A 70,784-nucleotide genomic window follows, 5' to 3' on the forward strand; every position below is an offset into this window, starting at 1 on the left:
ACAAGCTTTTACTTGTTTGTAAGTCACTGTCATTGTTATCATCAAACATTTGAGATTTTATTTTATAGCATGTTTTCTTTTTCAGTAATTTTGTTTCTGGAAACATTTTTCTGAAGACTGATCCTTACTCTTCCTACTTTTAACCATCAGCATATGGAGATACTGAGAACAGTGTCTGGAAGTTATTTTTGGGGTATAAATCTTGAGAAATTTTCATTGTGCTTTTCTTTTGGCTTGTTAAGCTCTGTCGGTCTCTGATGCCTACAAGCAACCTTTTTGCTTGTGACAGATCTAATTCAGAAACTGAACAGCGAGAGCAGACAACTTGAGGCTATCAAATTTGTCCATGCTCTTGACTTATCTGACAAGTACCCTCCAGTGCCTCTCTTGGAAGCCTACCTAAGAGAATCCAGAAAGGCTTGAGAGAGGAAATAATTCTAGTCAGTCACAAGTATGCATGGTTACCCTCTGTAGGTGTTGTTGATTAAAGGTGTCCATGATTCCATTCATAGCTCCATTTTGTGCATAAACTGCTACAGAATGAGGCTATTTCCAAAGAGCTTGCTGCTGTGAAAGCGGTGATTAAAACTGTCGAGGAATGCAAGCTTGAATCTGAGTTTTCGTGTGAGGATCTTCAGAAGCGTATTACTCGGCTGGAACAACAAAAGGCAGACAAGAAACGAACTGCGAGAGCTGCTACTGCCACGAACTCAAGAACTTCGAAGCAGCAGCAGCATCCTTCCAATAAACGGCCTCGATCATCTACAACCTTATCATATCCTGTTCGTTCTCACCCTCTTCCTTCATGTGCTCAAAATCAGTCCCATTTGGGTTTGACTGAGCGGCAATCACCCTCTTCCTTACCACAACTGCAGCTCTGTATGATGCTGCACTCCCTAGTATTCCTGGAACCATCGAACCGAGTGGAAAACCTTCACCGAGGTCTTATCTTTATCCATCAGAGTTCCATGTGTTGGGCTGATGGCCCATATTCAGCCCATATGGGCTTTATCAGCCCACAGCCCACACCCCCTCTTAATCTAACCCTAATTAAGATTAGGGAGGTGTGGTGGCTGCGTTTTAGAGGCAGATTAAGGCTATAAAAAGGCAGCAACGAGGCAGATTAAGGCTATAAAAAGGCAGCAACGAGGCAGATCTTTGAGGCCACGGGATTCCAAAGAGAAGAAGGAGATCAAGGCAGAAAAGGAAGAGAAAGAAAGGGAAGAAGACAAGGACAACGCAGAGAGACTGTTCACAATCATCTAGCAGTGTTCTCATCTCAGGTTAGATCAAATCTACAGTAGACTCTTGCTGTGATTACTTGGGGAGGTTTTAGATATTGTGGGCAGTGACGTGATCCTTGTATCCCAGTTATTCTCTTGTGGTTGTTGCTAGGGTTTTGGGCAAGAGATTGAGATTTGTATATTCATTATTCTCATAGTGGATTATCTCTAGTTTGCCCCGTGGTTTTTGCCCTTCACATTGAAGGGGTTTTTCACGTATATCTTGGTGTTCTGTTTGATTATGTTTCCATTTTATTCCGCTGCGTATTTTGGTCTTCTAGTATTTGTTCCTATACAAAGGTTATTCCTCTTTTTATCCCCATCAACTGGTATCAGAGCGGGGTTTTGGTGATTTAATTTTTGTATTTGAACATGGAGGCCAGTAATATTTCTCGCATGATTAGTTTAAATGGAAATAATTGGATGATATGGAAACCAAGAATGGAAGATCTCTTGTATTGCAAAGATTTGTATGGACCTTTGCAGGGGGATAGTGCAAAACCTACAACTATGACAGATGATGAGTGGAAGAGGTTAGATCGAAAAACAATTGGGTTTATTAGACAGTGGCTTGATGATAGTGTCTTTCACCATGTTTCTACTGAAATTTCTGCATATTCTTTTTGGAAAAAATTGGAAAGTCTCTACGAGAGAAAAACAACTGGCAACAAAGCTTTTTTGATCAGAAAACTTGTGAACCTAAAATATAGAGAGGGTGCTTCTATTGCTGAGCATTTGAATGAAATGCAGAGTATTACTAACCAGTTATCCTCTATGAAAATGTCTCTTGATAATGAGTTGCAGGCATTGTTACTTCTCAGTTCATTACCAGAAAGTTGGGAAACACTGGTGGTTTCCCTCAGTAATTCTGCGCCAGATGGTATTGTCACTATGAGTCAAGTAACAAGCAGTTTGTTGAATGAGGAGTTGAGAAGAAAGAGTTCAGCAACATCTCAGAATGATTCACAGTCACTTATCTCAGAGAACAGAGGAATGTCAAAGTTCAGAAGCAGTTCACGTATGGGTAGGAGCAAGTCAAGATCAAGAAAAGATATTGTTTGCTATAACTGTGGTGAGAAAGGACATTACAAGAACCAATGTAAGCAACCTAAGAAGAACAAGAAAAAGGGAAAAGAAGTGGAGTCTACAGAATCAAAGGATAATACTACAGCTACAGTGCAGGGTGGTGATTATTTGATTTTGTCTCCTTCTGATGATATTTTTTCTTGTGTGTGTCAGGATCTTGAGTGGGTGATTGACACAGGTGCTTCTTATCATGCTACACCTCGGAGGGAGTTTTTTGCTACATACAGGTCTGGAAACTTTGGTGTTGTCAAGATGGGCAACTATGGCACAGCAGACATCATTGGCATGGGTGATATCCATTTAAAGACCAACTTTGGCTGCAAGTTGGTACTTAAGGATGTGAGACATGTGGTTGACTTGAGGCTGAATTTAATTTCAGTTGGAAGACTAGATGATGAAGACTATGAAAGCAGATTTCACAGAGGGCAATGGAAACTCAGTAAGGGTTCTCTTGTTATAGCTAATGGAAAGAAATGTCATACTTTGTACAGGTTGCAGGCTAAAGCTTATGGTGAGCAGTTAAATGCTACAGAGAAAGACTTCAGTATGGAGTTGTGGCATAGGCGATTGGGACACATGAGCGAGAAGGGGCTGCAATCTCTTTCCAAGAGAGAGGTATTACCAGATCTCAGAGGTATACATCTGAACCCTTGTATTGATTGTTTAGCTGGTAAACAACATAGAGTTTCATTTGCTAGTGCTGCTTTGTCTAGAAAAATGCATGCCTTAGACCGTGTTTATACAGATGTATGTGGTCCTTTGAGGACAAAAACTCCTAGTGGATCTGTTGATGTTCTTGGTATAAGTGGTGCACTTTATTTTGTTACTTTTATAGATGATTTTTCTAGGAAAGTTTGGGCCTATGCTTTGAAGACCAAAGATCAGGTTATTAATGTCTTTAAAGAGTTTTATGCCAGGGTTGAAAGGGAGACAGAAAGGAAATTGAAATGCATAAGATCAGATAATGGTGGTGAGTATACAGGATTGTTTAATGACTATTGCAGGTCACATGGAATCCAACATGAGATGACAGTTCCTGGTACACCTCAGCATAATGCAATTGCAGAGAGGATGAACCGTACCATCATGGAAAAGATCAGATGTATGCTTTCACAGGCCAAGCTACCCAAAAGGTTTTGGGATGAGGCTTTGAGGACTGCAGTTGATGTGATCAACTTATCACCATGTACAACCCTAGATGGTGATGTTGCAGAGCATGTATGGTCAGGGAAAGATGTTTCCTACAGGCATTTGAAAGTGTTTGGTTGTCGTGCATTTGCACATGTTCCAGATAATGAGAGGTCCAAGCTGGATGGTAAGTCTAAAGAATGTATTCTTCTTGGTTACTCACATGATCAGTTTGGTTACAGGCTTTGGGATCCAGAAAAGCAGAAGGTGTTCAGGAGCAGAGATGTGATCTTCTTTGAGGATCAAACCTTTGAGGATTTGAAGAAGAAGGCACCAGCCAAGACTTCTGCAGAAGGATTAGCAGATTGTGACCCAGTTACTCCTCCAGTATATCAGGGTGATGGGGGAGATATGCAGGAAGATGGTGTAGAACCTGATATTGATCTACCTGTAGGACATGTTGAGCAAGAAGAAGTAGGAGAGCAAGTTCCCGCAGAACCTCAGTTGAGAAGATCTTCTAGACAATGTCAACCTTCCAGAAGATACTCTACAGATGGGTATGTGATGCTTACTGATGCAGGTGAACCAGAGAGTTACCAGGAAGCAGTTGAGAGTGAGCAGAAAGAGAAGTGGTTAGCTGCTATGCAGGAAGAGATGGATGCTCTTCAGAAGAACCACACTTATGATTTGGTGCTGCTACTAAATGGAATGAAGGCCTTGAAGAACAAGTGGGTTTTTAGGTTGAAGACTCAAGAATATTGTTCTCAACCAAAGTACAAAGCTAGATTGGTTGTGAAAGGCTTTGGTCAAAAGAAAGGTATTGACTTTGAAGAGATATTTTCTCCTGTTGTTAAAATGTCTTCTATTCGTGTTGCTCTTGGTATTGCTGCTAGCCAGGACTTGGAGGTTGAGCAGTTAGATGTGAAGATAGCTTTCCTTCATGGTGATTTGGAGGAGGAAATTTATATGGAGCAATCAGAAGGCTTCAAAGTCAAAGGTAAAGATAATTTTGTCTGCAAGTTGAAGAAGAGCTTGTATGGGCTAAAGCAAGCTCCAAGACAGTGGTACAGAAAGTTTGATTCATTTATGACAGAAAATGGATACAAAAGAACGGCTTCAGATCATTGTCACTTCAAGTTGTGCTCAGAACAGAGTCCGTCAAGTGATGAGGAGAAGGAGAAAATGCAAAAGGTTCCTTATGCTTCAGCAGTTGGAAGTTTAATGTATGCAATGGTATGTACGAGGCCAGACATCGCATATGTAGTGGGTGTTACTAGCAGATTTCTTGCAAATTCAGGCAAAGAGCACTGGGCAGCGGTGAAGTGGATTTTTAGATATCTCAGAGGGAGCTCTAAGGTTTGTTTAAGCTTTGGAGGTGGACCACCTGTGTTGACAGGTTACACAGATGCAGATATGGCCAGAGATATAGATACAAGGAAGTCTACTTTAGGTTATGTACTTACTTTTGCAGGGGGAGCTGTGTCATGGCAATCCAGGTTACAAAGGTGTATTGCTCTCTCCACCACAGAAGCAGAATATATTGCTGCTACAGAGGTATGCAAAGAAATGTTATGGATGAAAGAATTCTTACAAGAATTGGGGCTGAAACAGGAAAATTATGTGGTGCATTGTGACAGCCAGAGTGCCATCCATTTGTGTAAGAACCCAATGTTTCATTCCAAGTCAAAGCATATAGATGTCAGATACCACTGGATTCGAAATGTATTTGAAGAGAAGCAGTTGCAGCTTCAGAAAATTCATACAGATGACAACGGAGCAGACATGTTGACGAAGACCTTACCAAAAGAAAGACAGGAGATATGTCGACAGTTGGTCGGCATGGCTTCACATTGAGGAGTCATGGGACAGCCTCCCTTATGGGCTGAAGGGGGAGGTTGTTGGGCTGATGGCCCATATTCAGCCCATATGGGCTTTATCAGCCCACAGCCCACACCCCCTCTTAACCTAACCCTAATTAAGATTAGGGAGGTATGGTGGCTGCGTTTTAGAGGCAGATTAAGGCTATAAAAAGGCAGCAACGAGGCAGATCTTTGAGGCCACGGGATTCCAAAGAGAAGAAGGAGATCAAGGCAGAAAAGGAAGAGAAAGAAAGGGAAGAAGACAAGGACAACGCAGAGAGACTGTTCACAATCATCTAGCAGTGTTCTCATCTCAGGTTAGATCAAATCTACAGTAGACTCTTGCTGTGATTACTTGGGGAGGTTTTAGATATTGTGGGCAGTGACGTGATCCTTGTATCCCAGTTATTCTCTTGTGGTTGTTGCTAGGGTTTTGGGCAAGAGATTGAGATTTGTATATTCATTATTCTCATAGTGGATTATCTCTAGTTTGCCCCGTGGTTTTTACCCTTCACATTGAAGGGGTTTTCCACGTATATCTTGGTGTTCTGTTTGATTGTGTTTCTATTTTATTCTGCTGCGTATTTTGGTCTTCTAGTATTTGTTCCTATACAAAGATTATTCCTCTTTTTATCTCCATGCTAGCTCCAGTTTGTACAACAGGCCAGCATCCTACGGCGGCTACCCCATGGCTGGTTTGGGAACAGGTTATGGCTCATCTTTTTACCCGCTAGGACATCAAAAGTGAAGTTGCTTCTTCACTGAACTAGTAATATGCCTGCCGTATCCTTGGCGTAGTTGACTTTTGGTTCTTTATATTGCAGTGCTCGCAGTGAAGCTGATCAAATCATATGGAATACCATTTAGGAATTGGAAACAAATATTTGTTTTGTTTTAAATTTTGTATTTTAGGTTGGTAACCATAAGATATATACTTCATTAAAATATAATTTTGGTCTGGACAAATTATTTGTTATGCTTATATATAATTACGAGTTTTAGGATGTTGCTTCTTATGATTGAAACATGATAAGCAATATATTGGTTCCTGTGGCTGTTGCTTCTCATAGACAGAAATTTGGCTATTAGCATGCAGCATGCAGCATGTTAGTTGGTGATTATGTTATCCTATATTTGCTAATTTGTGATCATTACTTCTCTAGTTTAGGATTTAATGCAACATCTCCACCCTGGTTGACAATTATAATGTGAAGCCATCAGCCATCCACAAAGATGAAAGTTATATATATATATATATATATATATACTCATCACTCATCCCATCCCCATCTCTTCTTGAGCTTTAACGTTCGATTCGAATGCTTAACCCATCTGATTCAAATCAGATTAGGTTATACACTTTAGTTAAGTCGATTATGAGTTAATTTGGTCGGATTGAATCATATAAAATAATATTAATATTCTGAAATAACACTCTCTCCCGGAATGAATAAAAATAATATTCATTAATTATTATTATTTATAAATTATAAATTAGTTTTAAAAATAAAATTTTTAATATATTAATTAACAAAATATTAAGGACTCCTGGATTTCTCACCCTCCACCCATTTAAAGAAGTAATAGGGTCTAGATAGAGGAAACGATGATGGGAAAGTATTCCTTGTTAAATCCCGTCCTATTGATATTATTATGTTATTTTATGTATCTAATTATATTATATTTTTTTATGAATGAGATATGTAATGATTGATATATGAATTTATTTTTCATATGTGTCGTACGTTCAAACCCTTTTTCATAATTATCAGTTGGCTTAATTGCTTAACTGACCTTTGGAAGGTGGAGTCATTCTTACAACTGCAGTTTGTGCCATTTTAGGATATTAGTATATGAACAAAATTGAGATTCATTTAATAGCCATTTGATTGATTCTAGGACCGTTCATTTAGATAGAAAGATGAATTAAAGTCATGGTATGCAATTTTGAATGGTACCGTCCGGTACGTACCGGTCCGACGGTATACCGATACGCGGACCGCCCGCTATCGGACGGGCCGTGCTACAATGCTATAGTAATACACTATAGCAATGCTACAATAAAAGGAAATCACTCGGTAAACCGTAGTGTACCATTCGGTACGCCCTAGTGTACCACTCAGTATACCAGTACCGTATCGAGCCAACCTCGAAACACCGGTATAGTATTGCATACCTTGATTAAAGCTATCAGGTGTCATTTTATAGTCTAACAATTGTCAATATGTTTGTATTAGAATTTTATTATAAATTTATATTAATTTTATATGTCTTATATTATGAATATAATTAAGTTAGGATAAAATTTCACATTATAGTTAGCAATTTTTTTTCATTTTTCTAAAAACATTATTAGAAGATTTATGTATCATACATAAATGTAAATTAGTTTTAGGTTATTGAAGTCTTGTATTCTAATTGTCCGTATAATTTTGGAAATACCAGGGTTTTTAACAACTTGAAATGTTGTCACCTAATATAACTTATTTCTACTAGTAATATATAGATTATGATCCTATTTCGCATGATAATATCTGATGGAATTGGGGGCGCATTCCGATTAGTCTTCGTTAACGCGGTTGTCATTTCTTCTTGGAGTTGGCACCTTTGCAAGGATAGTATCATCAGGAAGCTCCAATAGAGGCACACTATTATCATCAATCATTTGATTACCTCCCTATCCGACTTTCTCCACCAAAAGGGTAAAGGAAGATGAAGGAGGAATACCCCCTCTCGTCTCTTCCACCAACTTCCAAGGATTTAACGTCAGCCTACACTAATGCAGAGAGTACCCGAGTGAGCGAAGAAGATGAGTTATTAGTCAAGGGAGCTATCACTTAATAATCGAAGGAGCCTTAAATTTGAGTCGGATATTTCTCCCTCAATCTAGATAGTATTAGCTTCATTAGTATTAAGCATGGGATTTGATACTAGTGTGATCAAATTGATAGACTCCACGTATCCTCCAATATGAGGGGATCATACATGGGATACGTCTAGATAGATATCAGCATTCGTGGCATCCGCTAGCCACACCAAACTCGACAGTTTACATGCATCCTTCCATAGGCAGAGATCTCATGTCGGACACTTGTCTCTCCCCGAGTGAATATGGAATGACATCAGTATTAGTGGTATTAACACTGCAGCATTCACGTCTTCTTCTCCGGCATTGTCGGAGGGTGACCACCGGCACGTCCATGCTAGGCAACCCTCCGTCTGTCCATTCTGGTCTAGGGGCCATATGGATCTGTTTCTAGGGTCAGCACAGCACCCATAAATAGGGCATTGGAGCCATCCGACTCTGAAGGGGGTTGCTCTACCACCCTGGGTCGCCTTCAACCTGTGGGGAGACATATTCACATAAGCGAAAGAAACATGACAAGCCTTCGATTTGTGGCCAACACAGCCACACTTAAAGCAGACCGACGGTAAATTCTTGTAAGAAACGACTTGGAATATTCCCTTCTTGTGACAACACAATCAAATCCCATGCTTGAGGGGTTTAGATAGATCCATTTCAATGCAAAACCCTGATAAAATGCTCTTGCTCAAACGAAAATGAGCATTCATCAACCCGAAGAGGATGACCCAACAGAAAAGCCATACGAAAAATGCAATTATGATTCTAATATTCAATTGGCAAACTCACAAATCGAACCCAAATTGGAACCAAGAAAATATGTTCTGTGAGAGGCTGGAAGTTTGCACGCTAGGGCATTAGGTGCAATACGTCGCCTTTGATGGTCCAAGGAACCTTGGTCAGCACATGAGCAACCTTAGCCTCGGATGAGAAAAGAGACCACCAAAGGAGGCAGTGAACACTTCCAAATTCGGGAAGAGAAGCCACGAATCCACGGTTGTCGTCAAGCAAGAAGAGAAGCCTCATCGAACTCAATAAAACCATTTCTTACAAATTCAAGAATAAACAGAAGATGATAAGAATGAACCTGATGAAGTACCATAAGATGGGTCGGCCAATAGGTTTTCCAAGTCATCTTGCGACCCGAAGGTCGAGTGGATGATGAAGGTTGGGTCGATGCCTTCTCAGTCCTAGTTGACGTATGAAGATGAGGCCGCAAGGGGGCCAGAGAATTCCCAACACATGAAGCCGACGGTGGTGAGGAGTCCACCATGATCGCCTTGCCCTTATCACGCTTCAGCATCTTTGGAGCCATGTGTCTATCAGATCTCCCCCAGTGCACACAGAGGAAGAAGGGGGACGAGTTGTTGAAGGAGACATGGTTTCACATCACCATGGTGAGAAACACCCGTCACTTCTCTCTCTAGAAAGTTAGAGAGAGAGTACATTCAAAATCCATTGTTTGGATTATTATTACTAGTTACAGATTCACTCCCTATATAGTGATATATCTACTGGTTACTCTAAATTGTGAGAAATCTTTACGTTCATGGTGATATCATAGGGGAATGGATTTAATGATATACTTAGATCAAAGGGATCAAAACGGATTAATTACATATTACCTTTTCTATTTGAACTATAAAACGGATTAATTATATATTACCTTTTTTATTTAAACTATATTAGTATCATCGTCCTTATACTTAAAAAAATTATATTAAGATCCTTATAGTTCTAAAAGTAAAAGAGATAATATTATTTATCCTAACATCGTCACATATATTGATAGAAAACATAATATGTGACATCGCATATTGGATCGGTATGAGAGTGATGGGCAAAAAGAGAATTTCAATATCCTTTTGATTCCAGTATGCAGGCTATTAAAATTATCTTTTTATCGATGAAGTTGTTAGAAACGAAAAAGATATTAAAATTATTTTTTTGCCCATCACTATTATATTGATGCAACAATAGTGATATCACATGTTCTGTTTTTTGTCAATTTATCAAGACAATTAATAATTTTAGGATAAACAAGGTTATTTATTTTATTTTTAGAATTATAATGATCCCAATATAAATTTTTTGAAGTATAAGGACTGCAATACTAATATGATTCAAGTTAAGGAGGTAATTTGTAATTAGCTCGATAGAAACATTATTTGAGTTAACAAATATGTACTTCCAAATGATATCTAAATCTTATCCTTTAAAGTTTTATTAATCAGACTATGTTTACTTTTTATCTTTTATTTTTTGTCCCAACGCCTCCCTCCCTCCTCCCTAGTTTATATAAGTCCAATTACTTACCATAGGACGGGCATCCTTCACATCTGCAGTAAAAGTCACGGAGAGGTAGCAAAGTGAGATGGGAGCCATTGATGTTATCGTAGCTCTATTGCTCATTTCCAATGTCATCGTCGGAGGTTTTGCGGTCGCTGGCCCAAAAGTCATCATCGTCGGAGCCGGCATGTCTGGTAACATTTTAAATCAGTTTCTCCCGACAACCTTAAGTGCAATCGATGCATGTACTTCAAGCCTCTAATGAACATGAAACCAATTTACGAAGGGATCTCTGCTGCGAAGACGCTATCAGATGCCGGCGTAAAGGACATATTGATCCTCGAGGCCACGGACCGCATCGGTGGCCGTATGCGCAAGGCTAGCTTCATAGGGTTGAACGTGGAGGTGGGAGCCAATTGGGTACAAGGAGTGAATGGCCTCGAGATGAACCCCATTTGGGAAATGGCCAATAAGCTCCACATGAGAAAATTCATCTCAGACTTTCGCAACATCTCCTCCAACACCTACAAAGAGAAGTAATCAAAGCTTTCCGTGTAATCCACATTCTTACACTCATAGTTCTTTTAATACTGTTCATTTCCATCTATGTTAAGATAATGCTAATAATCCCACTTGTAAGATGACCCAAACTCCTATTTTTCTTAATGACTCATCCTTCTTACCCTAAAACTATTCAAGAGTTCTAACGAGTTGTAGAGTATTGGTAGAACGATTATACTTAGGTTTATTTTATTTATTAAATAGTCTTTTATTTTTTTGATTTATTCTAGTTCTTCGGCATCGCCTTCTATTTCCTCTATCGACTTTCAACAAAATGATATCAAAACTATGATATTTTTATTTGTGACGGTGAGCAGTAGCATTAGTGTCACCATGGGACTTTTATAGTAGTTGGTCTCGATTTTCAGAAGAGTTAATTATTTAATATTAATATGAAGATGAATTATGGGGGACTGTTTTAGAATATCATGATGTAGCTAGAGCCATGAAGGAAGATCAAAGAAACCATCTGCACACCCTCTATTTGCTTCAACAAATAGTTGATGAGATGTATATTTTTTTGAATTTCTACTACAATAAATTCTAAGGAGGCTTAGATGATTTTGGAGCAAGAGTGCCATGCTCTAAGGTATTGATTGTTGGACTCCAAACTCTTTGAAGATATATTAAAAGAATTATTTGTATATGGAAGTGAAACAATGTAAGTTTACTTTTCAAGAGATATGGATATAGTTAATCAAATGAGAAGATACAAACAATTAATTTCTAATCAAAAAATTATTAAAATAATTTTAAGAGGTCCTTGAGATAAATATAGTCATATATATATTTACTATTATTGAAGAATCAAAAGATCGATCTAACTTATATGTTTGTGGATTGCTTAGTTTTTTTACAATCACATGACTGTATATTGAGTAGAACTTGAAATACTAATATTGAACATGCTTTGCAAAGTAAATTGAATATTTAGAAGGAGAAGGAAAAAAGAAAATAATGATGTAGAAAAACTAAATAGATAAAATTTTAGTGGCCATGGTCGTGGGGCAAGTAGACTAATGGTAATAATCAAACTTCTTATAAAATAATACTTAATATTATTATTGTAAGAAGTATCGATATATTGAAAATTTTTGGTATTTAAAAAGATAGTATAAATAAGTTAATTTTGTAGGGGAGATAAGGAATATGAAAGTTTTTTTTTTTTTACATGTCAATCTATTAATTGTGCACCAAACAAGTGTGACTTTGTGATTAAGGAAAAGTATGATAATTTATTTAAGTGGTTTAATGCCTATAAAGACTTAAAATCATAATATGACTAGATTGAGAAAAATGATTATTGATATTTTTAAGTTCGAAGCTGACAGTATTCTTATTGATGTTGATTAAGATGGTGATATTATAACATTAGATAAAGATGACGAGATGCATGATGTAGTTTTTAACCAATGTATGAATTTTCTCAAAATCAATTTTCAATTGAAATCCAATACTATTATTGGGTCAGACTTCAAATTAAAGAATGTAAATTTTGCAACTTCAATGTCAAAATGTTTCTAAAGGAAGTTCTATAAGCATTGAAAGTAGCAGTCATTCATCATCTCAGACTTTACTAAGTACTTTAGAAGAAGCTCCGACAAGTAAAATACAATCTTTAGTTGAAACTTTTGAAAGATGCACATTTGTTTAAGTTAAAAGAACTTGCCAATCTTAAGAAGAAAGCAAAACAGGAGATCAAGACTGATTCTTATTTTCTGATAAGAGATATTAATGGATTCATTTTACACTTTGACAATAATTTTAGACGAATTAAGTTTTTTTTTTTTACAAGACTCTAACTATCACTCTCAGGTAATCAGTCTATCACAGATGTTTGAAGTATAAAAACTTAGATGCTATGACAAAAGATACTATCCTACAAATATTTTCATTGAGCCTTTGTCTATTTTTATTCTTTTAAGGGGATAAAATTGAAATTAGAGATATTAGCATTATACAAGAGTTCTAAGATAATGCTAATAATCCTAGTTTACATAAACAGGAAGTCCAAATCTAGATTAAGGTAAAAGTATGAGTCCTGAACTAGTTAGGAGTTTGAATAGTCTTAGAAATAGTTGCCTTAATAATTAGGGTTATCATCTCCTCTCATAAGTGTACAAGGAGAAATCAAGAGAGGAATAATAGAACCAATGCATAGCAGGGGTTTATAATTAATTTTTTATTAATAAAATATTATTTTATTTTTATTTATTGTAGGTATTCCATGTGATAAGCTTTCTATCTCCTTTCTTTCTCCATCTTGGTTTTTAACTATCTCATTTGTACCTATCTAGTGGTGGGCTTTACCCAAGGTCCAAAGTCGACAAGGTTATCGAGGAGGCAGACAAGGTCAAGAGCTTTGGGGAGAAGCTCTCCAAATCCTTACCTCCCAGCGGTCATGAGGACATCTCCATTTTGGCATCTCAACGCTTGAAGGACCAGTAAATCTATCGCTCTGCTAGCACATTCTTCCATCCGTTGTTTAAACAACATGCAAGCGCATGCGTTGACATGTGGTTTTGCATGCATGCAGGGTTCCCTCTACCGCGTTGGAAATGCTGATGGACTACTTCAACTGCGATTACGAGTTCGCGGAGCCACCACGGGTGACGAGTCTACAAAATACTATTCCTTTGCCCACCTTTGCCAACTTCGGTAAGGAAGCCTACTTTGTGGCAGACCAACGAGGGTTTGAGAGTTTGGTGTATGACTTGGCTGGCCAGTTCCTAAGGACGACCAAGAACAGCTCAATTGTCGATCCTCGTCTCCTCCTAGGAAAGGTAAATGCTTAACAATACTCGTTGATTGATAATCTGTAGTCAGCATACACTTTCATGTCATGCTTCATATATATCTCCAATTTTATGTCCAATTATCAAAACAAGCTTTTTTCTTATTTTAAGTGATAAGAAAATTTTGTAGATGATATAGTTTAAGTGACCTTTTATTCTTTCTAATTTAAGATAGAAAATAAGGTCCTAGGAAATACTGATAAAAATACTAGAAAGTATTTTCTATAATATTCTTTGACCTAAATTATCTCAGACTATATATTTTTACATTGCAGCTCCTTGTGGAAAATAATATTAAAAATGTAGAGGAAAAAACTTAATAGTGTATAAGAGTGGGCACAATATAGGGTAGTGATGTGATGTTTTCTATATCATTTTCTTTTGAAGTATTAAGGAAAATAATCTACCATTGTATTAAACATGGGAATTAAATTCTTGGAAAAAAAAAAGACAAGGGAACTTTTTAGTTTTTTTTTACATTATATTACGGTCGACCATTGTTGGGAATTTAGGTTCTTATTTTATGCGCAAAATATGGTATAATTCTCTTTTGATCTCGTATCCATCTGCTTAACATAAGAAACTTAATGGCATTTACTTGTTGACATGAGACACATGAACAATAAAACCAATGTCATTATTCTAACCTTACACATATTATTCTGAAGCTTGTTTCATCTTCTATAAATGTCTAATGAGTTGTTGAATCAAAAGTATAGGAGAAATCACTGTAGCTACCACAATTCATTTTCATGCAGATAATACATAGTATTAACCTATCTTAATCTTTATGATACCCTCTTAAACACTTATGGTAAGATGAATCCACCAGTAGAGAGCTTGAGGCTCTGCAACCCTAGTTTGAAGATGTGGGAAACTGGATCTTATAAGGCTAAGTGTGCAGTCACATTATGATCTCCTGCTCAAGGAAGTCAGGGCAACTGCTGATGGATGAATCTTGCCATTAGTGTTCAAGTGGGTAGCAGAAAGATTTAGGCTAGTTCATGTCAACCTATCACCTACATGAACTAAGCCACGATGTTTCGTTCTGTGCTTTTGATTCAACAACTAATAAAAAACTTGTTAGTTTCTGTATTCCTCATGTTATATATAGTTGGGGAGAATGATGCATATGCAATTCTTGTTTCAGTTTAGTAAAGAAATGAAGCAACAAGGACCACTATAGTGAATTATTATCTTCACAAGATGGTACAAGTCGACACAAGTATGAAGTGGAGTAGGTTTACTAGAGTTATCACTATATCCGGGATAGCTTTGACCTTCTTTGGGTCATAACATGTTGAGGCGTGGGTAGTAGTAGAGTCATCCTAAAGTCGTAGACTTTAGGATTGAAGTGCCTCTATATCCAGCTCTATTAGATCAGACCATCCATTGACTGAATTATATTGGCACACCGACTCAATATTGATCAGAACATCACCTAATTTGATAGAAGCTAAGGAAGTAGATGCACGATAGACTCAATAAGTTGTTATAAAGTTGTGCCCTTTCGACTAAAAAATGTGGATACTACTTATTAAAGAATTATCAATAAAATATTCAAAAATTGAATGTAACATGAAGATCTATGTTGATGATATGTTGGTAAAAAACTAAAGAGGTCGACACCATTTAACTAACATTGAAGGAACTTTCATCACCGTCAAATAGTTTTGAATGTGATTAGACCCTCTAAAGTATAGTTTTGGTATTAGATCAAGCAAATTTCTAGAGTTCATAATCTATTAGAGAGGAATAGAGGAATCGATATTAGCTCAAAGAAGGTCAAAGCTATCCTTGATAATGAAGTCTTTAATTTTTAGTAATAGAGATTCAACAATTAATTGGAAGCACTGTCATCTTGAATCACTTCTCATTTTAAACTGGCGATAAATGCCTACCCTTTTTGAGGAACTTAGATATCCTAAATTTTTTTATTGGATCGGCTAGATGACATTTGATAAATTGAAGATATATCTCAGTTCATCTCAAATTCTCCATAACTTTAGAGCCCTAACTCTGACGATGAGCTATACATTTACATGTTGGTAACTCAGTCAATAATAAGCTCTAAATTGATTTAGGAAAAGGATAAGGTTTGAATATTAATTCACTACGTCAGACACATCTTAAAGTATGTAGAGCAATGCCACCCACTTATGAGAAAATAGCATTTGTTTTGTTATTAGCTGCTCAAAAGTTCTATTCCTACTTCTAGGCACTATATTATATAATAATAAATCAACCTCTCCACTATATTTTATCGAAGTTGAATTGACTCATAAAATAGTCAATTAAGTTAGGAGGGTTCGATACATCCTATTGTCCCCAAATTAGCATAAAAACCCAGGCACTAATCGACCTCATCGCTGAGATGACTTACTCATTAGAGTTGATACTAGATGCTAAGTAAGCCCTAGATGCTTCATATCAATAATTTAACAACAGCAATAAGGGAGGGGTTGACTTGATCTCGTAGAGTGGGGATACATCAGTATGCATTCCGATTTGTAATCAAAGTAACTAATAATGAAGCCAAATATGAGGCTTTCATTATATTGATGCAAATACATATCTATAAAATACTTAAAAATTATATAGTGTCTCTTAGCTAGTAGTAAACCATATCAATAGGAGATATGAAGCTTGCGTTTCTACCATGGCAAAATACCTCCTTAAGGCCAAGCTGCTAATTGCATACCTGTCTTTCTTTCTAGATTGACCAAGTGCCCTATGAAGAAAATATAGGGGTGCTCCTAAAATTAGCGTCAAGAGCCTACCCAACATCTAAAGTCAAATAATGATAAAGAAATCCTCAATCAAATAGTCAGATTAAGGTCACTGATTGAGCTATCTTAGAGGACTTGAGGAAGAGACTAATTGGAGCTAAAGAGACATAGATTGTTGAATTTCTAAGCATTCTAATAAAGCTACCAGGACTAAGTTTAACTACTATGAGTCATTTCTCTCTCATCTTGACAATGGTGGTGAATTCAGATAATGCTTAAGATATTCAAGTGAATCAAACAAGCTCAATATATTCAAGTAAATTGTCTACTATGGCCATCATCAAGTGAGTATCAACAAATATTTGAGTAATCTAATCGAGACTAAAAGACCACCCCCTCCTTGAAAACATATTAAAAAAAATTCTTTCTATTTCTTATTAGAGCTCGGAGCCCCTTGGATCTTGCAACACTTTAGATTGGAAGGAAATAAGATAAACCCCCTGACGCATATGTTATAACACACATAAAATAAGCTCAATGTCAATATAATGTCAACCATGACACTCCTCAACAAATGATGTAAGATACTATCATAGACTTGGTGTCATTTAAGCAGACGAGATCTTCGATGCATATCAGGACAAAGAAATGGTGGAAAGAGAACTAAGTCTCGACTCTAATGTTGATATATAGGGTGGATAACCAAGTTGAAGATCTATAAGTTTGAAGGTCCTACATCCATTGAATGACCATCCTATAATGACGTCGAATCTACGCTAGCATGAAGGTCCACTTAGCCTTGCATGATAAGTGGTCATCTTAGAAGTCAATATGAACATTACTCCCATAATTGTAATGTCTGGTTATTCAACAAATAACTCCATGTTTGGTCAACTATTTCGCATAATCACCACTCATATTAACTCTTACTTTAAATTAACGATCATCTCAATCCATTATAAAAGGTCCTATGTAGATGTGTCTTCGAAACTCTCTAAAAGTCAAAAAGAACTCTACTCCTACTCTTGAATCCTTTGAATCCCTACTTAAGAATCATAGGAGCTTTTATTGTAAGATAACTCTTAAATCTCTTTATTCTCAACACCAAGCCTATCATAAGTTTGAAAGCTAAACTCATGTTTGATTTAGGTCCGTGATGTAAGCAGACAATCAAAATCTTATTTAATTATTTTTGATAATTTTTTTAATATTTTAAAGAATTAAAAGATTGAATAGAAAGTTATTTTCTAAGGAATTAATACAAAAATTATCAATTTGAGAGAAAGGGATATATATATATATATATATATATATATATATATATATATATATATATATATATGTATCTGATGACTCTTCCATATTTCCTAGACCTATCTTTCTACCAACTTTGCTGTAATGTTTATGATTCATTATTATTTTATTGCCAAGTAGCACAGTGAGCTGCAAGTATAATTGTTCATTGGCAATTGTCCGCTTCCAAAGCTTGAGCTTTCACTTGTCTCTTTGCAAACATCATTACATACCCTCGTATTTAAATGCACCTGTTGTTGGAACACCATTACTCTTCCAGTGTCATGAACGTATCTTGTACTTATTTTATTGTCATGGTTACCATGCATTATTATCTTATGCCAAACTGCAACAGATTAGAATCCTGCGGTGAAATAAAAAAAGTCTGGTCCGATAAATAAAGGTTTCTCAGACCAATGTTGATCTTTCAGATCAATTCTATTATCTCTCCATTCTTCCATGGCACCACACTAGTGCACTATGATTAGGTTGAAGCATGATGATGTTCCCATCCATAACTGTGTTTTTTTTTGGGATCAGTTGAATATTTCTTAGCTTATATATTTTACAATTTTCAAATAATTTGATTTTTTAATCATATTTTAATTAATTAATAATGAAAGTGGGAACTTGGATATGAACTAAATTGATATTCTATATCAAAAAATATTAATGTATGTGTAGAGATTAACTAAAAAAATAGTCTTACATTGAAAAATATTGAGACAGTTAAGTGACATCTATTAAATTTGACTCACAATCTAATAATTTAAGTTTTTAGTTTGAATTGGTGTTTGACCTGATATATATTAACCTTGACTAGTTTGATTTAAACTCATCATCAATATTTAATTTTTAATATTTTAAGATAAAAATATAGATAATATTAAATATTAAATTTTATTATTTTTAAAATATTGATTAAAATTATTTTATTTAAAATGTCACTATAAATTATTTTTATTTATGTTTTGTTTATAAAATTATTTTTAATTTAAATATATAATTAGTTTTACATTATACTATATTTTATTATAGTTGTTCATATGGTTACTCAATTTATCTTATTATTTAGCAAACATTTATCATATTAAATATTTCTAATTTTATTTAAACTTATTTTAAATAATTATTTTAATTATTTTAATTTGTATATTTTCAACTATAAATTATATTTATTTTTAAATTAAATTATTATTTTGAGCTGGTCTAAAATCATGACTCGAACCAATTGTATTTGAAGAAACAAATAACTGAAAGAGTGAAAAATATCCTCTATTTTTGAAGTACTTTTATTGCATATGGAAAAAAAACCTATATAGAAAGAAAAGAAATAAGAGACACTATGCAAAAAAACAAAGAAATTAGGGAGTTTTTTCCATAAAGTTTTTCTAGCAGAAATTAGATATTATTATTATAAATTTTTTTGTTAAACTAAATTTTATTTGATTAACAATTACAGGTAGTGAGAGATATAAGACACTCTACGAGTGGTGTAACTGTTACCATCGAGGATGGATCATTTTATAATGCAGATTATGTAATCGTTTCAGTCAGTATTGGTGTTCTTCAGAGCAAGCTCATCAAGTTTAAGCCAGACTTGCCCGTAAGTTTTTTTTCCTTTTAGCTATTTAAAAAATAATATATTTTTTATTTTCTTCTCCTGTAAATTTTGTAGTAGTTACTACTATTGCTTGCTTTGGGATAATGTGACCTTATACATCATCTTTTTAATCGTAGCAATGGAAGAACCTCGCGATATGCCAGTTCGGTATGTCTGTGTACACCAAGATCTTTCTCAAGTTCCCTCATAAGTTTTGGCCCGATGGAGAAGGGACGGAACACTTTCTGTATGCCAGTGAAAGGAGAGGATACTATCCAGTGTGGCAGGTGCTATGATGATGCTATCAACACATCTATTTGCATTTAGAAACGTAGACCAACAAAGAGTTAACCCTACTTTTATTGAGACCAATGAGCACAATCTAGCGAAGCTTGTGTAGATATATGTTAGCCTCACAAAGCATGAATCATGGCTGCATGCAGCATTTCGAGAAGCAATACCCAGGAGCCAATGTTCTATTGGTCACAGTAACAGATGAGGAATCAAGGAGGATAGAGCAGCAGGCAGACTCCCGAACAAAGGCAGAAGCCATGGAGGTCTTAAGGAACATGTTCGGCAAACACATTCCTGAGGCCACAGATATCCTCGTTCCCAAGTGGTGGTCTGATAGGTTCTTCAAGGGATCCTTCTCCAACTGGCCACTTGGTGTCAACCGATACGAGTATGATCAGATCAGGGTAATCTATATATATATATATATCACATATCATTCTTATAAATAGATATCCGGTAATTATAGTGTGTAAATGTTGACAAATATATTGTGAAGGCACCAATTGGAAGGGTTTATTTCACTGGCGAGCACACAAGCCAGCATTATAATGGTTACGTCCATGGTGCATATCTTGCAGGTGAGTTTTGCTTCTTCTACATTTACCTTAAAAATAGTTTGGATTTAAAGAACAATAGTTTGATGATTGAACAACTTCTCAGGGATTGATTGTGCCAATATGATGATCAAGTGTGTCAAGTACAAGACCTGCGAGTACAAAATCAAGCCCAAGGATTCACTACAACAAAACATATTCCTATATTTGCTCCTCACCTGTATGCCCCTGTTGTTTGTAACTGTAGTAACATATAGTCCTAAGGTTAAAAACCTTGGAAATAAGTCACATCGTGAAAAGATATAATTAAAGATTTTTTAACTACAGGTAAATGTCTATATATTGTTGTGGTAATTCAATTATGATAATGTATGTTTTTTCAATCACAATAAACTTTTCTAGCTATATCAATAGCTATTTTTATTTATCCACAATAATAGTTACACTTATTATTGTGGTTATTTAATTATATTAGTAGATATTTTTACCCTACCATAGATAATCATAATACTACTATTATTCAATCGATACTTTTATCACAGTAATAATATCCATATTTCCTATGATTGAATAACCACCATAATGCTTTTACATTGTAATAATTTATCAATTGTCACACTTAACAATCACTGTGATAGCTCACAATTCTTTCTTCACAAAAGAATATGGTATTCTTCCATCAACCATATCAATTTATATAAAAAATATAATACCGATATTCAAGTATATATATAGTTTCATATATGAAATTCAAACGAGATAATTTTTTGACGAATTTTGAGTGGCATAATAATAGAAAAAATATAAAAAAATAGGATTCCTAGTGTTCCTCTCAAAGTAGATGACTCTTTTATTTAGTAAAATTATCTGTTCGAGAAGGTCTTTCATTTATAAATATTTATAGTTAAACATACATTTCTTCAACAACAAGAATTACAACTTTGAGCTTGAGGTTTACATATATATCATAAATCACATACAATTAATATTTTCAATAATAATTTATATGATATAAACCTAAGTGACAACAATAATAAATAGTAAAGAAAACATGTAATATACTTATATACCCTAATCTCATAGTAAAAGTCATGATAAGAAGCACCTTAACCATATGTTTAGAACATATTCTTAGCTTATATAAGGTAATATATATACTGACAATCATTAATTCATTCTCGTGATCAAATAAAAAATGGGAATTAAGGTTAATGACAAATTTTATTTATTTCATTGCGATGGTTACCATGCATTATTATCTTATAGACAAACGGCATCTCCAGATTGGATTAAAATTTTGTGGTGACATAAAAAAAAAGAGATTATGATCCAATAGATAAAATGTTTGTCAGACCACTGTTGACCTTTTCTGTCTCTTTAACATGACCTTCAAGATTAAATCTATTCCTCCCTCTATACTTGGGTACATTCCTTCATGCTTACCACAGAATGTTTCTTGTTTATCTTACCACAAGTGTTTATGACAAGTGTTTTTATTCATAAGAAACCCTCTTTCTCTCTCTCTCTCTCTCTCAGCTACCGCGCAATAGATAAATGTATTTTATTCATAATAAATCTCGAACTTCTAACCCAAAATAAGACTCCTGATCAGAGTAAAAACAAAATTATTCCCAACAGAAGAGAGAGATTAAAAAGGATGGCAATGTAATGACAAGAATCATGGGTGTAGTACAGTACAAAACCTTGTAACCTAACTCCAAACGAATCATGAATTGCGCATGTACTTTACACAGACTAAACAATGAAAAAGAATCTGGGGGCTCTGGCAATATGAACATCTTCTCTAGGTTACTTAAGTCCAGCTTCCTGCATGCATCATCACCTTCTTCACCTAAAGCCATGCAAGTGGTTACAAGAAAAGTGAGAAATGGCAGAGGTTGGTGTCGTTATCAGAAAATATGTTTGATTAATTAATTATTTTTATTAGAATATGATATTCATCTAGATAACTTCGAGGCCACTTAGATAAATAGAGTATGGATGTAATATTGTATACGATATTAAATATATTTGCCTTGGAATTATCCTCTAATCTCCTATACCCTAAACTATAAACAAATCATGTGATATGCATGCACTTTAAATAGATTAAACAAAGAAAAAGTAGCTTGACCTCTCACAGTATGAGCATCATGTCTTCCCTAGATTCTTGTCAGCTAAAGGTTTAGACATGTGGAACACAGTGAGAATGGGGGATGATGATGATGTTATTGTTAGTGAATAAGCTTAACGATGACCTAATTAAATAGAACTTTTATGTGATGCCTTAGGAAGGAAGACATGAAATTATCTTCCAACTCCTGACATGGATGACAACTTTGTATTCGCATGCCCTTTCAAGTAATGCAAGTTTTTATTGCCGGGAAAAGAAATAAATGAAAGGTGAAAGCATGTACTCCAGACATGTGACATCAAGTGAAACTTATAGCGGGAGATATAAGAGATTATATTTTTTTTTTATTTTTTCTTAATTTATTATTTATAGTGATTCTATAAAAGATAAAAAGAAAAAAGAAGGCAAATCTAGTTCTCTTTGCATATTGATATCATTATAACCTTTAAATCCGATGATGGTGCATTCATGGATTAGATAAAAAATTTCTGAATGGTATCAAAATGTACACATCGTAAATTTGATCTATTGTTATTTGATTTCAGATTTTGATACTAAAATTTTTCGTATAATAGAAGTATAATGATGATTTTTATAGTAATAATTGGTATCAAAGTCATTTTGTGAAATTAAATATTTTTGATCTATTTGATAGCACCTTTCGCGTGTAAAAAATATGTTATTCAATTTTGATTTACAATACATGAATGATTCGTTTGTGTTATCGATTTACTATTTTATCTGGTCTGTCTTGTCACCTACTTGCGAGCGATGCAAGATTTTTCATGTTTGATCGATGGACTACTATCAACAATTTGTTGTCGACAATAGTACTATTAAGGGCAACGACCTTTGGTGGTCATCAGCCCAGTTGAAGGCAATAGTAGTGTACCTAGTGCAAGCATCGTGGGGTGCGATAGTTTTGTGATAGCAATAGCAATGCCACTACCTACGTAGCTATGTGTGATGGTTGCATCAGCACTGCCATTACTTGCAGTGACTGTGACGATTACAGTAATGCTATTGCGACGTCATCGGATGTCGAAGGCTAACAGGGTTACTGTGCAATGTGAGTGCATAGCCGTGTCACGGTAATATTGGGAGTCATTCAATAGCCTGTGCACACAACTACATATGGGCGAGGAGGTTACACACAAGCGACAATTACACGTGGTGGTGGCGGCTACACCTCATGTATCGATCGTAAAAGGGAGTGACAATTAGGGTTTTTAATTAAAAGAATAATTTTACTCCTAATAAATCAGATAATTTCAATATGTGTTCCTAAGTTTACTTTCCAATTATGCCCTTGATAAATTAAAGATTTTTATTGTATATCTTAATTAAAATTATAGTTTTATTTTTCAGAAATTAAAACATTTTGACTTGTGTCCTCAATTATAAAATTGATTAATTTTATTTATTTTAATCAAATACTTTGATCGGATTTGATCATGGCTTTATTTTGATTGCCTAATTGGATTGAAATTCAATCAATTAGGTTTTGATCCAATTTTGAGAAAACTTAAATTTTGATCAAGTTCTGATTTTGATCAAATTTATTTTTTTATTAATTAAATTAAATTGATGTTTAACTCAATTCTAGACTTATCCAATTAAGTAGGGTTGATCGATTGGTGTTGGAGGATGCCCTCGCAGTGCTCTACTGGCTGGGCTAAGGAAAGCAAGGAGCTGAATCTTTCACGGCTCCGAATCAGAACCGACTCCCAGAGTCTAGTGCATCTTGTCCCATGGAACACTCCCAGTTCCTTGGTTCCTTCGGTCTCTTTTACGAGACATTGTTATGTTTTGTAATAGGTTGTCTGTAAGCAGTATCGAGTTTATCCCTCGAGAGAGCAATTGGATGGCAGATAGGGCTGCCAGTTTTGGGAGAAATTGTGTATCTCCATTTTTTTGTGATTCAGCTACTGATGGAGCTGTTAGGTCTGTCTGTGTTTTCCTCATATTTTGCATCAATACATATTTACCTCTCTATCAAAAAAGAAGAAAAACAAGCGTGTTTGTCATGACCATGCCATCTAATATTTCTGACAGTACTAAACCACATAGAACATGTTTATATTATCTGACAATCTTGTAGTAAATTGATCATCTAATTGGAAGTTGTAGAGGAACTTGGATACCTTGAGAGGAATCAGTTCAGAAGAAAGCCCTACTTTCGTAGAAAACTTTGGAGCCAATGCCTTTTGGTGTTGTCTGCTTCCTCTCACTATGATGACTACTACCATTCTCCACACTTGGGCTGCTGCTGGTCTCCATATCCATGAGAAGCTTCATCTTAGCCAATGACTCTGTAAACTCCTGCATGCTTTTCACGTACATATCTACATCACATCCTGCTGAACCACTGTCTGCTCTGGTTCAATGTTTTATGCTGATGATTGGTTCTCATGACTTTATCCTTTGATGGCCCAAATGAATCAGCCTCACCATCAGTAAATAAAAAATATATCATCTGTAAATTATTTTGATTTTACTCTATTTTCTTCTTCATTTTTTATTGTTACCATTTCTAATTATTCTAAAAATTTCATCAATTCCTAATTAAACCATAAACACAGCTCCAGCTTGCCTTTATCTCTCTTTTATTCTTAGGTATCACTACCTAAGATTCTTTTGTAAACACAAATTGCAGCTTAAAGTACAATTACAGGTTAACTTTGTTTCCTTTTTCTTTATCAGAAACTTAAAGTACAGCTAACTTAAAGTAATTAACTTTACATATTACAATTACAACTTAGAGCTTAAAGCACAAATTAACTTTATTTTGTTTAATTCAAACATCAACTTTAATAATAAGCTAATGTTAATTAAGGTCATTAAGGATCCTACTAACTTAAAAAGTTAAAACTAGTTAATTAATAATCCTATATGTCAATCTAATTAGTAGGAAAAACGTGAGAATTCAAAATCATACCTTAGTTTTCTGATCTCTGATGGGACGGTGGCTGGTTTAAGATGGTGGCAAGATGAGGTGCTGAAGGATAAAGAAAATTTATCCCTTTGCAATTTAGTCCTTCTTAAAAAATTTTACAGACAAATTCTCCTAAAGATAATCTTGCATCTCAAAATATGTCACAATCCATCACACAAGATCTGGATCTAAGCATGTCCTCAAGAATTTGTATAGTTCTTTATGAATAACTATCTGTTTGTAGATGGAAGATTGTGCTGAAATTCAAATTAGTCCCCAAAGATTTATACAAGCTTCTCCAAAGTGATAGATAAACCTGAGATCTGTATCTAATACAATAAATAGTCCATGCTACACTATGCAATCTGACGACCTCATCCATATATATCTTGGCTAATGTGCTGACTTGGTTAGACAATCCACAATCACCCAAACAGTATCATTTCCTTTATGAGTTTTTGGTAACCTATTACAAAATCCATCCATTTCCATTGAGATATGAGCAATGGCTCTCAAATTTAGCTTGCTGACAAAGAATACATTGTGAAAAATATTCTACAATTTCTCTTTTCATATCGTTCCACCACAAGTTCTCTTAGATCCTTCCTTCATTATCTCTCTTTTTAACTCCTGATCATTCGACACACAAATTCTGGTACCAAATTTTGAAGAGTCATCTTTGATGATTGTAAGATAAATACAATAATATAAAATATAATTTAAAAAATATCTAATAAATAATAAAATATTTATTTAATTTACATCCCATAAGTATATCATCCTAGATAATTTTGACAACTAATAAGATAAAACTTAGGGATGTAAGTTACAAATAATATTCACTAAAATTTTTTAATCTAATTTATGTCAAAATATTTTAATAATAATAAAATAATAACCGTAATAATTATTGAATTATAATCAACATAAATAAAAAAAAAACTCAAATGATAGCTATAATTATGACAAACATGACCTGTGCCTTTTATGTGAAAAATAGATATCATTTCATAATTTTCTTTCATTCTCATGTATTTATTAACCACATAAATATCCAACAAAAATTATAATTTCTAAATAACATAAGTAATTAAATTTAAAAATAATAAATTACATCACATGGATAATAATGAAATATCTATAATTTATGTTTTTAATTTAATTCTAATAGAAATATTCATCATATTTTATGATATAATTTATTATTTACTAAGATAATATTACCAAATTAGAAAGGCAAAATTATAAATAAAAGATATCAACCAAAAATAATCAATTTCATGAAGGCATAATAACAATTTTGTATCAGAGGATATAAATTAGAACTATTCGATTTCTAAAAGGTAAAATAAAAAAAATAAAAAAAAGGATACTGATTAGAATTATCTAATTTTTGAAGGGTGAAAGATATCCTTTTATTTAATAAAAAAGAAACTCTCATACCGTCATTGTTGCGTTCCACCACGCCAATCGTCTACGACCGTACTGGACACCGCTTCTCACTCGGCTGACCGACGACCCTTGGTGACATCTTCATCTCCATCCCCATCCCACCGCAGATGTCGCATGTCCTCCAGCGACAGAGCGAAGAAACCCACACGGTCACCACAACACGTGGTTGTGCTCACACATTCATTGGTCTTTATTAGTGGCCCCATTGCCTATGGTCACAGACTGTGCATCATTCCATCAACATAGCACAGCCGCAAGCCCCGTGACGCAGCCCGCTGGCAACGCCATTAGCCTTGCGTGACCACTGCCCAGGCTTCGGTTTGGTCATCGTATCGCGACGCTGTGATGCTCTGTCCACAATAGTCATTTGATGCGCGATGACCAACCCCGACTAGAAGTCACGACTACTGCACACATAGCTCCTCGTCACACACGGTAGCACCATTGCACATAAGATACAGTCGTCGCTGATGATGGTAACCGCCACACACAACAGCTGACATCAGCACTTCTTGTGCCACTGCATGTAGCCAACATTGCCATGCAAACAAATATAGTCTACCCGAGGAATAATGTGTTAATAAATAAATTTAAATATAAAATAAACCTGACATATTTTTATAATATAAGGTATTTGATTTTACAATATGATTTTGATACCAATTATAAGCATAAAAAATATAATTATACTATTATATAATAAATTCTAATATTAGAAACTAAAATTAAATAATTATAGATCAAAGATAATGATTAGATGTCATTCAAAAAACTTTTTATATGAACTATAAGCACACCATTATCAAATCTAAAAGAAGCAATAATGTCAATCTACTAAGAGATCTAAACTCGTCTTCTACTCTTTTCCTATCTTTATAGTATCACTTTAAGTGATAAGTGATAGAATGAGGGGAGATCTATAATTTTTCAATGTATAATTTAACGTCATATTTTGTCACATCACGTATTGAGTTCCTAAGAGATCATATCTATTTATAAACAAGAGTAAAAGGTCTAGAATAAATAATTATAAGTCTCTATCCTATCAAAATCATCTCTAGAGAAATCCTATCATAAAAGAACTTTCTTTGTATTAGTTGATAACTATAATCATATCTATAATATATCTTGCCTATTATATTAGATTACGTAATCTAACGTGCTAATCCATAGAAGAGTCTCTCGACTTCTTCTGTCACTTCTCAGCAAATACTATAAGATAATATCACAAATTCATTGTCATTTGGTTAGACAAGATCTTCAACATAAGTAAGACTCAATGAAGAAACGGTAGAAAGGGAATTGAGTCTCGATTCCATAGCATTTTTGTAAGTTCAAAACTAGTGAATTAGTATATAAGGTTGATTTGTTGGAATTTTAAGGGTCACACATGTATAATTAAATGTGTTAAGCCATTATTTTGATTAGCCAAAATTAAAGTGATCCAATTAAAGTAAAATTATTTGACTAAGGGACATAATTATTATGAAAATTAATTGTGTGGATACCATCATGTTCCTAACTTAATGACGAGATAAGTTAGGAATATGAAACTCTTGAGGCATAATTGTAGATTCATCAATTATGAATACAATCATAATTGTAGATTCATCAGTTATGACTATAAATAAGGTTATGGTCCCCAGTTGCAGTATCGAATGAAGTTTCTCTTCACCCGTCAAGGAGAAATCTAAAGTTCAAAAGGTACTCTGCAATTGGAAGACCAAATCACCAATCAATTTAGAAAATACTCTAATGGATTCATCAGGTACGCTTCCGTATTAATCTGTTTCTTAATTGTTGTAGGATTTCATGCATATTATAATGGATTTGATAAGTTTTATGGAAACATTCTTAATCTCTTATTTTGGATTTATTCGGTTTTGATTCTATAAAACAATTATTTGATCCATATTTGATATGTTAAAAGAACCCCAACAAGTGGTATTAGAGCCATCCTACAATGATTGATGAACATTTAAGCTTATTTTCTCATATATTTTAATGATGTTTTCATCAATATTTTGAAGTGATTTGGTTCTATTATCGTTGAAAAAGATGATAGTTTTATGTAATCATGCTATTTTGAAGTGATTTAGTTCTATCATTGGAAAAGATTATGGTTTTATGTAATCATGCTACAGCATGCTTCACATTCAATTCAATGCCTTTTTCTGATATGATATCAGTTTAATTTTGGATTATCTTTTCCACTTCGTGTCTTTTCCTATTCATCAATATGCAAAAAAATTCATTTTTGCACTATAAGGCATAAATTTTCCAAATTCTTTTTGGATTTTATCTAATTAATATGAATTTAATTAATTAGATATTGTTGCAATATTATGTTGGTTTAATAATATTGTTTTTGGATTTTATCTAATTAATATGAATTTAATTAATTAGATATTGTTGCAATATTATGTTGGTTTAATAATATTTTTTTTGGATTTTATCTAATTAATATGAATTTAATTAATTAGATATTGTTGTAATATTATGTTGGTTTAATAATATTGTTGCAATATTATGTTGGTTTAATAATATTGTTTTTGGATTTTATCTAATTAATATGAATTTAATTAATTAGATATTGTTGTAATATTATGTTGGTTTAATAATATTGTTGTAATATTATGTTGGATTAAACATAGTATTGGTTCTATAAAGTTGTTTGTTGACATAAATTGAATGATTTACATGCTTTAAATATTTTAGTCAACAAATTAAGATCAAGCCAATTTGACTAATATGGTCTAAATTCAATTAGTGATTGTTTAATATTAGATTGAGTAATTTAATATATGAAGTCGCCAAAGTGACCTCTCATATATAACATTTCTCATGAAAATATTAAATGTAGTGTGTATTTACATCCATGCGGTAATTATCCGGCCCAAAGGAAGGTTAATAACTGGCAGGATTTTATACATGTAATGGTAAATACGTGATAATTATAAAGTTATACATGTAAATGATAAATCAATCCAAAGATGAGTTTTTTATTTGACATGCCTTATTATCAGTATTTGATCATTACAACAAGACTACCACTAGCAATTACTATTGAAGTCCAAAGACAAGATATTAATGTTGCACTTGGTATCTTGAGATGGGTTAAATCATTATTTGAATTTACTTAAGTTTATGGTAATAAATATGAGCATAATTTCTGATTATCTATTGTTCTCTTATTTAGGTTCTCTTATAAAATATCTGCTAACCTCAATTTAGTACTGGTTTTAAACGAAACCAACTTTAAGGGCAAGAAAAGAAAATACAAATATGGAAAGAATGAGGCTGATAAGGACCCAGTACAGAAGAAACAAAATAAGGATGATACTTGTTTCTTTTGTAAGAAATCTGGGCATTTAAAGAAGGACTGTGCTAAATATCATGCTTCGCATGCTAAAAAGGGAACATTCCTTACTTTGGTTTGTTCAGAAATCAATTTAACTTCAGTACCTAGAAACACTTGGTGGTTAGACTCCGGTGCAACAACTAACATCAGTGTATCAATGCAAGGTTGCCTAAGCTACCGAAGGCCTAATAATGCTGAGAGAAGCATTTATGTGGGGGACGGAAAATCGGTAGATGTGGAAGCTATAGGCACATTTAGATTGTTATTGTGTACTGGATATTATTTGAATTTGAAAGATACTTTTGTTATACTGTTGGTTAGACGGAACTTCATTTCTGTTTCTTATTTGGACAAATCTGGTTATTCTTGTTCATTTAGAAACAATCAGTTTACTTTGTCTTTAGATTCAAATATGATTGGAATTGGTTCACTTATGACTTATGACAATCTATATTTACTTGATACTATAGCATCCTATCATGAAACCTTGAATGCGGAATTGCGAGGTACTAAATGTAAAATTGAAAATTCTGGTATATTATGGCATAAACGTTTGGGTCATATCTCTAGAAATAGAGTTGAAAGACTTGTGTCAGATGGGATTCTTGATCCCATTGACTTATCAGGTCTAGATGTTTGTGTTGAATGCATTAAAGGTAAATAAACCAAACCTAGGAGATCAGGTGTATATAGAGCTATAGACGTCTTAGAATTGATACATACAGATATTTGTGGACCATTTCCTACACCTTCATGGAATGGTCAACAATACTTCATATCATTTATAGATGATTACTCTAGATATGGATACATGTATCTAATACATGAAAAAACTCAATTAGTGTCCTAAAAGAAATTTGGAAACTTAAGAAATGCATAAGATTCCCTATACATCAACTGTAGGAAATCTAATATATGCACAGATTTGTACGCATCCGGATATAGTGTACATTATTGGAGTGTTATGCAGATACTTAAGCAATCCTAGAATGGATCATTGGAAGGCAGCTAAAAGAGTCATGAGATATTTAAAGAGGATAAAAGATCATATGGTCACATATAGGAGATCAGACCATTTGGAGATCATTGGGTATTCTGACTCCTATTTTGTTGGATGCCAAGATAGTAGGAAATCCACTTCGGGCTACATTTATATGTTGGCTGGTGGGGCGATTTCTTGGCGTAGTGCCAAGCAATCTCTTATTGCTTCTTCCACTATGGCAGCAGAATTTGTAGCATGTTTTGAGGCATCCAATCATGGAATTTGGCTGAGAAATTTTGTCACAGAGCTGCAAATAGTATAAGGGATTGAAAGACCACTAAAGATATACTGTGACAATAAATCAGCTGTTTTATACTCTAATAACAATAGGAGCTCGACTAAGTCAAAGCACATTGACATCAAGTTCCTAGTTGTGAAAGAAAAGGTACAAAGTAAATAAATTTCTATATAACACTTAGGAACAAACTTTATGTTGGCAGATCCTCTCACAAAAGATGTACCACTCAAGGTTTTTTCATGAGCATACTGCTCATATGGGTATATCAGAATTTGAGGAAACTTCAGTTTAGTGGGAGCCTGTCATATGTTTGTTGTATGTTCTATGCTAGATTCTGTATTTGTATAGACATTTTCTGATCAGAAATAAAGCTTCAGTTTATTATACTTTGTACATTATGGCTATTAAAGTTATTAATGATCTCATATAGATAAAGATGGACCAGTTGAAAATTGACATGTACAGATCACATTCATGTAATTTTCATGCTACACATTTCATAATTGATCTATGTCATTTGGTTATGTTAATATTAGTGATCATTGATGGGTTTAGCTATGATTGATATAGCGAAGACCGCTTTGGTCCTATATTAATATGGCCAATGGACGAGATTGTTTTGTATGTCTTGTTTAATAATGGCAACAGTTTTGAGCTCATAAAGTATAGCACATTTATAATGATACATATGTGACTCAGTGGGAGATTATTGGAATTTTAAGGGTCACACATGTATAATTAAATGTGTTAAGTCATTATTTTGATTAGCCAAAATTAAAGTGATCCAATTAAAGTAAAGTTATTTGGCTAAGGGACATAATTGTTATGAAAATTAATTGTGTGGATACCATCATGTTCCTAACTTAATGACGAGATAAGTTAGGAATATGAAACTCTTGAGGCATAATTGTAGATTCATCAATTATGAATACAATCATAATTGTAGATTCATCAGTTATGACTATAAATAAGGTTATGGTCCCCGGTTGCAGTATCGAATGAAGTTTCTCTTCACCCGTCAAGGAGAAATCTAAAGTTCAAAAGGTACTTTGCAATTGGAAGACTAAATCACCAATCAATTCAGAAAATACTCTAATGGATTCATCATGTACACTTCCGTATTAATCTGTTTCTTAATTGTTGTAGGATTTCATGCATATTATAATGGATTTGATAAGTTTTATGGAAACATTCTTAATCTCTTATTTTGGATCTATTCGGTTTTGATTCTATAAAACAATTATTTGATCCATATTTGATATGTTAAAAGAACCCCAACATGATTATCAAGTTAAGCACTCTAAGCTCGAAGGTCATACATTGATCGAATGACCATTATACAACAACTCGTTGCCAGCACGAAGGTTCGCTCAACCTTACATGATAGGTGGTTGTCCTTGATGTCATCATGAACATTACCCATATATTCTATATTTCTGATGATTTATCACATGATTTCATAAGTCAATAATGATCGACTGTTTCACATAATTGCCCCTCATATTAACTCTTACACCAATTCAATGATCACCTCAATTCATTATAAATGAACCCCTCATGGTGCATTCTTGAACCTCTATGAAAAAAAAAATATTCTGTTCCTACTCTTTAATCCTCAAAATCTCTAATTGTTTAGAAATTATAGAAACATTATACCTTTTTTTTTTTTTAAGGATGACTCTCCCAAATCCCTTGCTTTCCAACACTAGGCTTATCATGAGTTTGAAAGTTAGACCCATGTTTGATTTTAGTCCCTAATGTATAGGACAATCAAAATTTTATTTAACTATATTAATAAGATTTTAAATATTTTGAAGAATAGAAAGATTGAATAGAAAGTAATTTTTAAGGAATTTAATATAAACATTAGCAATTTGACACACAGATATATATAAATTTTCCAAAAAATTCCATTATATTCGCCTCACCTGCAGTGGACGCTCACTTCACTTTATGTATACCTTACTCGTGGAATTCTATTTGCAAAGGGATCTGAGTATTTAAATGTACCTGGTGGTGACTCTTCTATCTTTCTTAAGACTTATCTTTCTACCAACTTAGCTGTCATGTCTACGATTCATTATTATCGTCTTGACTAGTAGCATTACTGCATGCAGCGCATAATTGGCCATTAGCAATTGTCGTCTTCCAAAGCTTGAGCTGTCACTTGTCTCTTTGCAAATATCATTCATTACACACCCTCGTCTTTAAATGCACGCGTTGTCGGAACACCATTACTCTTCCACGGTCATCATTACCATGCATTAATATTTTATTGCAGATTAGAATGGTGCGGTGAAATCAAGAAATTCTTGTCCAATAAAAAATATATATCTTAGACCAATGGTGACCTTTTGCGTCTCTTCGTGGTGACCTTTCAGATCAAATCAACTATCTCTCCATCCTTTCAAGGAGAGTGCATTCTTCGATAGAAGAGCCCAGTCTTTTCTTATCTTATTGAAAATGGGTTTTTCTCCAATAGGAAAACTCGCCCTTGACCGCTACACCAATGCACTATCATTTGGTTGAAGCATGATGCTGTTCCCCCCATCCATAAGAGTGGTTTTATTTTAATCTATAAGGGTGGTTGAGATTTGGAGTTTAAGAATACTATTTACACTGTATTTTAAATAGAATCGTATAGTTTTATAAATATTTCTTAGGTTACATATTTAACCTTTTATTATATTTTTATTGATTTTGATACCTTAATTAAAATTATGTTAAAGTAGAGAAAGTGAGAGCCTAGATATGAACTAAATTGATATTCTAAGATGAAAATCTTTATTAAGGTGCATAATAATATAATTTTTATATTTTATTATCATATAAAATATTGATCAAAATTGTTTTGTTATTTGACATATCACTATAATTATATTATTTTTTGTTATTTATCTTTAATTTATTAAATTATATATTTTTTTATTTTACAGATATATGTAATTAGTATTATTTTCATATTTTATTTTCATACTAAATATTTCCAATTTTATTTTTTTATATTATTTTAAATAATTATTTCAATTATAATACTTTATGTATATTTAAAATGATTTTTATTGTTTTGAATGGTCTAAAATCATGACTTAAACCGATTCTATTACAAGGAATAGAAAATTGAAAAAGAGGAAAAAGTCTCGTCTATTTTTTACGGAGTTTCATCATATGTGGAAAAAACCCTCAGTGGAAAGAAAAGAAATAGTAGGCACTCTGCAAATAAAAAAAGGAAAAATAGAATGTTTTGTCACAAAATTTTTTCATTAGAAATTAGATCTTATTATTACAAAATATTTATGTTTTACTAAATTCTACTTGGTTAATAATTACTGGTAGTGAGAAATATAAGATAAAAGTGGTGTAATCATCATCATCAGGATGGATTGGCTTATGATTCAACAGTCTATATAATCATTTCAGTCTATATAATCTGTGTTCCTCGGTGCATGCTCATCGAGTTTAAGTTTTTTTTGTTATTTTAGAAAATAATATGTTTCATTTTCTTCTCTTGTAAATGTTATAGTAGTTAAGTATTAATAATTAATTATTATAAAATTTTAAAAATAAAAAATAATAATAGTTATGCTTGAAATTAAACTAAATTATATTTAATTATTAAAAATATATTAAAATTTGATAATTAATCATCGTAAATTCTTAAAAAAATAAAAGTTATACTAATCATTTTAGAATTATGTTCTAGTGTTTTTATAAAAGTTTGGATTGGTTTAGTATTTTAGAATTCAGTATAAAAAGTTAGTTATACTGAAATTGAATTATGTTACACTCGATCATAATACCTATTCAAAAAAAAAATTATTCCAAAATTAAATTTTATGAAACTTTTTAAAAGTAAGAAAATAGTACTAATCATATTGGTATCATGGCCAAATAGTTTCATGGAAGTTTGAGTTACTTTAATTAAAGTTGATCCAATTACACTTGTAATTAAACAAAATTATAGTTGATCATAGTATCTATCAAAAAATCTAAATTTTAATAATTAAATTACATAAAATATTTTAAAAATAAAAAATACTAATCATATTAGCATCATATCCATATAGTTTAATGGATGTTTGGATTGATTTTGTTATAGTTGTTTTAGTTATAAACAAAATTAAACTAAATTACACTCGATCATATCATCAAAAGATAAAAAATATCATCATCTTAACATCACGATGAGATAGTTTTATAGAAGTTTAAGTTAATTCAGTTGAAATTGACCTGGTTACACTCGAAATTGACCATAGGTTAAACTCATTCAGATAACATATCTAAAATGTCAAAGCAACGCTAAAGAATCAAAGAGAACTCTTAAGGCCGAGGAGGTTCCATTAGGCTTCACTGAGAAAGTATATCGAGGAGATGACAACAAGGATGAAACTTTGTCAAGAATGATTCCTTGAGTCCTTGCTTCGACGAGGGTGATTTAAGCTCGATGATGGGTTCCAGGAAATATTATTACCGAGGAGATGTCATTATCAAGGGATGTCATCACAGAAGATAGAAAGCATAAGAGATGCCAACGATGAGGAAGGAAAGCCGACAAGATATCGTTGTCCACCCTTTGCCTTAGTTACACTAAGGTTAGTGGAGTGATTTTAATGGTATTTGATTCAAAATCAATTCAATTTTGAATAGTTCATATACTATTAGTTTAATTGGTTTGGTTCATAATTTGTTTATTATTTAAAATGATGCCCTTGAATAAAAACTAATATGGGGTTGTTATTAGGTTAAAAAATAATAATAGAGATTTTTTTTTTGTATAAAATACCCATCGACACCAACCTTGGCCATTTCTCACTCTTCTTGGAACCTCTCCCTTGACTTTAGCTGAAGAAGGTAATGTGATGCATGCAAGAAGCTGGAGTTATGTGTAGTATGTGAAGCTTGATTCGTTTGGAGTTAGGTTACAAGGTTTAGCATCGAGCGTTTAATTCTTTGTTTTTTATTTAACAACATGGACCCTATAATTCTTGGTGTAAGCATGGTTTACTCATGGAGGAACAACAATTGTGTGAAGTGTGACAAGACTCTCACATGAGAAGGAGAGTTATTGGACATATGAGGTATGATCTTATCTTGTAATTTTAATACTTCTATCCCTTCATTCCCGCAAGGATGAAAAACTCGACGTTGTCTATCGGGTTGAATTAAATAAAAAGTAAAAGAAGTCAGAATGGGTTAATATATTCTTCACAAGTGATACGTTATATGATTAATGTTAATTTATTTTAAAGAAAATAAAGCCAAAGACTATTTATTAGTGAATCTGTTTATTAGTGATGGTAACTTCAACATTTTCCAACCTAATCAAAGTGCATTTATCTGATACCTTTAGATTAGTGAATGTGTCGAAGGATGACGTTCATGATAGATTAGGAGAGATTGACTAATCTAATTTAGTTTTGATTTAACTTGTATTATGGAGATATTGTTTCATCCGATATATTTCTTTTAGATGTTTGATGTGATGTCAATCCGTACTAAAATCAATATCAGATGATTAGACTTCCAATGAGATCATACAAAGGTACCAGTGAAAAGAGTCAAATCTTGATAATTATACTCCAATTATCCTTTTATAGACTGTCGCCAGGGAATATTTGTTTTAATAAAAAAAAATTTAGATATTTTTTATTTAACTTTTGTTGACATGATGGTCGATCGTTGAAACCAAGAAAGATATTGTGGTAAGTACGAAGGAATGTATCAAAGAACAGAGGGAGGAATATATTTATTTAATCTGGAAGGTCACGTTAAGTGAGACAAAAGATCAACAAACAGTTTATCTAATGGATCATAATCCTTTTTTCTAGTTCACCACAAAATTATAATCGAATCTACAGATGCGGTTTGTCAATAAGATAATAATTCACGGTAACCATGAGAATGAAATGAATATAATATTTGGTGTCGAGATTTTATTGGATACAAATATTTCTCCTCTCAACTGTGAATAAAGAACACTTGTAATAAGATAAACAAGAAAGATTTTATGGTCCCGAAGAATAAAGGGAGGAATAGATTTAATCTGAAAGGTCACGTTGAAGAGGCACAAAAGATTAACAATGGTCTGACAAACATTTTATCTATTGGATCATAATCTTTTTTTCTACCTCACCACAAAATTCTAATCCAATCTGGAGCTGCAGTTTGTCAATAAGGTAATAATACATGGTAACCATGGCAATGAAATAAATATAATATTCCATGTCGAGATTTAATTGGATATAAATATTTTTTCCTATCTCTTGTGAATAAAAAGCATTATAATGAGGTAAGCATGAAAGAATGTACCCAAGAATAGAGGATGGAATAGATAGATTTAATCTGGAAGGTCACGTTGAAGAGACACAAAAGATTTTTTCTTTCTATTTCATCGCAAAATTCTAATCCAATCTGGATCTGCAGTGTGCCAATAAGATAATAATGCTCGGTAACCATGGCAATGAAATAAATACAATATTCCATCTCGTTGGATACGAATATTTCTCCTCTCACCTATGAATAAAAAACACTTGTAATATGATAAAAAAACATTTTATGGTAAGCATGAAAGAATGTGCAGAAGAATAGAGGGAGGATAAGATTCAATATAGAAGGTCACGTTGAAAAGATACAAAAGATTAACAATGGTCTGACAACACATAAATAACTATGTCATGATAACCATGGCAACGAAATAAATACAATATTTCATGTCGAGACTTAATTAGATATAAATATTTCTCTTATCACTTGTTAATAAAAAAATATAATAAAATAAATTAGATAGATTTTATGATAAGCATGAAAGAATGTAGCGATGAATACAGGGTCGAATGAATTTAATATGGAAGGTCATGTTGAAGAGACACGTAAGGCAATGAAATAAATATAATATTTCATGTTACTTTGATGTATGGATAATTGTTTGATTAACATCTACGCTCTTGATTTTGATTATAGATCATTTAAATCTTTATAATTTATTTATATATAAAATAATCTCTATATTTTTAAATAATCTTTATATTTTTAAAGACATGACATATAAGTTACTTCCGTTAAATATGAGTTAACATACGTTAGAGTTTACTTACATGATATTGACTCATAATAAATTATTAATATAATGATATATATAATTTAAATTTAAAAAAAGATTAAGGTCCATTTTAGCACATATAGTTTTTGTCATAGACCACTTAGCCATTATAGTTTACTTGTATCTAAAATAATCCTTACATTTTCAAAAATATAACATAAAAGTTCCTCTCGTTAAGTCTGAGTTAACAGATGTAAAAGTCTGCTTACCTCGTATGTTGATTTATAATAAACTATTAATATAATGGTACATATAATTTAAGTTTAAAAACCGATTAAGATTCATCTTGTCGAGAAAGAGAAAACGGTAGAGACTATAGCGACAGATGAAGGCGGAGAGGTAGAAGAGGTTGGAGGCAGAAGTGAGGGAGAGTTGGACTATCATATTGTAGGTATGGCAAGTGAGGGTGTAAGAGAGGACGAAGTGAGAGGTGATGAGATTGAAGATACTCATAAGGAGGAAGAGGGACAAGAAGACCATTGCGTGTATAGCATTGAATTGGTCGATACACATCCACCTGAGGCAAGATTAGAAGCTCATGAGTTCATCGTCAACGTCAGAGAGGATGCATGCATACGACGCCTTGCTAGGCAATAGTGGCTCGATGCTACTACTAGTGGTCGCTTTCACGATGATGCCTTATCCGACCATTGATGATGGTCTTAATTTTTTTTAAACTTAAAAAATATATATAATTATATTAATGATGATTTATTATGATCAGTATGCCAAGTGAGCAAACTCTAATATCTATTAATTTAGACTTAACGGGAAGAGCTTATATGTTATATTTTTTAAAATATAAGGATTATTTTAGACATAAATAAATCAAAAGGGTTAAAGTGGTTTATGACCAAAATTATAAGGGCTAAAATAGACTTTAATTATTTTTAAACTTAAATTATATATATCATTATATTAATAATTTATTATGAGTAAATGTAAGTAGACTCTAACGTCTATTAACTAAGATTTGATAAGATGAGCTTATATATCATGTTTTTAAAAGTATAGAGATTACTCACGAGTAAACTATAACGACTTAAGTGGTTTATGACCAAAATCACATGAGTTAAAATTAATCTTAATCCTATTTATAATAGTTAAATTATAAATTAACGGGAATGACCCCTCAAAATTTATTCTGAAAACATTAAGTAAATAGGTGAATTCTCGTATAAAAAAACCACTGACAAAGAATGCCTATATAATAGGTGAATTCACTCATAACGCCTGTATAATAGGTGAATTCATCCATAGGTTCTTGGAAACTAATGAATATAATAGGTGAATTCTCATAGAAAAAAACCACTGACAAAGAACGCCTCATTTTTTATTTTTTGGATATAGTGATTTTTTTTCAACCTTTTGATTGTATTTTTTTTTCTTTTTTACTTTCGATTTTACCCTGAAAGGAGGAAAGATTCGCCTTCTTATCTTTTTCAACTTTTTATCTTTTTCTTGATTTGACTCAAAGTTTGGTTTGATAAAATTTAAATGGGTTCAAATAAATTCAAATTGGCTATAGCATTAAAAATATTTAAAAGATAAACTTGAGAAATAAATTTTTTGTTTTAATATAAAATATAAAAAAATGAGATAGATGCATTGGCAAGATGCTAAAAATATTTTGATCCGCCCTTTACAAAGTTCGTTCGCCTTATTTGTAATCCACCCACAGCATTACAGGTAAATAATACTACTAGGTGTTATAATTTCCATAATATTTCAACAACGTAACTCATAGACAGGCTAATTAAGTCATTGGAAAGATCGAATTTGTCATTGGCCTTCCCATTTTTGATTTGATCATGAGAATGAATTATGATTGCCAGTATATATATTGCCTTAGGTAAGTTAAGAGTATGTGCTGAACATATTCTTAAATGTAGAAAATGAAGAATTTAAAGGCATAATGTCTTGAATGGGTAAGGTGATTCATATATCATGTGCATGTATACGGTGTTGTACTTGCTTTTGTTTTTGTCTTATATTTGTTGTATCATGAAATTTTACTATGGTGTCATGGGATTAGGCAATATGACTATATTTCATGCTTTCCTTTACTATTTAATGTTGTCAATTAGGTTTAAATCATATAAAATGTTTACTGAAAATATCAATTTATGTGATTTATGATATATTTTTGAAAACCACAAGCTCAGTGTTGTTGTTGAATCTTGAAGAAAATACTCGAGATAATGGAAGAAATGCAAGTTTAATTATAAATACTTCTCAATAAAAGAGCTTCTCGAAGTAAAATTTTAAATTTTATTATATAATATATTATGTTTATTTATATTATATTATAAAAGAGTTATATAATTGTTATTATTCATTCCATGCAGGTGCTCTAGAAATTTACCAATAAAAGATATCTTATTTGAATTTGTGTATGAAATTAGATATAGTTGGATGTAAGTACTATGTTTTTGATATAAATTAATATAGTTGATGGAAGAATTTCATCTTCTTATATCAAAGAATTCAAAAGTAGTCATACGGGTGCTATAATCGTGAAAGAAGTATGGATAATTACTATGTTATCTTTCATAGTAGTATCAATTAATGTGTGGATAGATAATATTATCTTTCATACTGCGACAGAAGTATCTATTAATCTGGTTGAATAAGAGTAGTAATATGTAGATTGTTACTATGATTATGTTTCATACGGTAAGAGTATGTATTACTATAGTTAAACAATCACACTAATAAGTGAACCATTATTGTGGATTTCACACGATAAGACTATCTCTTATTATAATTGAGTAATTACAATAATATATAAATATATATTGTGATTGTCATTTATAGGGAAAAACACATCTTACTGCAACTGAGTTACCACAATAACTTGTGGATATTTACTTACAATAATAAAATTCATAACTTATATCTTTACGTGATGTCACTTATTTCCATGATTCTCAACGACAGGAATATATCTTTCTATAGTCATAATCAACAGCGATATACACAGGTAAGAACCGTAGGTAGAAATATATTTTATTGTAGTGAATCCTTAGGTTTGATTTCGTATTCGTAGGTCTCGTACTTGATACACTAAGATCCCTGAGAAGTTGTTCAATCATCAAACTATTGATCTTTAAATATAAACTATTTTTTAGGTAAGAAATCAAGATAAGTGTAGCAGGAGAAAGAAACAAAACTCACCTACAAGATATGCACGATGGATGCAACCATTATAATGCTTGCTTGTGTGCTCACTTGTGAATCTTCCAATTTGTGCCTTCACAACGTATTTGTTAACCTTACACATTGTAATTATCGATATCTACTTATAAGAATTATATATGATATATAGATTATTCTAATCTGATCATACTCTATCAGTCGACACCAAGTGGCTAATGGGAGAAACCTCCTTTGAGAAACCTATCAAATTACCAACTACCTTTGTTTGCTGAACATGTTCCTCAAAACCTCCGTAGCTTCTACCTTTGTTGGGGAGTCTCACAGTTGCTCTATCCTCCTTTGATTCCTCATCTGTTATTCTGACTAGTAGAACAATGCTGCATGCAACCATGATTCATGCATGGTGAGGCTAACATATATCTACGCAAGCTTTACTAGATAGTGCTTATTATTCTTAGCATACAGTGTCCGAGTCTTATATATATTAAATCACAATTAGCAAGACAATAAAAACACAAATGATATATATATATATATATATATATATATATATATATATATATATATATATATAATCCTTATTTAGTGATATGATTTATGATATATATACTTCATAAATATGATAAATAACATGCTTATATTTTTAGCTTTTAAAGTTGAAGTATATACTTTCCAAAAATATTATTCACTGTATTCTACAAAATATTGGTTGAGTATCTATAAACATCAATGTCTACCGTAAGCATATTTTATAGCAAAAATACATTATCCTTTGGTACAATAAGTATAAGTATGCTAACAAACTTAAGGTTAAATTATAGTAATAATTATGAATATAATGATTAGAAGTGACCGTTGAATTATCATATGACTTAAGTGAATGTTAAGGTTTGAATTAATTTAAACATCTAAGGGATGACAACTTTAATCACGTATGCATAAATGGAGTAGTAAAATGAGAAATTAAAGAGGAGTGCTGCCCGAAAAATGTTGATATCAAAAAGTGAGATAAAAAGATAATTTAAGAGTGAAAACCCTTTATTTATATCAATTTAAATTAAACTCATATTAAGCTATGTTAATCCTACAACTATACCAAAAGAAGAAGAAAAGAAAAAAAAATAAAAGAAAACATTAAAGAATGCTTATGAGATTGAACCCATAACCTTTAGGCTACATCTTAAACAGCTCTAAACAACAGACCTTATTTTGGCATTATCCACCTCACTATCTCGACCTCTTTCTTTAATTCTTCACTTATTCTCTCTCAAATGCTGAGTCTTTTCTTCATTCAAGCTTAAGAACTTTGGTTTTATCGTGGATTGAGTTAAGAAAACTTAATTCTTCCCTTGCTATACCTAAGATTTTAATTTTATAATTTGTAAGCTATTTTTTTGATTGATTGTGGTTGATCTAGGGTTCAAATTAAGATCTAATTTTTTTATATGTTTTGTATAGTTAAGTTTGAATTCTATGGCTTCTAGAACAACTTAAATCTAAGTTTTATGATTTCAATTATAGATCTATCACTCTTTAGCATATAGAATCTTTTATTTCATGTGAAGGGGTTTTGTTCAAGCTAAATTTAGGATTGGATCATGATCTTTTCATATCTCTTAAAAAAATTCCTTAAGAGTTTTACAAGTATGGAATTGAGTGAATATTGCTTATGTGCATCAAGATATGAGGTGTAGAATTTCATAAAGTCTTAACCAAATTTTCGTATAATAGGATAGATGATGGTAGTTAAACAGGGAGGATAGTTTAGCCTCTAAATGATTCTATTCTAAACTAAAATTTAGCATATATTTACTTTTATATATCTCCTAGTTTTTTATAAAATTTTATGATAATTTAATATCGTTTGATCAACTAGAATAATGATATAAGATTGCTTCACAGAATTGTCTAATAATTTGATTGATACTAACTAATTCATTTGATTATAGAGTTTACTGTTGAAAAATTAATAGTAGAATTTAGATGAATTTTAGGTTTAGTCTATTTTAGAATAGATTTTTTCAAAAAAAATTTCTATGAATTATTATAGATCAGCAATCCAAGAGGTATGGTTTTTAATTATGGTATCTCATGACTCTATAATCCAAACTTGATAGTTTTATTACTCCTTAGCATATTCGATCATTAAATAACATGATCTTTCATTAGCATCTTTATTTTTGAGTTAAATTAGATAGTTTTAAGTTTAATTCATAGCAAAAGTGGAGCTAACCCTTTGTTTGTCTATTTTTCTAAATGTAAGGAGATGTGTTGATAGCATCATTATAGTAGCTGACACATTATAGCATCATTAGGATATGCTTGAAATGTAAGGAGATAGTATCCTCTTCTTTATTTGAACTAAAGATTTTTTTAATAGGTTTTGTGATCGAGTGTAATTTAGTTCAATATCAAATGTAACTTGATCGATTTTCACTAAACTAAATTAAACTTCTACCAAACAATTTAGCCAGATTCTAAGGTAATTAGTATCACTTTTCTATTTTTATAAGATTTTATAATAATAAATTAACCAAAAAATTGATGATTTTTTTAATAGGTTTTATTATTGTGTTTACGATTTTAAAAATTTTATGATAATTAATTATTAAAATATGAGATTTTTTAAATAGTAATTGAGTATAACTTAATTTAATTTCGAGTGTAACTTAGTCAACTTCTATTAAATCAATCCAAACTTCCAAAGAATTACTATGACATATTCAAAGATATATTTAGTACAATGTTTTGAGAATTTTATGATAGTTAATTATCAAAATTGAAGTTATTTCAATAGGTTTGATGATTGAGTGTAACTTAGTTTAATTTCATGAGTGACTTAATTAAATAAGATTTTATTAAATTAGATCGAACCGCAATCGATTCATGTATTCTGACTAAGTCCAAAAGTCTAAGTGTGCTTTCATCTAAGCGAAAAAAAATACACGCAAGGTAAAAATAAATAGGGGTCCAATAGTAAAGATTTTTATGGTAAAATGTACTTGATTAATTAATTATATTTATTAGAATATGATAGACATCTAAATAACATCGAGGTCGTTTAGATAAATAAAGGATGGATGTAATATTGTATATGATATGAAATGTATTTGCCTTGGAAGTATCCTCAAGTCTCTTATAACGTAACCTGTAAACCAACCATGTGATATGCATGTACTTTAAATATATTGAATAAAGAATAATCTATAAACAAACCATGTGATGTGCACGTTTATTTAAATATATTAAACAAAGAAAAATGTTGCTTGACCTATCATCTCACGGTATGAACATCTTCCCGAGATTCTGATTCAGCTGAAACCAAGGAAAGGCTGCAATACAGTAATGAATGGGGGATGATGACCATGTTATTCTTAGAAAATAAGCTCAACAATGACCTAGTTAAATAGAGTTCTCATGAGATGCCTTAGGAAGGAAGATATGAAATCATCTTCTAACTCGTGACATGGATGACAACTTTGTATTCGCATGCACTTTAAAGTAATACAAGTTTTTCACTTGGGAAAAGGGAAAAATGAAAGGTGAAAACAAGTGCTGCAGACATCGAGATCTGACTTCGAGTGAACGGAGTGGGAGTGTCTATGGAAGAACGTGGTAGCAGCAACATCTCCTGATCCAATTATGGAAGGCACCATGTCACAGTAAAGAACACGTAGCCTGAGCTGTCACATGATGAGCATCTCCCTCCATATAAGTCCAATTACCTGCTGCACAATGGGCATCCTTATCTTGTACAGCTAAAGCCAGGGAGAGGTCGCACAGAGAGCGACAGAGATGGGAGCCCTTGATGCTATCGTGGCTCTGTTGCTCGTTTCCAATGTATTCGCCGGAGCTGTCGCGGCGGCCGGCCCAAAAGTCATCGTCGTCGGAGCCGGCATGTCTGGTAAAATATTAATCAGCGTTCGCATCATAGCATTTGGTGCAGTCGATGCATGTACTTCAAGCATCTAATGAACTTGATGCCGGTTTACGCAGGGATCTCTGCCGCGAAGACGCTGTCGGACGCCGGCATAAAGGACATACTGATCCTGGAGGCCACGGACCGCATCGGTGGCCGCATGCGCAAAGTCAACTTCGCAGGGATGAACGTGGAGATGGGAGCCAACTGGGTGGAAGGAGTGAACGGCCCTGAGTTGAACCCCATTTGGAAGATGGCCAATAAGCTCCACCTGAGGAACTTCTTCTCAGACTACAGCAACCTCTCCTCCAACACCTACAATGAGATGTAACCAAATCTAGCCATATATTTCATGCTCTTAATTCTTCTGTTCACCATTTCCCTAACATCGTGCCATCTGCTTAATTTCTATGTACTCAGTGGTGGGCTTTACCAGAGCTCCGAAGTTGACGAGGTCATCGAGGAGGCCGCCAAGGTCAATAGCTTTGGAGAGAAGCTCTCCGCATCCTTACCTCCCAGCGGCCGCGAGGACGTCTCCATTTTGACGTCTCAACGCCTGAAGAACCAGTAAATCTATCGCTCTGCCAACACATGCATGCCGTTCTGTCGTTTAAACCGCACGCATGACTGTGTGGTTTTGCATGCGTGCAGTGTTCCTTCCACCGCGTTGGAAATGGTGGTGGATTACTACACCTACGACTACGAGTTCGCGGAGCCACCGAGGGTGACGAGTCTCCAGAATACTGTTCCCTTGCCCACGTTCGCCAACTTTGGGGAGGACGTCTACTTTGTGGCGGACCAACGAGGCTACGAGAGTCTGGTGTACGACTTGGCCGGCCAGTTCCTAAGGACGGCCAAGAACGGCACCATTGTAGATCCTCGTCTCCTCCTTGGAAAGGTAAATACTCCACAGTACTCGTTTCTTGACAGATCTATAATCACACACTCTATATATATATATATATATATATATATATATATATATATATATATATATATATATATATATATATATATATATATATGACCTTAGAAGATCATTCTAGATGATAAATAAACTAGATTATATTATATTTTATAGTATATATTGATCTATATTATCTTAAATAAGATATGTTTATGCTGCAACTCATTGTGGAAATAACATTTAAAATGTAGAGGAGGAATCTTAATAGTGTAAGAGTGGGGAAAAAATAAGACTGTAATAGTATATAAAAGTACTGAAATGTTATCAATACCCATTGGTGCCTCTCTGCAGGTTCATTGAAGGATTAGGAAAATAATCTATCACTGTATTAAACATTACTAGTGAACTAAATTTTTTGAAGGGAATTCTCATTTAATGCATCAGTTTTTAGAATATAATGACTATTCCATGTTTCTTAGACTTATCTTTCTACCAACACAGCTGTCATATTTATGATTCATTATTATCTTATTGTCAAATAGCTTTGCGATCTGCAACTTAATGGTATATTAACACCTCGGCTACGGGTTTTAGGTTCCGTTTGAGCCTTCACTTCTTCTACTTGCGTATTTAAATGCAACTGTTGTTGGAACGTCATGGCTACCATCAACTTGTACTTATCTTGTCCTTTATCTTGTTGGAACAGCGTGGCAGCGCCTTCACTCTTCCACTGTCATGGACTTATCTTGTACTTATTTTATTGTCATGGCTACCATGCAATAGACTAGAATCCTGCGGTGAACTCATAAAATTCTGGTCCCATAAGTAAAGGTTTCCCTGACCATTGTCGACTTTTCAGATCAAATCTATTATCTCTACATTCTTCCATGGAGAGTGCGTACTTCCATAGAACCAGTCTTTTCTTATCTTATCACAAGTGTTTTATATGCATTGTTTGACATCTCTCTTGGTCGCCACGCTAATGCACTATGATTAAGTTGAAGCATGACGATGTTCCCATCTACAGTTTACGAATCAATCACCATATCAATCATCTATTCAAGTCAAAGAAGCATCATCAACCTCTCCTATTTCAAATTGTTTATCATATGCTACTATCTTATTTGTTCTGTATATATATATATATATATATATATATATATATATATATATAGTCATATATTAAACATTGATATCATAAAACCAAGAGAATATGCCGTAAGAGAGCAGCAGGAAACTAGGAGAATAAGCTGACAAAGAAGTAGCCTGCAGGACATTTAGAAAAGTTATATATAAGAGTGGTTGATATTTGGAGTTTAAGAATACTCGCGACACTATATATTTTAAAATAGAGTTGTATATTTTAAAAAATTATGACAAAATAGCATAACATTATGTTAAGAACAACATAACTTTAGCTGTTTATAAAGATTTCTTAGGTTAATATTTTAGAAACATTACAAATAATTTGATTGTTATCATATCTTTATTAATTTTGATATATTTTAATTAAAATCATGTTAAATTACTAAAAGTGAAAGCCTAACTAAAAATTTAATTGATATTATAAGATGCAAATCTTTATTATGGTGTATATGATAATTAGATAATATTACAATTTTATATTTTTTATTAACATTTAGAATATTTATTAAAATTGTTTTAAATATACAGTTAGTATTATTTTTTTATTGTAGTCACTCATATGGTTCCTCATTTTATTTTATTGACTATATGCATTTACCATTTTTTCATATGTATTATTAAATTATTTTATATAATTATTTTAAATTTTAATAAAACTATCTATTTTGTAATATATTTTTATTAAATTATAAGGTATAGTATTATTTTGAACTGGTCTTGAATCACGACTTTAAGCAATTCCATTGGAAGGAAGAGATAATTAAAAAAATATTTTTGTTATATGTGGTAAAAAATATCCTCGGAAAGTAAGAAACAAGAGACACTAAGCAAAAAAAAAAAAAAAAGTAAATTAGGATTTCTTTTTCAAAATTTTCACAATAGAAGTTAGATTTTATTATTATAAAATATTTATGTCTTACAAAATTCTATTTGCTTAACAATTACAGGTAGTGAGACGTATACGACACTTTCAAAGTGGTGTAGTTGTTGTCACAGAGGATGGATCAGTTTACAAAGCAGATTATGTAATTGTTTCAGTTAGCATTGGTGTTCTTCAAACCAAACTCATCAAGTTTGAGCCAGACTTGCCTGTAAGTTTTTTTGGATACTGTACATAATAATATGTTTGCAATTTTCCTTTCTTGGAGTTTATAGAAGCTAAATGTTTTAGTTATCATTGTTTGTTTTGGGATAATATATGACTTTCAACATCATCTTCTGAAATATAGCAATGGAAGATCCTTGCAATGTACCAGTTCGATATGGCGGTATACACCAAGATCTTTCTCAAATTTCCTTACAAGTTTTGGCCTGAGGGAAATGGGACAGAATTCTTTCTCTATGCTAATGAAAGAAGAGGATATTATCCAGTGTGGCAGGTACTAATGATCTGATAATTCTTTTACATTTAGAAACATAGATAAGAACAAAAGGGTAAGCTACTTTTTCTGAGAATAATGAGCACAATCTAGTGAAGCTAGTGTAGATATATATTAGCCTCACCATGCATGAATCATGTTTGCATGCAGCAGCAATTCGAGAAGCAATATCTAGCGAAGCTAGTGTAGATATATATTAGCCTCATCATGCATGAATCATGTTTGCATGCAGCAGCAATTCGAGAAGCAATATCTAGCGAAGCTAGTGTAGATATATATTAGCCACACCATGCATGAATCATGTTTGCATGCTGCAGCAATTCGAGAAGCAATACCCAGGAGCCAATGTTCTACTGGTCACGGTAACAGATGAGGAATCAAGGAGGATAGAGCAGCAGCCAGACTCCCAAACCAAGGCAGAAGCTATGGAGGTCTTGAGGAACATGTTCGGGAAACATATTCCCGAGGCCACAGATATACTTGTTCCCAGGTGGTGGTCTGATAGGTTCTTCAAGGGCGCCTTCTCCAATTGGCCACTTGGTGTCAACCGTTATGAGTATGATCAGATCAGGGTAAATTTACATGTCACATATCATTCTCATAAGTAGATATCAGTGATTGCAATGAGTAATGCGAAAAAATATGTTGTGAAGGCACCAATTGGAAAGGTTTATTTCACTGGTGAACACACAAGCGAACACTACAATGGTTACGTCCATGGTGCATATCTTGCAGGTTTGTTTTGGTTCTTTCATCTAATACATATCGTAGATTCCAACATCAACAGTTTGATGATTGAACAACTGTTCAGGGATTGATTCTGCCAATATGATGATCAAATGTATCAATCACAAGATTTGCAAGTATGAAATCAAGCCGAAGGATTCTTAGGTCACATGAGGTGATATACCGAAATCAAAGTCTTTTTTTTTTTTTAATTGAAGTTTCTTACAATATGGCTTAGTATGCTATGAAGATTATTGATAGAAGATAAGATTTTCTTAAGGAAATCTCTCTATTCTATTGAGGGAAATCCTCCATTCTGTTGAGGGAAATCCTTCCTCTATAAATAGGAGAGGGATATGTTAATGTATTTAAGCTTTTTCACTTTTTCAATAAAGCTTCTTTAATAATTATTTTTATCTTCTATTATTTTCATCAATTATGATAATTAATATTATTAAATTATAATGCAGGTGGATCACAAATAAGGTGACCATTCCATTTCGCTATAGGAGGATCAAAACATTTCTCGGATCTCGGCAATGCCTCTCAGTGCATTCCTTCTTGAGAATAAACTAGGGTGCTTTTCACCTTTCGTGAATAATTCGCATGGAGAGGCTTTTAGCTTTATTATTTCTTGTTAAGCTTGGATACGTAGACATGTTTAGAACTAATGATCGTTTGACTTGCCTTGTTGAGAGTAAACAAGGATGCTTTGCACATTTTATGAATAATGTTCTAAACAAGGATGCTTAGAACTAATGATTATGGCATATTTCTGAGTCCCCATTACATAATTTCTATTGAATCTTAAGAAGTACAATTAAGATAAACAAGGTATAAGAAGACTTTAAAACGATAACCTTTTAGAACCTTATATAAGAGGAATAAGAAACAACATTTGAAGCTTCCTTGTACTTAATAGTATGGAATTAATAGTATAACAAAAATTATGAGTTTCTATTAAAAAAATTAATGTTAAATCTATATAATATATACAAATTCTCCAACAAAAGCATCATGCACAGCTTATTTCTATCTTTTAATTCATCTTCTCTTCGGTTTTTTCTTTTTTATATCACAAATTTTAATTCTTGAGACCCATTCACTCATTCCTGCCTTCTATATAACCTATATGTATTTTGTTTCTCCATTGCATAGGCCAAACATGTTGTAGAAAGGGAGGCAACCATGTCATCCCTCGATTGACATTTGAGACAATTACATGTCCATCAAGTTGCACCACATATCATTGGATAAAAGCCTTTAGTTGTGACAATACCTGTAGGGGGAAACCAAAAAAAAAGGATGAATGAGATATCATTATCATATTGATGTGCTGTCACCAAACATCTCCATTGGATTGGATTGGATTTCTTCTGATATTGTATAAGGATGTTTACAACTCCACATTGTGAATTTTCATATGGACATTCCACCATTGGCATCTTTATTTTCCACATTGTGGCTATAGTGGTAAAGAAATAAGAGATGAATGTAAAATAAGAGAGATAGAAGATTATATTATTTTTAAAGAAAATGAGGGTCAATCAGAATATAGTATTTTTATAATTTTTTTTATAAAAAATTAATTTTAAGAAGGGATAATGAAAAATAAACTTGATTTCATTGAAAAATGTATTAAACTTCCATGAGTGCCAGCACCATGATGAGTATGGAGAAAATAGACTGATGTCAAAGGAATAGTACAGAAAATAAAAAATAAAACAAATATTTAGAAATAATGAACATAAGATAGATATATGCAGTTCCATACCCTTTGTTTATAATTATGGAGATAAACTCAAGTTTCTCATTGTTTGAGAATAATAAAAGATAAGAAATTCCTCTTGACTTATCTTTTAAGTCAAAACTGATAAATTAAAATGGTTGAAAATTCATAAAAGTGAACAGTATGGTTGAAAATTATTTATACAGATTTAGAGGGAGATATTTTCTCTTTTATGTATGATCAGTCAATTAAGAGAGATTTTCTCAGCCAGTTATTTAAATATTTTCATGATCATCATCTTCTATCAAAAATAGTGTCTCTTATATAATTTCTCATTTAAAATCTCTCTAAATCTATTAAAGAAAAAAATTAGGAGCACCTAAAAGTATTTTTCTTTCACTCTTATGTCAAAACTTTGTGATACATAAGGTAAATTTATATGGGAATCAATATTTAATTTTCAAAGATCCTTTTCTATTTAAGAAATCTCTCCAAATTATAATGTCTATGTTCATGGTGCATATTTTTTTTGGGCTTTTTGGCTTTTCTCCTTGTCTTGGGTATGGGACATGGCAAATTTTAGTCACACTATATTTTGTTGCCTGTACATTTCAGAAATTGATTCTGCAAACTTGATGATCAAACCGTTCAAGAATAATACGTGCAATCATGAAATCAAACCAAAGAATTTATGGCTCACATCATTCTCACTATCAAACTTAAAGCATGGTCTTTCAACAAGAGTAATTAGCATAATGAGCACTTTGTACAAGTGTTTTGCGTGCAGTTACTCATAATGTTGCGTGACTATGCTATGAGAATAACAATAGGATGTACTTGTCATGCAGGTTTAGATCAAATATGGTTGCCATGTTTCTTCAGATGATCGAGATGCAACCATTTTTCTCAGTGTCTTGTCAAGGATAACAATGACTTTTATGATATGAACAGTTTGCAAGGAGAGACTTGTTTTTTTTTTCTTGTTCTTATGTCTCCTTTCAAACAAGGGTTTATAGACATGATTAAAATAAGTTCATATAATGCATTTTTATTAACTACCAATTTATAATAAATGAAAAAAGGTTTCCTTTCTTATTTCGATCTTCCACATGAAAATCCGTGAATTTGCCACATGGCAAATACAATATCTGAAAGTTTTGAATTCTTTTCTCCTCCGCAAACCATATCAACATTTGCATGACATGTTAGATTTCGAGAAACAAGTGCACATTAGATTCTGATGTTTGAGAGCTTAGTACTTAGTAAAGAGATACAAGAGTTGTATAATTCTTGCGTAGAAGTTCTTAAACAAGCATCAGAAAATTATACCGCGGATACGAAGCCTCATATTTGACAAGGAAAAAAGAGAACTGGTCCAACCCAAAAACAAGAAAAATAAGACTCCTGTTTCTGATTTGATCAAATAAGTAGAACATGAAATTTGAGGAGCAGTTGCCAGCAGCTGCAGTACACACAGGCAAATCCAATAACTGTGCCACCCGAAGAGATCTCCAGCGGTTTCTGCAAAGCAACCAGGTAAGTTAACATAAATTATCGAATAAAATTCTTTCAACTGGTCATCTAGATTTCTAGAAAAAGAATGATGCTTTGATGTATCTTCAATCTTTCAGACTTGTGGTTACAGCAAAGATGGCAGAACCATTTGTGAATTAATTCAATGATATGTACATGACTAGCATGCGATATAACCTATTGTGGAACTTGAATCCCAGTAAGTTCTTTACTATTTGGAAAAGATAAGGGACCATGGCAAAGTAATTCACAATAAGCATAAAATGGAGCCATGAATCACAGTATTGTTTTCTGCTTCTGCATAAATGGGAAAGAAAATATAATAGGATCTGAAACAAGTAATTTAATGATGTTATTCTCATATATATTCAGATTTAGTAAGAAAGGAACTTAAATAAATACAAGAATTTGGAACTATAGGTTGGGGCCTGAGAGTTACAACATTTTTAATTTGGTGTTCTCAGAACCTGTGAAAAATAATCCGAGGATCTTCCAAGGATAGATGATATCATGCAGGGCTTGCATTAGATACAGGTCCTATAAGACCTGCTGTTAAATATGTTATATTCCTGTTATTTCTTTTGTGGAAAAGAGTCAGCAGGGCCATCATCGAAAAACAAAAAAATATATATATCCTAAATTTTCTTTCAAGAAAATATATTACAAGATAAAATTTGATTTTCTCCATGTATTAGAGATGTGTTGGTGACAAATTTCCAACATGATTAGAGCTCAATTAGAATATTTACCATAATCAACTGACTTAAGGGAGTACATATTGTTTTCCTGATCGATGGAATCTGTGTCATTTTACATTATTTGGTTGATACTTTTTTAAGCAACCAAAATCATTTGCACCATAACTCAGATCAGTCCTTGTTATTTGTTTGTGGAAAATCACTTAGATCAATAAAAGTTCTAATAAATTATTATATAGATCAGATTGTGAAAGAGAAATTTGGATAAAGTAGCACTCGTGATGGTTATAGAAAATCATATTGTTCTTCTCAACTTTGACTTGGATTTTTACGATATCAGGATAGTAATACAGAGCACAAAGAAGCTGAAGATGACATCATCAACTTACCCTAGCTTTCTTGGTGTAAAAGGAACATCCAAAAATCAAAATTGACTAAGAAGAATCATAACTGTTTGATAGTGATCAGACAATTGGATACTGACAAAAGGATGTCCAGGTTAAAGAAGTAAAAGAGCAGATGCAAACAACTCTTAACTCAAAGAACTCAACACAGCGTATACTAATCATGAGATGTATCTACAGATTATAACATATGCAAAACGAGGAAAATTAAGAGAAAATTACCACCTAATTGGTTCCATAACCAAGTTAAGAGAAATTAAGCATCCGAAGAATCATAGTGATCTCAATTTTGTCCCAAGAACTGAAATTTATGACATGGAATTTATAACTTGCATTTTCTGTGACCTATACAAGTGGCATATAGAGAAGTATTTCCATCAATGATGGATAATTAATTAGTAGCACCTTGCTACTTTGATATCATATAGAAGACATAAATTAATATAGCATCTCTGTATATTCATTCAATTTCCAAAGTAAATAGCATGGTAAAGAAAACAACCACAAAAGGATCAACAGAAACAATAATATATTAATCATAACACCACCAAACAGAGTATGACAAGCGTAGTAAACAGAGTCTGTAATGGCCATGCCATCTAATATTTCTGATAGGACTAAACCACATAGACAATGTTCACATATCTGACGGCAAATTGATTATTTAATTGACAATTGCAGAGGAACTTGTATACCTCGAGAGGAATACTTTCAGAAGAATGCCCTACTTCCATAGAAAACTTTGGAGCCAATTCCTTTTGGTGTTGTCACCTTCCTCTCACTATCAGGACTACCATTCTCCACACTCGGGCTGCTGCTGGTCTCCATATCCATGGGAAGCTTCATCTTGGCCAATGACTCTGTAAACTCCTGCATGCTTTTCATGTACATATCAACAATATCCTGCTGAACCACTGTCTGCTCTGGCTCAATGTTTATGCTGATGATTGGTCTCATGAATTCAACCTTTGATGGCCCAGATGAATCAGCTTCACCATCTGTGACCTCTGAGCTCTTATCTTTTCTGCTTGGAGATGCTGTGACTGACAACACATCAGAGATGGATTGAGATGCAACTGGAAGTGTTACAGGAGAATATTCAGCCATGGAAACACTGCTTATGGTAGTGTCATTTTTCAGTGCATTATCAGAATCAAGAGATCCAAGTCTCTTGGCGGATGAGAAGCTTTCCACAAGGCGCACCCCTGCATCATCGTCGACACAGTTGCCACTCTCTGAAGTCACCAAGCTCTCTGAACTTTGTGTCTCCATATCAGTGCTCTGTAGCCCGAAGTACTCAGAAACCATCTGTTGATTTTCATTAGCCACCTTCAGGTCGGGGAATTCAATCTTCTCATACTCACAGGGAATCGAGTCGTCAGTTTCTGCATCCGGCAAATTAGCCTCAGTAATCACAGTTTTTGGCACTGACGTGATTGCCATAACATCCGGGGAAGCACCAACGTAAGAGAGCGACAACTGAACGAAGCCCGCAGGAGAATGGAAGAGATCGGTAGATGAGAGGGAGAACTCCTGCACCAACTTGGCTTTAGCTAAGAGGACATCCGAAAGGGGCACCAGCGCGAACCCCAGCAGCTGGTCCTCGAGGTAGTTCTTCACCCTACTAAGCATCCATATCTCACATTTCAGCGATGACTCGATCGTTCGGACACTGAGCCGGAGATTCTCGTTGAAGACCGGATTCCGCCCCCCGCCGTTGATGATCCGGGTGGAGACAGCGACGTCGGGGTCGCTGGTGAGACAGAGCTTGGCATAAACATCTTGCTTATGGTAGATGCAGATGTTGTGAATGTCGCGAGCCTGGTAAATGAAGACCTCGAGAAACCCAATGAACACTTGGGGATCGAATTCGCCGTCGAAAGTGGAGTCCTGGACGACGGCCGCCGATTTCGACTTCCCGGGCTCAGCAGCGGCAGTGGGGGAGTCGGAGGTCGCTGAGAAGAGTTGGTAGGAGTCCATCGATTGAAGCAGTGCCTGCAAGGACACCAGAAGAATTAAGCTGAAGAAGTCAGATCAAGAACTATGATCAGAACTGGAACAAGAAGTAAGATTGGAATGTTTGGGAACAGAAACACTAGCAAAATACAGTACAGAAAAATTGAGGATGAAGCTAATATCTCTTCTCGCTCAAGAAATCGAAGCACAAGAGCCAAGACTGCAGTGAGAGAACTGATATACGAATTGAGGATTGCAAGACACTGGGAAAAATAAGAACTTGGCAGTTGGAGTGGTAATAGCGATCTACTCCGAGATCTTCGGAGCAAATCCAACCCAGATGACAAAGCATCGTCAAGCCCTCGGGACCAGATTGTTCTGTACCTCAGAAGAGCCCTTCGAGCCTAAAAAATCCAAACATCACACAGAAATCGAGTCCCAAAATCCAAACTTTGGACGGAGAAGCCCCGAGAAAAGGAGCAAACTTTAGCGCATGTTGAATTCAAGAGGGACCAATCAACAACCAACAATAAAAGCGACCCACAGCACAAACACAAAAACCCCACCTTTAATCGAGAGCGAGCACCAGCACCAGAATCCGAGGCGGAACGGGACGAAAGCGCACCGAAAGGCTTCAAGGGGAACTCAAATCGCGGCGGACTCCCAAGGGGACAAAGGGGCAAAAGGATGACCTCAAAGGCGGAACCAGGTCTTCCTCTTTCTCCCAAAAGTCAGCAAATTTCAATTAGAAACATCAACACATCGAGTCCTTTCTTCAAGCGAATCAGTCGATCTACTCAAGAGGAATGATCCAGAATCAAGATTGTGCTTCCTTGGTGGGGTCTGGGCTCCAAAGGCAAAAAGTCCAAGCTCCAGGTATGCTATCTCCATCATTGAGTAGCAGCTGGCTCTTGTCAAGACAATCTAATACAAAATTTCCAAAACAGAAAGGTCAGTGAGGCTGATGGTGGCTAGTGTATTGTGGGGAGTTAGGCATGGGAGAGGCAAAAGCTGCCAAGAACAGTGGGTTGTCATCCATTTGACTTGCAGAATCAATGGTTGGTAGCACTTCATCTGCCTCTCTACGGGGCAAGCTCTGGTATCAAATGGTCTACAGTCAAGTGGGGAGAGGCATATACTACCTATAGAAAAAGAAAAAGAAGAAGAAGAAGAAGAAAATATCCGAGGGGCGAATGGAATGCAAACCGCGTGCATTCACCAACAGGATTTGTGGTGGATAAGGCCATCCATCGTCTATGGATCGGCCTAAACAACTCTCTTATACCCAACACTTGTCGTTGACTCTATGTTGAGTGCATTTTCTCTCTCTCTCTCCAATTGTTTTTACTCGTCAAAACTCACATTTCATCTGCATTTACTACTCTCCTTTCGCATTGAAATGGAACCGAATATTAATTTCTCTTAGAGAAAAGCTATTTATCGATTGCATACGATAATTTTACCTCCGGCTCGTGGTGGATCGGTCTGATCTGGTTCGATCGATTGGGTTTGATTAGCCCATTTATGCAAATCCCATTTCCCATCTCAATACGATGCGGCGGCATCTGCACGGAAAGCGGAGGTGTCTAGGCTTGCGAGCGACAAGGGGAGAGAGGAAGGGTGGCGGTGGGGAGGAGCTTGGAAGGGGGAGAAAGTGAGATCCAGGTGCCCTACCGGTGGATGCAGGACCCCTCACCCTCTACCGGAAGTACCAGGTGCCCTACCTCCTCCGTAGTTAACCCTAGTCCCCTCTCCCCCTTCCCATCTTTCTTTCCCTTTCGGTCATTGTGCTTCTGGGAATTGAATGACTCGTGAAATGAGTTGATGTTGTTGATTTGGTTCATGCTACAGGTGGCTCAATTGCATCTGATGACCTCGTTTTTTGAGGTATTGAAACCAATTCGTCGAACATATTGGTTGCCTCTGATGGAAAGAGTTGAGACATTTTCTCGAAATTTTATCTGCCTTGGCAATGCCAAATGATGCTCCAATCAAGGATACCAATCTTGGATTGATACAAAGCAATACGAGCCAGAGGCTTCGTGAGTAGGACAAGAGCAGATCGCTGTTGTTGTTGTTGTTGTTGCGACTGCGACGGGGACGGCTGCAGCAGAGGAGAAAGAAGCTACAGCAATGGAAAAAAGCTATAGCAATGTTGTAGCAGAGGAATAAGCTGTAGTAGAAGAGGAAGTTGCAACGATGTTGCAGCTATAGCAGAGAAGAAAGCTGCAATAAAGGTACAACAAGAAGCGAAGGAAAGGTGGGGGTAAGGCAGTGTTGGTGAGAGCAGCACTAGAGATGTCACAACGAAAGGAAACGAACATTAGCGTAGAGTGACAGTGGAGAAGACAAACAGAAAGCAGTAGTAGAAAGCCTTTTCTTTTGTCATCGGAGGTGGAGAAGTGATGAGTTGACAGCAAGAAGAGAGCTTGCTCTAGGCAAATGGCTCTGATACCATGATGGAAGAAGATAAGAACAATTATTGAAGAAACTTTATTAAAATAGTTTTAGTTTGAATACATTAACATGTCCCTCTCCATTAGAAGAGAAGATTTTTCTCAACAGAATAAAAGAGCAAAGAGATTTCCTCATATAATTGAAAAAATCTTATATACTATTAACCTCTACTAAACTAAATACGGTTATGCTTGTTATCTTCTATGCATAATCAAATGTTTTTGTGTATTATTGACTTATAGATCTAGCACAATTGAAATGAATGACGGTTTTATATATGAAAAAAATGATTTTTATCGAGTTTAATCCTTTTCTATAATTTTTTCGTTGATTAAATTCATATACCAAGGCCAGCATAGGGCACAAAGTTCCAGCATAGGGGAGACTTGAGGTCACGCTGATCACCGAGGAGCAATCTTATCATGACACCAAACCCCACCCACTCAGGCCAATTTCCACCAGCCATATCAACACCTAGTTAGTTTTACATAGAGGCTGTTTGGATGAGTGCTTTCCCCTGCATTCCATCAAGTGGTACAGGACTTTCGGATGCTGGAAATTCTTGGATGGTTGCGTTTTCCAGAAGAACGTTCCTCTTAAAATTCGATAAAATTTTAAATTTGATTTCTAGCTATAAACTCTAATTCCTCTTTCATGATATCATACACAAGTTTAGAGTCTATCTTTACTCATGGCTTATGAAAACAACCAAAGATCATCCTTAAGTCTAACATTAAAGTCGAACGAAAATCTTAACTTTGAGGATCTCCTCAATATCATAGTATCCCTTTCATTTTGTAAATTAGGAAGTATTAAGCTTTGTATGAACTTGTTTTGTGCGAATTTATTTCTCATTGTGATCAAGTTGGCTAATTGGAAGCAAACCAACATTATCATTTGATTCCTTATGTTGTATCTTTATTTCCTTAAATTGTATTTGAGAAAAAAATACTTTCATAGAGTTGAAGATCTTCAAGAAATTAAAAATTTCTTGCCTTATCAATTATAGATGTCTGAGAGGAATAATAAAATCTTTATCTTTTAGAGTTACTAGCATAATTAATAAAAAAATCATTGATCATTGTAGAGTCTAGTTTTTTTATATGATGATCATAAGTCTTTACTTTAACAAGACAACTTCAGAAATGTAAATGATTTAGACTTTGGTTTTTACCATTTCAATAACTCAAAGGAGTCTTAGAAACAATTTTAGATAGAATCTTGTTTAAGATATATACAATGGTCTTTTAGTGTTTCACTCCAAAGGGATATGGATAAATTAGAAAAACTTATTATACTTTTTATCATATCTTTAAGTGTGTAGTTCCTTTTTTTTAGCTACCTCATTTTTTTTAGATTTGCGACATTGTATATTGCCCATTCTTCTTTAAAAATTTAGCAAATGGACTCATCATTTATCTTTTTTTTTGTTAACCTTTTATAATACTCTTCATCTCGTTCTAATCCTACAATTTTGATTCTCTTTTCTATTTATTTCTCTACTTCTGCTACATAAGCCTTAGAGGTATAAAAAACCTCAGCTTTCTCAAATAAAAGATAGAGATACATATATCTTATATAAGCATATATAAATAAGATAAAATATCTTTAATCATTAAAGCATTAAGTAACAGATCCACATATATCAATGTGTATGATCTCTGAAGTTATTGAACTCCTCTTACCACATTTAGTAGACTTGTTGGAAATCTTACTTTTTATTTAATCCATACAAATTTCAAAATTAATAAATTTTAGAGTTTCTGGAATTTCATCATTTACAAATCTCTTTATTATTTTCATGGAGATATGACATAATCTACTATGTCATAAAATAAAGGAATGCTCATTCATAATACCATGTTTAAGTCTAGTATTTTGATCATACATAGTAAACTAGTTAAGCTCAAATTTTGAATTATAATCAAATTTAAAGAAACCAACAACTAAAAATCTAGTTCCAATAACTCTTTTATTTTGTGAAATACTAAGCATAGAATTCTCAAGATAAAAAGAAAAACCTACTTGCATAAATATTGAAATATAAATAGTATTTTTATGATTAAAATATATTTATTTTTAAAATGAGTCTAAAGATTCTTATGACTTTCGAGCATATCCTATTACCAAAATAGATGCTTTATTCATTTTGATTCAGCTTACTTGGATCCAGAAAGCTTGTATTATTTTTTATAGTATAGATTGATGAATCCACTAAATATTATCAAGAGTACTAGTAAGAGATATATAGATCTTTTTAAAGTCAAATTTTATACTTTTGACATTCCCTTTTTATGTCCCTTCTTGCAAAAGAAACAATGAACTTTATTACCTTATACTTTTTTTTTTTTTTCTTTTCTTTGTAGATACTTTTTTCTTCTCACTTATAGCTCTTCTTGTGAGTTGCTAGAAGAGCACCATTTTTTTTTTTCAGCAAACTTCTCATATTTCAATCTATCATGTTTCTCAGCACTATCTTTGTACACACAGAGTCAAAAGTTTATTAACCGGCCATTTTTCTTAATCTGTGCTATAGAAAATTTTAAATGAGCAAAGTTTTGTAGGAGGTGAATTCAATATGAAATAGATTAGAAAAGATTTAGATATCTCAATTTTCAAGGACTTAAGTTGGGCGTTAATATCCCTCATTTGTATTATGTACTCACATAATCTTTAGAATTATTATACTTTATGTCTGAAAGTCTTTCATTGAAGTATTAACAAGGCTCTTATTAATGTCATAAATTATTCTTTGATAGTATTATTAAGATACTAACAAGTCCCTTATCTGAAGTTATAAATTATACTTTGATAGTTTTTATAAGTTCTTTGACCTTGTTACACTCAAGAATATAATCCCGAATGCTTTTACTAACATGAGATCTAATGAGAATTATACTTAAGCGATTGGATTGCTCACACCACTCATATGTTATTTTCTTAAGTGACGTTTTTGATTCGGTGAGAATAGATGGTTCATCTACACAGAATACTAAGTCAAGATCCATGCATCCTAAAAGTTAGAAGAACTTTTTCTTTCAAAAAATATCATCACTTAAAACTACGAACGTTATTAATTAGAGTAGACAAAAAAACTACAAAACCAAGAAAAATAATCAATTTTATGCTATAAAATAAATAATTCATATCAATGTAGATTCTAACATTCTTGCGGGTAGAGGTGCATTGCATTATATTTATATCAAGCTTTAATTATTTAATTAATAAGATTGATAACAAGAGCACCAAAATAATTTTGGATACCTGTAAATCTAGAAAAATTAATACTCAAAATATCATCTTATTCCAATTAATTCATGAAAGATCCTCCTTGGAGGGCCAAGTGTTTACCCTTCACAAGTCAATTAGAATCTTACTTGATGTCATTTGTCCTTTTTATAGCCATCTTAAAAATTATTTTATCATAAATATGACTATCATCAATTAATAGTATCTTATGAGTTAGGATGTGGTGGCTACTCCTAAGTTACAAATATTGAAACCTTATATTGATACATATATAATTTAAGAAATAACTAAAATCATATAAAGAACATACATGTACAACAAGTCACATAATCATTTTAAAATAGTCTTAACATAGTAACAAAGCACAATTTAATATGTTCAAAAAGACTTGTCAATTACAAGTTATAAAAATCCACTTAATGTGCAAAAGAAAAACAATGTCAACTAAAATAATCCAAGGCATAAAAGAATCCTTTTAATTTATATGCTCAAAATCACTTAACGATTTCAACAATGATCAACATATTTCATAATACATTTCATATATTTTGTTTTATCTTGACAAAACCAATAAACTCATTATATAATTATTAAATAAGAGAACTTTTTTACTGGTTAGAATACAATTTATGATTAAATCAAATAAATTGATTCTATCAAAGAAATACATCAACATTTACACTTTATGTTTTGAATAATATAGATGAAGCGTGGCTTTGATACCATTAATATTAGCAAGATCCAGCCCTAGTTGTCACAAGCTTTGATACCATTTATGTAGCGGAATATAAAATTACCTCTAACTATAGTTGTTTAAGAACAAGCTTTTGGATGAAGAACACTAGATTTATTAGGTAATACACTCAAGTGTTTTATAGTCTATTGTATATGTACTCAAGAATAATTGGTGTCTGATAGTCTATTGATATCATATTAGTAAAATAATTTGTTGAATATGTAGCAGAATAAAAAATTACCTCTCGTCGTAGTTGTCCAAGAACAAGCTTTTGAATAAAGAACACTAGATTTCTTAGATAATACACTCAAGAACAATTGGTCTCCTATGGTCTATTGTATATGTACTCAAGAATAATTGGATGATGCACTTAAGAATAATTGATGTCTTATAGTCTATTGATATCATTAATATTAGCAAAATAATTCGTTGAATATTTAGTGTAATATAAAATTACCTCCGACTATAGTTGTCCAAGAACAAGCTTTTGGATGAAGAACACTCAAGAATAATTGGTGTCTTATAATCTGTCTTATGGAACTTCATGGATGTCTATGCCTTAATCGATAGCTGTAGGCCTATATATAGAGTAGACAACGAAAGAATTTTGAGGTAACCTCCTCCAATGTGACTAATAAAACTATTTTGTTTGATTATTAATGTTATGTAACTTATATCACTATTATCATGACAATAATACAATTGAAACCACCCAATTTGATATGTGAACTATCTATATTGTGGTATTTCAATGAATTTTGGACGACATTATGGTTGATTAGCCACAAAAAGGAGGAGTTCTTGAGATTGGCCAACAGGTTATATCTTTTGTCCTTCCAGTATAAGCAAAGCTAGATGGACAATAACTATCTTACCAGCAAATACAGAAATTGCTCTCACACAATGTCTGTAGCTTTTATAAGGAGGAAAATGGTCAGTAGCAATATGTTTATTGTGATTTTGCCTTTTTTTTCGATTTGATGAAGATATTCTGTGTTTTTCATGTAATTACTGCTGTTGATGAAATAGAAACATTGCTTTTTTGTGCAACTATCACTGATAGAGTTGGTATTTCTAATCGTCCTTCTGAGTCATCTTTGCTGCAGAAATGGCCACCTTACAGCTCTCATAAGAGGAGTATGGAAGAAGCACTCGGGTGTAGAGGAGTAGAACAATCTTGAAAGTGATAGTAGAAGTAGCTGGTGCAGGGTTAGTGATTCCTAAGGTTTCTTAAAACCTACACTTTCGGCTTTTTCTTGTTATGATAAGAACAAGTAAAAGGCAGGCAAATGGACTGCCGCAATGGTGGTAGTAGGTATTGAAGTTAAGCAACTCTCTTTTTCGAGGACACGAGATTTCAACACAGCTTCTTTACCAAATCTAAGATGCTATATGGCCTGCGTCATTTCCGCATTAACTGCTAATGTCTTTATGCATGATCTCATCATATTCCAGAGTTTTCTGAGCATCATAATGTCTCAAACATGCTTATTGATGATTCGGATAGAATGTCGGATCAAATTACAATTGACTTCATCAGTTTACAGGTTTTTTTTCTGAAATAGATATACTGTTAGGCATGTTCTATGAGCCAATATTTTGTTAGATTTCAAACATGAGGAACATATGAGTGGGATACAGAAAATTATTTTTGATTGGAGTCCTTTAAACATGGGACATATAGATGAGAAGAAAATTTAATGTTTAGTCGAATTATTTTGAAAATAGAAGATTGAGGGTGTTTATATAATCTAATTACATATTATCATTCATGATTAGTTATTTTTAGTATCTGAGTCTTTATATTTTCAAAAGTTATATTAAGATTCCTATACTTATGAAAGTAAAATATTTAATTCATTGCTTCAAATTTTTAATCATATGAAATTATTTTTTTAACTTTGTATAGAGATCTTAATATTTCACTTTCGTAAGTACGAGGATTTCAATTTAACATACGAGGATTCAATTTAACATAAGAATCAAGATGCTAAAAGAGACTAATTATAGATACTAATATGTAATTAGTTTTATTTGTATGCATGTGAGACCCATTGGCATGGTTGATGCCTGATTGCTTGGTTGAAGGTAATGAACTTTAATTGTCCCTTAAATACAACCTTTTTGTTGCTCATGGTTCGATTTGACGTTTCTTAAGACTCGTCTTACACCTATTGCTGCTTCCAAAGCTGCGGGATTGGCTTGGTCGCACCACATTTCATTTTCAGCAAAGAACATGGAGTCAAAAACATCTGCAAGCAACCATTGCTGGGTCAACTTCCATGCTTTGGATGACATCTTCAAGAACACAGATCATAACAAGTATTTCCAGTGTTCCTTCTCACGAAATATTGGACCCACACCATATCCAATTTAGGCTAGGTATTGAAGTAAACATCACATATGTTGACTGCAAATAATAAATGAGCATCAGTGACATTTGCTGAATTGGAAAACTAGAAACAAATTTGAAAAGAAACAAGAAGAATGTAAAAATAAAAAATAAAAATAAAACAAAACATATGCATGCAAAAGTAATCCAAAGTAACACTTTATATATATATATATATATATATATATATATATATATATATATATATATATATATATATATAGCTTAAATGTATTTCTTTAGATCTAGGGTGCTCTTTAAGTTGTGTACTCAATAATTCCTTAATTTTAGTTTGGTAGGTTGTCAATTGTCACCTTAGACATGTGAATGCCATAGGCTCATACTGATTATAACATAGTTCAAATTGCATTTTAGTTCTTGTATAAGATTAATGAATCCATAATTATGGCATTCTTAGCTTTATCTATATATCTTTTATCTTTTTTACTTTGAAGTTTGTTTATAGTCCCAAAAATCTAGAAAATTCAATTCGTAAGTTTCAAGGAAAAAAAGTTGACCTTTAAACTATTATTAGACCACATGTCTATAGAACCAGCTCAAACTTCATCTCTTGCACATGATGTTTAGATCACTCGATGCTTAATGGGTCTAGGGAGACCAAGTTGGATCCTAGACAAATCTTATCAACTATGGAAAAGTCAACTACATCGTAAGCGAATGGACTTGAGATGATTCATCATGGAACACTAGCACGTGGAACTTATTCATTCAAAGATGAGAATGAAATGGAAACAAATTTAGATGATCTCATCCAACACCTCGTTGGTTTAGTCCACTTAGCCAGCATGCATTTACTAAGATTACATGCAACTAAGGTTGGACCAAGTGCTTGTGAAAGTGTAGGCTTGGACTATCTGGTTTGACTTGCTCCAAGTTGGCCGCCTTCAATTACCACATCCATGTAGAACGTTGTAGCATGCATGGGCTAAGTCAGTCCACTCTTCTTCATGTTGTCATCTGCTGGTTCAACCAGTTCGATCTTAAACCTCCTTTTTAGATAAGCATTAATAGTTTAATATAATTGAGGTTAGAACCCTATCAATTTGGTATTGATCGGCTAAGCAATTGGACCCCACTGGGGAGGACGAATCCCATGCCTTAGGCGAGTGCAGGACTCACGCCCCCGATGCTTCGTGGCAGGCCTGTCTTTTCTGTGGTGGGGTTGTTGACCTACTCTTGGATGCATGTTTGCAGCAAAGCCCCCATCACCGTCGAATTCTCGTCTAACGGTTGTCGTGACTTAGGACGCTTTCGCTATATGGGAGATTAGGTCAAATCCTTAAGTGCAGGGTTGGCGATGGCAGGTGGAGAACAACACGCGATGGCAAAGTGTGGGTAGGCGAAACAGTCACCTGTTGAAAACATCAACTGTTCTTATAGATTTCCAAGTATGAGAACACAGTACGAAAAGTTATCCAGAACTTTGAATAAGCTTCAGCAGCAGCACTGATCAAAAGAGATTGGGAAAGCAACAAAGAAAGAAGAAAAAGAGTCATAATATAGTATTTTTTGTTGCATTAGATTTGTTACTGTTCTTCATCAGCTTTCACTTGGCGTTTGCCTGCCTGCTTACTGCACCAGCTTTGAATGGGTAGGCCATGGAGGTTGCAGCTATACATGACTCGATCCTCAGACTTGTTCAATGAGGTAGGTTTTAGAGCAGGATAAAGAAAAAGTAGAGAGAGAGAGAGAGAGAGAGAGAGGTGCACAGGCAATTACATTGATTTATTACTTCATATAATCTTCCACTATCGTGGGACCAATCGCATGCATCCACCATTAATACCCTAACATGAATATAGAAAACATGTAGTGGAAGCAAGAAACTTCTACACTACCCAACAACCCCCACCTCCCCTCACCCTTTTCCTTCTTCCTTATCCTTTATATAAACACTCCAACCTCCTCTTTCCCCGTTCCACAAGCAGCCCACTGCAACACATCAACAGAAAGCAGAAGCAATTGAGCTCCAACCATGAAGCCAGCCATCATCTCCCTGTGCCTCTTCTTGTCTCTACTGCACTATTCGACAGCCCAGAGCTGTGTCAGCGAGACCTTCTCCGGCAACAGGCTCTACTCCTCCTGCAACTCCCTCCCCTACCTTGGTGCCTCCCTCCACTGGAACTACCACTCTTCCAATGGAACGGTAGACGTCGCCTACCGCGCGCCGGAGTCATCCTCCGGCTGGGTCGCGTGGGCCGTCAATCCCACCGGCAGCGGCATGATCGGAGCCAACGCCTTCCTCGCCTTTCCGGGCTCCAACGGCGCCGTCACGGTGTACACCACCAAGTTCTCTGGCTACAACGTGGAGGCGAGCGACGTGAAGGACGAGAACCTGAGCTTCCCAGTGTACAGCAAGCAGGCGGAGTACGCGAACGGGTACTACACCATCTTCGCCACGCTGGAGCTACCCAACAACAGCACGAAGCTGAACACGGCGTGGCAGGCGTCGACGCAATTGCAGAACGGCGTGCCCAACGGCCACCCGGCCGGCGACAACTTGTTGTCTAAGAACAACCTGGATTTCCTCTCCGGCGAGGCGGGTTCCGCCGGAGGCAATTCGAGGCTGCGCCGCAAGAACGTAAGTTGCACAGCTAATTTGTAGGATCTTTTGAGCAATTCATTTATGATCGTTCTCTGTATCATGTATATTTCATGCACTTGGATCGGGTTGCAGATCCACGGCGTGTTGAATGCAATCGGCTGGGGAATTCTGATGCCCATTGGAGCCATCATGGCGAGGCACGTGAAGGTGTTCAAAGCAGCAGACCCTGCCTGGTTCTATCTCCATGTTGCTTGCCAATGCTCGGCATACATAATTGGGATCTCAGGATGGGGCCTTGGCCTCAAGCTCGGCAGCGAGTCCGTTGGAATCACGTACCACAAGCACAGAGACATCGCAATTGCCCTCTTCTGCCTAGCAACAGTACAGGTGATCAATCCTCTCGTTAAACAGTTACACCGTAGATCTCTTTGCAACTCAAGATCGTTTGGTTGCGCAGGTGTTTGCATTGCTTCTGAGGCCGAACAAGGAGCACAAGTACAGGATATACTGGAATGTGTACCACCACTCGGTTGGATACTGCATCATAATCTTGAGTATTGTGAACATATTCGAAGGATTTGACATCTTGGATCCTGCAAAGAAGTGGAAGCACGCCTACATCGGTGTCATCGCGACGCTCGGCGGCGTCGCACTGGTTCTGGAAGCTGTGACATGGCCTATAGTTCTAAGGCGGAGGTCGAGGAGCTCGGAGAAGTCCCACCATGGTGTTAATGGTGCAAATGGATATGGTGTGAGGCAACACCAGGTAGTGTAGATGATGCTGAGGCTTGTTATGTAGGGCATCACTTGGATATCTGTATTGTAGCCACATATTAATTTATTTGTTGGAACAGAGAGATCGGATGGCCTCTTGTGCTTTTTTCCCTTTTTTTTCCTTTAATTTTCCTCGGTTTAATTTTCTGCTTAACCATTGTGTTATTATAGCGAGAATTTTCCTTGTTTGTGTGTATGTATGGAGAGTTCGACCCGAGCCTAACTCGAATCAAGTCAACCACAGGTCTAACGCGAGCCTAACTAGCTAATGATTTGGACCATCTTGAGCCGCACTCCAAGCACGGGCCCCACTCCCATACCAGTCCATCTTGAGTCACAAACATGGTTGGGCCCACACCCTTTTTAAAGTACATCGAATCTTGAATATGTTATCACCCTTACTTACCACTACACTTTCAAAACTGTAATAATTGATATAAAAATATATAAAATATTTTTAGTGCCCGTAGTGCTCGATGTGATCACAATGATCGACGCATATCTGTGTCCTAATAAAAGAAAACCAAAATGTCAATATCACGATCATGACCAAAGTAGTATATACATGGACTGTGCATCTCTTCAAAACATAAAATCATGAAAGTCTAAAGCAATAAAGAATTTTAATATCTATTTATTTTTAGTTTAAGAAACACTCATATAGACTTTTTTTTTTCTTTTTTCTTTTTTATCTAATCACAAATGTTTTACCTTTACCCCATCTTTAAAACTACAATTGTCATTTTCACTGAAATTTTAGAAGAATCGTGAGCTAGAAATAGCTTATCAAATATTGAACATGGATAGTTTACTTTCAGCTTGTATTCGACAATTTATGGGTCATCATTATTAGAAGATTAATGGTAGTAAGAGAAAGAGCGAATTGCTGCTGTAATATTTTTAATATTTTTAAATTTAATCTAAAAATAATATGTATCAAAAATATGATTAATCACTTATTAAATATAAGTCAAAGTGAATGATGATAAGTAAACAATCATGAATAAAATTCATAAGTAAGAAAAAGAATGTAAACCTATTTACAATGGTATGATATTTACGACCTACACTCACTCTTGATTCATTTTCCTTCGATCATCAGTTTTCACTACTGATTTTATTTCTAATAAATTAAGATAAACAACCCTTTACAATACTTTTTTTTTTAACTTAAGAGAGAATTTTCACACTCACTCTATTACAAGAGACTTCTCATATTCTATAACTTAGTATCATAATTAAACTCAAGAGAGGGGAAGAGTCTCAAATAATGATCAAAGAGAAAGCTATAACACTTTACAAACTCGAAAATAAATGCTCTATCAACCAAGCTTGAGTGAGGTATTTGTTGGCCTCAAAAAGCTATAAAATAGAGCCAAAAATTGAAGTATTCAAAATTTTGAGGTATGAATGATATTATTGATTACATCATATCATCACAACTTTTGACAAGAATTGCAAATCTAGACTCCAATGGTCTTACCATTATAAATTTTCGACGATACTACCATTGTCATAGGCGATACAATTACTATCACCCTAGGCAATACTGTTGTCGAAAAGGTTAACTACCATTTGAGCTTGGCTATATCACTACCTAGGCTTGGTTTAGACCATTAATTTGGTATTCTAACAATCCTAATTCGACCTTGCTTTAAGCCTAATGACTTTCATAATAAGTGAGCTCTATTTTAGCCTAATACCGATCCAAAATAATCTTAATTAAGATCTTAACTTATCAACCATTCATCAGACATATCTTTAAAGGTTTTGACACGTTATCTATTCTTTCAGCATATCGATTGATCTTCTCGCACTTTGTATCATTCGCATATCGTGTGTTCCTCTAGTATGTTGACTTTCCCATAATATCCAATCTCCTGATGTAATATCCGATATTTCTAATATGATGCTCGAACCTATAGCATGAAGTCATATCTTTGGCACGTTGACCAATCTTCTGACTTAATATTCAATTCCGACATGATAACCTCCCGACATAATATTTTACTCTTTAATTTGATATTTGGCTATTTAGTGGCCTATGTCATGATCAAAATATTTCCTGCATTACTTATCTCGAAAGCATATTAGTTCATCAAACTTATCAATTAATTCCATTATCAAAATCTAAAATTCAATAATTTTTTCCTTTTGATAATAAAATAATGTTAGAGACTTAGCAAAATTCCCCCTATATATATATACCATAAGTATACAATTGCATCATGAGTATCAAAATATATCAAGTTGAAATATAACTTTACAAGAATCATGATAATTTAAAACTTAAAAATTATGATATTATAGTATTATGATAGGTTTTAACAAGATTCTACTTGTTTATATACCATAAAAATATGAGATTTAATTTGATGGCGTCGTGAGTCTCAAATTGTATTAAGTAAATATTTTACAAGTATTTTTTATTTGCTCTTTATTACATTTAGTCATAT

The 70,784-nt window shown here is 33.7% G+C and overlaps 4 protein-coding genes across 6 annotated transcripts; 3 read left to right on the top strand and 1 right to left on the bottom strand.

Annotated features, from left to right (window-relative positions):
- The first annotated feature begins 10,593 nt into the window (after nucleotides 1-10,593).
- On the top strand, nucleotides 10,594-20,643 carry LOC103989771 (polyamine oxidase 1-like). Its single transcript, XM_009408720.2, has 9 exons — nucleotides 10,594-10,702; nucleotides 10,795-11,044; nucleotides 13,367-13,513; nucleotides 13,606-13,852; nucleotides 19,349-19,492; nucleotides 19,627-19,776; nucleotides 19,933-20,187; nucleotides 20,280-20,361; nucleotides 20,444-20,643. The coding sequence occupies exons 1-9, from the start codon at nucleotides 10,594-10,596 to the stop codon at nucleotides 20,641-20,643; spliced, it is 1,584 nt and encodes a 527-aa protein (XP_009406995.2).
- A 24,852-nt stretch (nucleotides 20,644-45,495) lies between these two features.
- On the top strand, nucleotides 45,496-50,628 carry LOC103989023 (polyamine oxidase 1). Its single transcript, XM_065155372.1, has 10 exons — nucleotides 45,496-45,661; nucleotides 45,754-46,003; nucleotides 46,097-46,243; nucleotides 46,328-46,574; nucleotides 48,677-48,820; nucleotides 48,959-49,108; nucleotides 49,426-49,680; nucleotides 49,762-49,843; nucleotides 49,920-50,009; nucleotides 50,305-50,628. The coding sequence occupies exons 1-9, from the start codon at nucleotides 45,553-45,555 to the stop codon at nucleotides 49,997-49,999; spliced, it is 1,464 nt and encodes a 487-aa protein (XP_065011444.1). The 5' UTR covers nucleotides 45,496-45,552; the 3' UTR covers nucleotides 50,000-50,009; nucleotides 50,305-50,628.
- Nucleotides 50,629-52,822: 2,194 nt separating this feature from the next.
- On the bottom strand, nucleotides 52,823-57,261 carry LOC135641798 (uncharacterized). 3 transcript variants are annotated; one of them, XM_065157521.1, is made up of 3 exons: nucleotides 56,721-57,261; nucleotides 54,894-56,193; nucleotides 52,823-53,084 (listed from the first exon to the last, which is right to left on the bottom strand). In XM_065157521.1, exon 2 carries the CDS (start codon nucleotides 56,176-56,178, stop codon nucleotides 54,910-54,912), a length of 1,269 nt encoding a protein of 422 aa, XP_065013593.1. In that variant the 5' UTR covers nucleotides 56,179-56,193; nucleotides 56,721-57,261; the 3' UTR covers nucleotides 52,823-53,084; nucleotides 54,894-54,909. The 3 variants fall into 3 exon arrangements, with proteins under 3 accessions (XP_065013593.1, XP_065013596.1, XP_065013595.1); XM_065157524.1 differs by lacking the exon at nucleotides 56,721-57,261 and adding an exon at nucleotides 56,539-56,676; XM_065157523.1 differs by lacking the exon at nucleotides 56,721-57,261 and adding an exon at nucleotides 56,311-56,489.
- A 9,665-nt stretch (nucleotides 57,262-66,926) lies between these two features.
- Nucleotides 66,927-68,439, top strand: LOC135640630 (cytochrome b561 and DOMON domain-containing protein At5g47530-like). The gene is made up of 3 exons (XM_065155291.1): nucleotides 66,927-67,590; nucleotides 67,687-67,941; nucleotides 68,012-68,439. Exons 1-3 carry the CDS (start codon nucleotides 66,985-66,987, stop codon nucleotides 68,327-68,329), a joined length of 1,179 nt encoding a protein of 392 aa, XP_065011363.1. The 5' UTR covers nucleotides 66,927-66,984; the 3' UTR covers nucleotides 68,330-68,439.
- Nucleotides 68,440-70,784: the final 2,345 nt, after the last annotated feature.

This window comes from Musa acuminata, chromosome BXJ3-6 (genome assembly GCF_036884655.1).
Source record: "Musa acuminata AAA Group cultivar baxijiao chromosome BXJ3-6, Cavendish_Baxijiao_AAA, whole genome shotgun sequence".
Lineage (NCBI taxonomy): Eukaryota > Viridiplantae > Streptophyta > Magnoliopsida > Zingiberales > Musaceae > Musa > Musa acuminata.

Coding starts and splice junctions, on each gene's coding strand:
- LOC103989771 (XM_009408720.2), top strand. CDS start 10,594: ATGGGAGCCATTGATGTTATCGTAGCTCTATTGCTCATTTCCAATGTC. Junction 19,493..19,626: donor AGTTTAAGCCAGACTTGCCC/GTAAGTTTTTTT, acceptor TTTTAATCGTAG/CAATGGAAGAACCTCGCGAT. Junction 20,362..20,443: donor CCATGGTGCATATCTTGCAG/GTGAGTTTTGCT, acceptor ACAACTTCTCAG/GGATTGATTGTGCCAATATG.
- LOC103989023 (XM_065155372.1), top strand. CDS start 45,553: ATGGGAGCCCTTGATGCTATCGTGGCTCTGTTGCTCGTTTCCAATGTA. Junction 46,004..46,096: donor TCCAACACCTACAATGAGAT/GTAACCAAATCT, acceptor CTATGTACTCAG/TGGTGGGCTTTACCAGAGCT. Junction 48,821..48,958: donor AGTTTGAGCCAGACTTGCCT/GTAAGTTTTTTT, acceptor TCTGAAATATAG/CAATGGAAGATCCTTGCAAT.
- LOC135641798 (XM_065157521.1), bottom strand. CDS start 56,178: ATGGACTCCTACCAACTCTTCTCAGCGACCTCCGACTCCCCCACTGCC.
- LOC135640630 (XM_065155291.1), top strand. CDS start 66,985: ATGAAGCCAGCCATCATCTCCCTGTGCCTCTTCTTGTCTCTACTGCAC. Junction 67,591..67,686: donor CGAGGCTGCGCCGCAAGAAC/GTAAGTTGCACA, acceptor ATCGGGTTGCAG/ATCCACGGCGTGTTGAATGC. Junction 67,942..68,011: donor TCTGCCTAGCAACAGTACAG/GTGATCAATCCT, acceptor TTGGTTGCGCAG/GTGTTTGCATTGCTTCTGAG.